Source organism: Tachyglossus aculeatus, chromosome 16, assembly GCF_015852505.1.
Source record: "Tachyglossus aculeatus isolate mTacAcu1 chromosome 16, mTacAcu1.pri, whole genome shotgun sequence".
Lineage (NCBI taxonomy): Eukaryota > Metazoa > Chordata > Mammalia > Monotremata > Tachyglossidae > Tachyglossus > Tachyglossus aculeatus.
The window spans coordinates 45,341,139-45,411,921 of record NC_052081.1 but is presented as its reverse complement, the minus strand read 5'-3'; the positions used below and the strand labels follow the sequence as shown (position 1 = coordinate 45,411,921).

General features: G+C 50.0%; 2 protein-coding genes across 4 annotated transcripts; both read left to right on the top strand.

Annotated features, from left to right (window-relative positions):
- The first annotated feature begins 5,139 nt into the window (after positions 1-5,139).
- On the top strand, positions 5,140-25,031 carry HPCAL4 (hippocalcin like 4). Of its 3 annotated transcripts, none has more exons than XM_038758410.1 (5): positions 5,140-5,310; positions 7,636-7,688; positions 20,657-20,825; positions 21,644-21,859; positions 22,832-25,031. In XM_038758410.1, exons 3-5 carry the CDS (start codon positions 20,664-20,666, stop codon positions 23,027-23,029), a joined length of 576 nt encoding a protein of 191 aa, XP_038614338.1. In that variant the 5' UTR covers positions 5,140-5,310; positions 7,636-7,688; positions 20,657-20,663; the 3' UTR covers positions 23,030-25,031. The 3 variants fall into 3 exon arrangements, with proteins under 3 accessions (XP_038614338.1, XP_038614339.1, XP_038614337.1); XM_038758411.1 differs by having other exon boundaries at positions 7,616-7,688; XM_038758409.1 differs by lacking the exon at positions 7,636-7,688.
- Positions 25,032-35,584: 10,553 nt separating this feature from the next.
- On the top strand, positions 35,585-56,815 carry NT5C1A (5'-nucleotidase, cytosolic IA). The gene is made up of 6 exons (XM_038758265.1): positions 35,585-35,780; positions 45,274-45,441; positions 49,387-49,516; positions 50,502-50,624; positions 53,927-54,111; positions 56,280-56,815. The coding sequence occupies exons 1-6, from the start codon at positions 35,610-35,612 to the stop codon at positions 56,643-56,645; spliced, it is 1,143 nt and encodes a 380-aa protein (XP_038614193.1). The 5' UTR covers positions 35,585-35,609; the 3' UTR covers positions 56,646-56,815.
- Positions 56,816-70,783: the final 13,968 nt, after the last annotated feature.

Below are 70,783 nucleotides of genomic sequence, written 5' to 3'. Positions count from 1 at the left end.
GACTTGCCCAGAGTCACTCAGCTGACAGTTGGCAGAGCTGTGATTCGAACCCATGACCTCTGACTCCAAAGCCTATGATCTTTCCACTGAGCCATGCTGTACCCCTTGCCCCCGTGCCCCCTGCCCCCTTTACCCCCATCCCCTATGCCCCCTTTGTCCCCACCCCCTGTGCTCCTTGCCCCCTGTGCCCCCTGTGCCCCTTGTGCCCCCTACCCCCTGTCCCCTGTAATGATAGTAGTAATAATAATAATAATAATGATGATGATGATGATGGTATTTGTTAAGCGCTTACTATGTGCCAAGCACTGTTCTAAGCACTGGGGGAGATACAAGGTGATCAGGTTGTCCCACGTGGGGCGCACGCTTTTCATCCCCATTTTACAGGTGAGGTAACTGAGGCCCAGAGAAGTGAAGCGACTTGCCCAAAGTCACACAGCGGACAAGTGGCGGAGGCTCTTGCCACTGAGCCACGCTGCTTGTGCCCCCTGTGCCCCCTGTGCCCCCCGTCCCGTGCCAGGCGCCCCAGCTCCAGCTCCGTTAAACACGAGGTCCCTCCCGGGTCCCCCGCTCCCACCCCAACACTTTGCAGTTTAAGGTCACCACGGGGAGAATTCGCCTTCTCTGGCAGTTTCCATGGCAACAACTCACATTGCTTTCTGACTACCGGCTCCTCGCCCCCTTGGAGCCGCAGCCTCCCTCCCCCGTGTCCTCCACCCCCGTGTCCCCCTCCCCCGTGTCCTTCTCCCCCGTGCCATCCACTCCCGTGGCCTCCCTCGTGTCCTCCACCCCTGCCCACCCCCACTCAGCTCAGGCCCCCGGTGGGCATGCGGGGCGAGGATGCTCCATGGGCCCCTTGGCTGACCCCTAGCCCTGCCCTTTTAGACTGTGAGCCCACTGTTGGGTAGGGACTGTCTCTATATGTTGCCAATTTGTACTTCCCAAGCGCTTAGTACAGTGCTCTGCACATAGTAAGCGTTCAATAAATATGATTGATTGATTGATTGATTGCCCCGGGCCTGGAATGCCCATCCCTCCTCAAATCCCACAGACAATTCCTCTCCCCCCTCTTCATCATCATCATCATCATCAATCGTATTTATTGAGCGCTTACTATGTGCAGAGCACTGTACTAAGCGCTTGGGAAGTACAAATTGGCAACATATAGAGACCGTCCCTACCCAACAGTGGGCTCACAGTCTAAAAGGGGGAGACAATCAATCAATCAATCGTATTTATTGAGCGCTTACTGTGTGCAGAGCACTGTACTAAGCGCTTGGGAAGTACAAGTTGGCAACATACTGAAGGCCCATCTCCTCCAGGAGGCCTTCCCAGACTCAGCCTCCCTTTTCCTCATCTCCCACTCCCTTCTGCGTCACCCTGACTCGCTCCCTTTCTTCATTCCCCCCTCCCAGCCCCACAACACTTAATGTCCAGATCTCTCATTTTATTTATTTGTATTGATATCTGTCTTTCCCCCACCCCCGACCAGACCCTAAGCTCATCGTGGGCAGGGAATGTGTCTGTTTATTGTTGTAGTGTACTCTCCCAAGTGCTTAGTACAGTGCTCTGCACAAGGTAAGCGCTCAATAAATACAATTGAATGAATAAATGAATGCATGCATCCGGGCTCCCAGCAGGTAGCTTGGTGCTGTGCCAAGGGTGGTCAGCACTTAGAGCAGTGCTTCGCTTATAGCAAGCGCTTAACAAATGCCATCATTATTACTATTATTAGGATGCCCGGAGCTGTGGAGCTGAGGGAAAGTCTTGTCCCCTTAATAATAATAATAGCATTTATTAAGTGCTTATTATGACCAAAGCAGTGTTCTAGGCGCTGGGGAGGTTACAAGGTGATCAGGTTGTCCCACGGGGGGCTCACAGTCTTAACCCCCATTTTACAGATGATGTAACTGAGGCACAGAGAAGTTAAGTGACTTGCCCAAAGTCACACAGCTGGCAATTGGCGGAGTCAGGATTTGAACCCGTGGCCTCTGACTCCAAAGCCCAGGCTTTTTCCACTGAGCCATGCTGCTTCTCTATTCTGTTCCCAGAAGCACCCCCCCTCCCCTGAACCCAGGCTTCTAGACCCCAGTTCTGCAGAGGCCCCAGTTGGCAGGCGGGCCTCAGGGGCCCTCTAGACTGTAAGCTCCTTGTGGGCAGGGAATGTGTCTGTTCATTGGTACATCGTCCTCTCCCAAGCGCTTAGTACACTGCCTTGCACACAGTAAGCGCTCAAAAAATACAACTGAATGAGTGAAAGAGCCGACAGCCCAAAAGACCCCATTAGGGAGCGGTTAGCTCTTTCCAATCCTGCTCGGGTCTGGGAGCCAATCATCATCATCAATCGTATTTATTGAGCGCTTACTGTGTGCAGAGCACTGTACTAAGCGCTTAATCAATCAATCAATCAATCAATCAATCGTATTTATTGTCCTGGGAGGAGTGAGGCTGGACAGACAGCCCAGCGCAAAAAGCTGTGGGAAGAAAACAGTGGTTTCACCTCAGCTGGAAATCCTCAAGGGACCACTTCCCCCACCATTCATTCAATCGTATTTATTGAGCACTTACTGTGTGCAGAGCACTGTACTAAGCGCTTGGGAAGTACAAGTTGGCAACATACAGAGACAGTCCCTACCCAACAACGGGTTCAGCCCCATCGCCTAAGAGCAGAGCCCGGCAAACAGCATTTCCTAGTGGAAAGAGCCCGGCCCTGGGAGTCAGGAGGTCCTGGGTTCTAATCCTGCTCCACCACTTGTCTGCTGTATGACCTTGGGCAAGTCACTTTACTTTTCTGTACTTCGGTTCTCTCATCCTTAAAATGGGGATTAAGACTGTGAGCCCCAAGGGGAACATGGACTGTGTCTAATCTGATTAGCATGTAGCTATTCCTTCAATCGTATTTACTGAGTGCTTAGTGTGTGCTGAGCATTGTGCTAATCAATCAATCAATCAAACGTATTTATTGAGCGCTTATTGTGTGCAGAGCACTGTACTAAGCGCTTGGGAAGTACAAATTGGCAATATATAGAGACAGTCCCTACCCAACAGTGGGCTCACAGTCTAAAAGGGCTCGGAGACAAAACCAAACATACTAACAAAATAAAATAAATAGAATAGATATGTACAAGTAAAATAAATAAATAAATATAGTAATAAATATGTACAAACATATATACATATATACAGGTGCAAGTGCTTGGGAGGGCACAATACAACAATAAACAGACACATTCTCTGCCCACAATGAGTCCTTAGTAAAGTGCCTGGCACAAGTGAGCAAAATTCTGGTGTACTCTCCCCAGAGCTTGGTACAGTGCTTTGCACAGAGTAAGTGCTTAATAAATACCCTGGATCGATTGATTGATTAAAAAATACCATTATAAAAAAGCCCAGCTCCTCCCCGCTCCCCCAACCTGCGGCAGACTGAACCCCTGCCCCACCCCTGCCCTCTTCCCACCACCCCGGGGAATTTGTACTGATCAATCAATCAATCAATCAATCATATTTATTGAGCGCTTACTGTGTGCAGAGCACTGTACTAAGCGCTTGGAAAGTACAAAGCGCTTGGGAAGTACAGTGGGCTCACAGTCTAGAAGGGGGAGACAGAGAACAAAACCAAACATGTTAACAAAATAAAATAAATAGAATTGATATGTACTGATGTCTGTCTTCCCCTCTAGACAGTAAGCCTGTTGTGGGCAGGGATTGTGTCTGTTTATTATTGCATTGTACTTTCCCAAGTGCTCAGCACAGTGTTCTGCACACATGAGCAGCGTGGCTTAGTGGAAAGAGCACGGGCTTGGGAGTCAGAGGTCATGGGTTCTAATCCCTGCTCCTCCACTTATCGGCTGTGTGGCTTTGGGTAAGTCACTTAACTTCTCTGTGCCTCAGTTACCTCATGTGCAAAATGGGGATTCAGACTGCGAGCCCACGTGGGACAATCTGATTACCTTGTACCCACCCCAGTGCTTAGAAAAGTGCTTGGCACATAGTAAGCGCTTAACAAATACCGTAATTATTATTATAAGCGCTCACCCTGCCTTCTCACTTAGAACAGTGCTTAGCACATAGTAAGCGCTTAACAAATACCATAATTATTATTATAAGCGCTCACCCTGCCCTCTCACTTAGAACAGTGCGTGGCACATAGTAAGCGCTTAACAAATACCATAATTATTATTATAAGCACTCACCTGCCCTGTCATTCATTCATTAATTCATTCCATCGCATCTATTGAGCGCTTACTGTGTGCAGAGCACTGTACTAAGTGTTTGGGAAGTACAAGTCGGCAACATATAGAGACGGTACCTACCCGACAACGGGCTCATAGCGCTTAGAACAGTCCTTTGCACGTAGTAAGTGCTGAACAAATGCTATCATTATTATTGTTATTATTATTGTTATCACCCCCCGGGGAATTTGTGCTGATGTCTGTCTTTCCCTCTAGACTGTAAGCTCGCTGTGGGCAGGGAATGTCTCTGTTTATTGTTGCATTGTACTTTCCCAAGCGCTTAGTAGTTCCAGCGCTTAGAACAATGCTTTGCACATAGTAAGCGCTTAACAAATGCCATTATTATTATTATTACAGAGCACACAATAAGCGCTCAATAAATACGCGTGGCCCAGTGGAAAGAGCCCGGGCTTTGGAGTCGGAGGTCATGGGTTCAAATCCCGGCTCCGCCAACTGTCAGCTGGGTGACTTCGGGCAAGTCACTTCACTTCTCTGTGCCTCAGTTCCCTCATCTGTAAAATGGGGATGAAGACTGTGAGCTCCCTGGGGGGCAACCTGATGGCCTTGTAACCTCCCCAGCGCTTAGAACAGTGCTTTGCACATAGTAAGCGCTTAATAAATACCATTATTATTATTAAATGCGATGGAATGAATGGATGAATGGGGCTGGGCCGAAGCATCCTGGGGATCCCTGCCTGTTCCCGGCTCCCTCGCCCTTCCCTCCCAGGGACAGGTGGCCCCTCTACAGCCCAACTGGGGGTCCCGGGCAGAGCCCCCCGCCCCCCGACCGTGGTCCGTTACTCTCCCCCTCCTCCCCAGCCAGAAGAGGCAACCAATTGGGGCCCTTGCTTTCCCGCTCAGGGGGCGGGATTTATACAGATCATTTTTGCTTGGAAGGGGATACATATTCATACAGGAGAAGAGACCCAGAGACAGCTGAGACGGGGAGACAGATCTCTCCTCGGGGCTCCGGACAGGAGGTGGGGGAGACCTGAGCTTGCCGACACCCCCTGGACCACCCCCAGGAAGGGAGGAAGGGACTTGGAGAAGTAACCTCACCTGAGCCTCAACTGCTCACTAGGTAAGAGGCCTCCCTAAGGCTAATCTGGGGTCCTGAGATCCTGAGATGGGGGGGAGCAGGAGGAGGGAGGGAAGGTGGATGAGCAGAGGTGGGGGAATGTGGCTGCTATTTTCACCAGGATGCATGGGGAGGGAGAGGCCCAGTCACGCTTCACGCCCCCACCCCCGCCTGTCTCCCCATCCGATGCATTCTGCTCCTTGGATCTCCTGGGGAGAGGGTCGGGAGTTTTGGGGGAGATGATGAGGGTCTGGGTCCCCGGCAGGATTCATTCATTCATTCATTCAATCGTATTTATTGAGCGCTTACTGTGTGCAGAGCACTGGACTAAGCTCTTGGGAAGTCCAAGTCGGCCACATATAGAGACGGTCCCTACCCAACAACGGGCTCACAGTCTAGAAGGGGGAGACAGACGACAAAACAAAACACGTGGACAGGTGTCAAGTCGTCAGAACAAATTGAATTAAAGCTAAATGCACGTCAATAACAAAATAAATAGAATAGCAAATATGTACAAGCAAAATAAATAGGGGATCAGGGGGCGTTTGGCTTTGGGGCCGCACTGGGTCCCCCCCGGGGACTGTGCAGGGAGGCTCCGGAGGGGTCTGACCTCAGTCTAGAGTCCCACCTCCCCTCGAGTCCAGCCCCACTGAACCGGGAGGCCTCTGTCCCTGTGGCAAAGTTCCCCAGATCCTTGGCAACAGGTCCGGGGAACCTGAATGTCCAATCTGGGAAAGTCCCGGCAGGTGGGTGGGACAGGAAGGGAGAAGGAAGGGGAGGAGGAAGGGCGAGGTGCCTTGGCCTCCAAAAAGGAGTGATCTCCTCTGGGCCCCCGACTTGTTCCTCCCCTAGATCTAACAGAGTCTCCAAGTGTTCAGGCTGAGAGGGATCCTAGCCCTGAGTCCCCTGGCTGCACCACGATTCTGGAATTGGAGGGGATCTCGGGGTCTGGCCCCTCCCTTGAACCTGGATCCCTGCAGGTAGGTGTGTGGTTTGAGGAAGGGTGATCCATTCATTCAGTCATATTTATTGAGCACTTACTGTGTGCAGAGCACTGTACCAGATGCTTGATCCAGAGGACTCAGCCCCCCTCTCGCTGCCCCCGCAGAAGCCCCCCCCCCCACTCTGACCCACACTGTTCCCAGAAGCCCATGTACCACCGCACCCATCCCAGCCCTCAGAGCCCCAGGAGCATTGCACCTCAGTTCCCCCTTGGGTGGCCCGGGGGCTGTGGTTTGCGGGGACCCCAGGAAACAACTGGGAATTGAGTGGGCCCCTGGGTGGGGTCACCCCTCTGCCGCCACTTGTCCACCGCTTTAGTGTGGGTCCTGACCAGTTCCAGGAGCCCCTCATCTCCCCTCAGTCCAGGCCCCACGATTCCTGCCCTCAATGGGGCCTGGGGTCACTCTTGAAGCTGTGAGGACCCTGTGGACTTCAGCCAACTCATCTTTCCCTCTGGTGAGCACCCACAGCTGGCCAGATTCCTCCTGATACCCTCCTAGGGTCTAGGTGGGGCTGACTGGGCCTCTGGAGAAGGACTGTGAGCCTGCTGTTGGGTAGGGACCATCTCTATATGTTGCCGATTTGTACTTCCCAAACGCTTAGTACAGTGCTCTGCGCACAGTAAGTGCTCAATAAATACAATTGAATGAATGAATGAATGAGTTTTGGGCAGCTCCACTATTCTGGCTTAGAGCCAATAATAATAATATCTGTGGTGCTTGTTAAGCGCTTACTACATGCCAGGCACTGTACTAAGCGCTGGGGTGGATATAAACAAATTGGGTTGGACACAGTCCCTGTCCCACATGGGGCTCACAGCCTTAATCCTCATTTTATAGATGAGGTAACTAAGGCCCAGAGAAGTGAAGTGACTTGCCCAAATCCACAAAGCGGACAAGTGGTGGGGTTAGGATTAGAACCCATGACCTTCTATTCACTAATAATAATAATAATAATAATAATAATAATAATAATGGCATTTTTTAAGCGCTTACTATGTGCAAAGCACTGTTCTAAGCACTGAAGGGATACAAGGTGATCAGGTTGTCCCACATGGGGCTCACAATCTTAATCCCCACTATGCCATGCTGCTTCTCCCTGTCCAGGCAGGGTCAGGGATCAGGCAAAGTCAAGTCCTGGGAAGATTGATTCTGGAGAGTGGCTCTGAATCTCCAGGTTAAAGAGAGGGCCCGCCCCCTCCCCACCCTCCAGTCTTTCCTCATTCCATGTCCCCAGGAGCAGCTGAAACTGGAGGGCAAGTGAGACTCCCTCTCTCCCCTCCCTCCCCTCTCTGCCTTTCACCTAGAAATAATTTCTGACCCTCAGCTCCTGGAACTGGACAAAGACCTTCTCGGAGAGGCAGGAAAAGCCCGGGCTTGGTAAGTCAGAAGGTCGTGGGTTCTAATCCTGACACCTCCACTTGTCCCTGGGCAAATCGCTTCACTTTTCTGTGCTTCGGTTACCTCATCTGTAAAACTGGGATCGAAAACTGGGACTGTGTCCAACCTGATTTGCTCGTATCCACCCCAGAGCTTAATACAGTGCCTGGCACACAGTAAGTGCTTAACAAATACCACAATTATTATTATTATTGTTTTTATCAGGGCCCACCACCTCCTGGCTCATGGGATCGCACAGACTCGGGAGTAGAGAGAGAGGCAGGACCAGCACCCAGAGACCCAGCTACGGATCAGGAAAACCTAGTCAGGGTTCCCGGTGTTTGCTGGGACTGTGGAATGGAGTTGCGGAGGTAGTTGGGCTGACTGTAAGCTCGCTGTGGGCAGGAAACATGTCTGTCTATTGTTATATTGTACTCTCCCAAGCACTTAGTACAGTGTTCTGTACACTGTAAGCACCCAGTAAATAGAATGGAAAGACAGAAGGAGGCAGCCTGGACCCCAGCCAAAAGGAACCAGACTTATCAATCAGTGATCTAAAGCGATTCCCAGGAATATCAGGTGAGCAATCAATCAATCAATCGTATTTATTGAGCGCTTACTGTGTGCAGAGCACTGTACTAAGCGCTTGGGAAGTACAAGTTGGCAGACCCTTGCCCCTCGGACAGATACCCTGCCTTGCTTCTCTCCCCACAGCCTGGCCAGGAATTGGGGGGAAGACCCCCCCACCTTGCCCCTTCCCACTCCTCCCACCTGTCAGATTCGCTCATTCAGTCATATTTATTGAGTGCTTACTGTGTGCAGAACACTGTACTAAGTGCTTGGGAGAGTATGCTACAACAATAAACAGACAAATTCCCTGCATAATCCCCCCACCCTGACCGTGGTTGGAAGATTGGGCTTGGGGCAGGAAAAAGAAGGAGAAGGGAAATGGGGCAGTGGGGGTGGGGGGGTGGCTGGGATCCCTGGGATCCTGGACTGATTCTGGGTTCAAAATCCAGAGTGGAAAGAGGGGGGATGAAGAGAGAGGTGGGATTTCAACACCTCCCTGCCTCAGCGATTCCTGCTTGGCTGTTTCTCTCAAAACCACCTTTATTCCCCATAATCTTCAACCTGCCTCATCCCCCTCTTTCTCTCCTTCCCCAGTAAGGAGACACAGGGGCTCACACACAGGCTGTTGGAACTACACGAGGAGGAGCGAGAGGAGAAGCGGGAAGGGTACCCGGGAGCCTCAGGGCTCCTGCCACTGCAGGGGGAGAGCAATAAAAAAAAAACCAACAACCCTTCCTGCCACGGATGGAACTGTGGTTGCCATGGTAACCTTCTCAGCACCAGCTCCACACCGAAGCTGGAAAGGGGGAGGATGAGATTTCTCTCCCTTTCCCTTCCACCCTCTCCAGAAACCTGGGTGTGAAGAAAAGGGGCCTGAAGAAAAGGCTAGGGAGTGAGGGGTGCTTTCTACCTATTTTCCCTACCTCTCTCCCACATCCCTCTCCAGGGAGAGGGCCGGAAAGCCCACACAGCTGAGAACATTTGGGAGCCAGCCAGGAGGTGACATTCACCAGCGGGACCAGGTGGGAGGATGGGTTGCGGGGGAGATGGGTCAGTGAACCGGTGACCCTCCCCAGCAGACCTGTTGGATGGGGAAGTTTTCAAGCGGAACAAGTCCTGAGAGTCTGGGACAAGAGGAGATTCCATAGAAGCCAACAGGGGCCCATGTGGCCCTTGGGAGTCAGAGGTTGTGGGTTCTAATCCCGGCACTGCCACTTATCAGCTGTGTGACTTTGTGTAGGTCACTTCTCTGTGCCCCAGTTACCTGTAAAATGTCCCATGTGGGACAATCTGATTACCTTGCATCTACTCCTGTGCTTAGAACAGTGCTTGGCACATAGTAAGCACTTAACAAATACCATCATTATTATTATTATCATCACAGAGAGACTATTTCCTCCCCACCACCACAACGTGAGCCCCAGAGATGCCATGGTGGGGCTTACCATGTTCCCGCCAGGATCCTTGGGCAGGGAAAGGGAGATGCAGCCTCTGCTAGCTTAGTACAGAGCTCAGGTCGGCAACATATAGAGACGGTCCCTACCCAACAATGGGCTCACAGTCTAGAGGGGGAGACAGACAAAAAAACCCAAACAAGAAGACAGGTGTCAATACCAACAGAAGAAATAGAATCATAGCCATATTCATTCATTCAATCGTATTGAGCGCTTACTGTGTGCAGAGCACTGTACTAAGTGCATGAGAAGTACAAGTTGGCAACATATAGAGATGGTCCCTACCCAACAATGGGCTCACAGTCTATATACACATCATTAATAAAATAAATAGAATAATAAATATGTACAAATATACACAAGTGCTGTGGGGAGGGGAAGGGAGAAGGGCGGGGGGGGGGGAATGGGGAGGGGAGGAGGAGGAGAGGAAAAAGGGGGGGCTCAGTCTGGGAAGGCCTCCTGGAGGAGGTGAGCTCTCAGGAGGGCCTTGAAGGGAGGAAGAGAGCTAGTTTGGTGGGTGTGTGGAGGGAGGGCATTCCGGGCCAGGGGGAGAACGTGGGCCGGGGAAAGAGGTGGGAAAGAGGCACAGTGAGGAGGTTAGTGGTGGCAGAGGAGAGGAGGATGCGGGCTGGTCTGGAGAAGGAGAGAAGGGAGGTGAGGTAGGAGGGGGAGTGGTGATGGAGCACTTACAATGTGCAGAGCACTATACTAAGTGCTTGGGAGAGTATAGTACAGCATAATTAGTAGATGCGTTCCCTGCCTATAAATATCTCACAGTCTCCACCACTTAATAATAATAATAATAATGATGGCATTTATTAAGCACTTACTATGTGCAAAGCACCGTTCTAAGCACTGGGGAGGTTACAAGGTGATCAGGTTGTCCCACGGGGGGCTCACAGTCTTCATCCCCATTTTACAGATGAGGTCACTGAGGCCCAGAGAAGTTAAGTGACTTACCCAAAGTCACACAGCTGACGTGGCGGAGCTGGGATTTGAACCCATGACCTCTGACTCCAAAGCCCGTGCTCTTTCCACTGAGCCACGCTGCTTGCCTGATGTATGACCTTAGACAAGTCATTTAACTTCTCCGGGCTTCAGTTTCCACATCTATAAAATAGGCATTCAATACCTGAATCCCCTGTCCAATGGGGGACAGAGGTTGTGTCCATTCAGATTATCTTGTATCTACCCTAATGTTAGTTCAGTGCCTGGCACATAGTAAACACTTAAATGCCACAACTATTATTTTAATCTTCAATACCATGGTTATAATATATATTAACCATTTGAAAAGAAAATAGTAATAATTGTGGTCTTTGTTAAGTGCTTACTATGTGCCAAGCACTGTACTAAACAATAGGGTAGATAAAAAATAATCTGTATGGTCACAATCCCTGTCCCACATAGGGCTCACAGTCTTAATCATCCTTATATTCCTACTATTTCCTGACCCAGAATTAATTTTAATGACTGTCTCCCACTTTAGACTGTAAACTTCTTGTGGGCAGGGATCGTGTTTACCAACTCTATTGTATTGTACTTTTCCCAAGTGCTCTGTACAGTGCTCTACACACAGTAAGTGCTCAAAAAACAGCACTGATTGATTGAAAAGCATAGCGGTGTGGGGTAAGCGAGCGAGAGAGGCAAAGGGAAGAATTGTAGTCTTATAGACAGAGCCTGGGCCTGAGTTCTAATCTAAATTATAATCCCGGCTCCACCACTTGCCTGCTGTGTGAGTTGGGCAAGTCACTTCACTTCTCTGTGCCTCAGTTCCCTCATCTGTAAAATGGGGATTAAGACTGTGAGCCCCACGTGGGACAACCTGATCACCTTGTAACCTCCCCAGCGCTTAGAACAGTGCTTTGCACATAGTAAGCGCTTAATAAATGCCATCATTATTATTATTATACTTCTCTGTGCCCCAGTTACCTCATCAAAATGGGAATTAAGACTGTGAGCCCCACACCAGCACTTAGTACAGTGCTTGGCACGTAGTATGTATTTAATGAATGCTACAATTATTATTATTATTATTATTATTATTAGGGAGCAGAGAGTCCCCTTTACTAGAGCGGGGTCTAAGGGAGCGTGAGGTGCATTGGCGTCGTTGGGCGATGGGGGCAAGGAGGGGAGGGCTGCTCAGTGGCCCTGTTGGGGCAGGGATATATGTATATATATGTATATATGTTTGTACATGTTTATTACTCTATTTTATTTGTACATATTCTATTTATTTTATTTTGTTAATATGTTTTCTTTTGTTCTCTGTCTCCCCCTTCTAGACTGTGAGCCCACTGTTGGGTAGGGACCGTCTCTCTATGTTGCCAACTTGTACTTCCCAAGCGCTTAGTCCAGTGCTCTGCACACAGTAAGCGCTCAATAAATACGATTGAATACATGAATGAATGAATATGTACCTGTATATATGTATATATGTTTGTACGTATTTATTACTCTGTTTATTTTATTTATACATATCTATTCTATTTATTTTATTTTGTTAATTTGTTCTGTTCCCTGTCTCCCCCTTCTAGACTGTGAGCCCGCTGTTGGGTAGGGGCCGTCTCTATATGTTGCCAACGTGGACTTCCCAAGCGCTTGTGCTCTGCACACAGTAAGCGCTCAATAAATACGAATGAATGAATGAATGAATGAATGAATGAATGAACTAGAGGCTCCCCAAACCCACCTTCTCTCAGAAGTTCCTTCAACACCAACCAATTTGGAAATGGCAATCCCAAACCGAGCTGAGAGTTGGGGTTTGCTCCCAGACCTTCTGTGAGCGGGCAGTGTGTCTGTCCCACCTGTGATCCCTCCAAGTGGGAGTCCCCCCTCGCCAAAGGTCACTGCTCCTCCGGGGCCTGACCCGGTGGGCTTCATCATCATCAATCATATTTATTGAGCGCTTACTATGTGCAGAGCACTGTACTAAGCGCTTGGGAAGTACAAATTGGCAACATATAGAGACAGTCTCTACCCAACAGTGGGCTCACAGTCTAAAAGACTTCACTAGGAGAAGGGGGTCTGGGCGAGAGGTCCAGGGCCTGAGCCCAGGGAACAGGCAGCAGGGTTCCTGAGCCCCCTCCTTCCTTTCCCCCTCCCCATCCCCCCCGCCTTACCTCCTTCCCCTCCCCACGGCACCTGTATATATGTTTGTACGTATTTATTACTCTATTTATTTACTTTATTTGTACATATTCTATTTATCTTGGAGAAGCAGCATGGCTCAGTGGAAAGAGCCCGGGCTTTGGAGTCAGAGGTCATGGGTTCAAATCCCCGCTCCCCCAACTGTCAACTGTGTGACTTTGGGCAAGTCACTTCACTTCTCTGGGCCTCAGTTCCCTCATCTGGAAAATGGGGATGAAGACTGTGAGCCCCCCGTGGGACAACCTGATCACCCTGTAACCTCCTCAGCGCTTAGAACAGTGTTTTGCACATAGTAAGCGCTTAATAAATGCCATTATTATTATTATTATCTTGTTACTATGTTTTGTTTTGTTCTCTGTCTCCCCCTTTTAGACTGTGAGCCCGCTGTTGGGTAGGGACTGCCTCTATCTGTTGCCAACTTGGACTTCCCAAGTGCTTAGTACAGTGCTCTGCACACAGTAAGTGCTCAATAAATACGATTGAATGAATGAATGAATGAATGAAAGAAAGAAAAAAAGAAAGAAAGAAAGAAAGAAAGAAAAAGAAAGAAAGAAAGAAAGAAAGAAAGAAAGAAAGAAAGAAAGAAAGGGTTGGGAAATGGGCTTGGGCTTGTCAGGTCCAGCTAGGGAGGCCTCTGTGAATCCAATACCTGCAGGTGCAGGTGCCCCCCTCCCCATCCCCATTGGCCTGCCTGGCATGGATGAGCATAAGTGGCGGTGCCCAATTGGAATGGTTCCCGGGATATCCTTTAGAATTTAAGTGCTTACTATTTTGTATGGCATTTGTTAAGTGCTTACTATGTGCCAAGCACTGGGGTAGATGCCAGGTAATCAGGTTGGACAAAGTCCCTGTCCCACATGGGGCTTGCAGTCGTAATCCCCATTTTACAGATGAGGAAACTGAGGTACACAGTATGTTTGGTTTTGTTCTCTGTCTCCCCCTTTTAGACTGTGAGCCCACTGTTGGGTAGGGACTGTCTCTATATGTTGCCAATTTGTACTTTCCAAGCGCTTAGTACAGTGCTCTGCACACAGTAAGTGCTCAATAAATACTATTGATGATGATGATAAAGTAACTTACCCAAGACAAGTGGCAGAACTGGGATTAGAACTCAAGTCCTTCCAACTCCCAGGCCCGGGCTCTATCCATTAGGCCACGCTGCCTACTATGTACAAACCACTGGGGTAGATGCAGATATAACAGTTCAGACACAGTCCCTGACCCACACGGAGCTCACAACTAAAAGGGAGGGAAAGTGGGGTTCTTATCCCAGTTGTATTGTTGAGGAAAATAAGTCCCAGAGAGGTTAATTGACTGGCCTCAAGTCACACAGCAGGTCAGTCCTGACTCGTGCTCTTACCACTAGGCTACATCGCTTCTTAATAGCAAAGCAGTTTGGCTGGGCTCTGAGGAGACGGGAGCTTCGTGTAGGCTGGGAAAATGACCGACCTCATCTGGGAGGCTGTGGTGGATGGTATATGTTGCCAATTTGTACTTCCCAAGTGCTTAGTACAGTGCTCTGCACACAGTAAGCGCTCGATAAATACTACTGATGATGATGATGACTCCGTAGTGCTCCCGAGCCTGGGGCACCTGGGATTTCGAGACACCTATGACCGACCTCATCTGGGAGGCTGTGGTGGATGGTATATGTTGCCAATTTGTACTTCCCAAGTGCTTAGTACAGTGCTCTGCACACAGTAAGCGCTCGATAAATACTACTGATGATGATGATGACTCCGTAGTGCTCCCGAGCCTGGGGCACCTGGGATTTCGAGACACCTAACACCTAGGTTGTCCTGGCAACACCTCATCTTATTCAATCAATCCATCAATCGTATTTATTGAGCACTTACTGTGTGCAGAGCACTGTACTAAGCGCTTGGGAAGTACAAGTTGGCAACATATAGAGACGGTCCCTTCCCAACCGTGGGCTCACATTCCTACCCTCTTCCTCTCGTACATCGCTCAGGCCTGGTTGATAGCCTCAGGTGTCTCCCAGCGCAGAACCACTTGTTTCCTACCACCCGGGTCCCTAGTGATGATGACGATGGCATTTGTTAAGCGCTTACTATGTGCACAGCACTGTTTTAAGCGCTGGGGAGGTTACAAGATGATCAGGTTGTCCCACGGGGGGGGCTCACAGTCTTCATCCCCATTTTACAGGTGAGGGAACTGAGGCCCAGAGAAGTGAAGTGACTTGCCCAAAGTCACCCAGCTGACAATTGGCGGAGCTGGGATTTGAACCCATGACCTCTGACTCCAAAGCCCGGGCTCTTTTCCACTGAGGGCCAGGGCCCAGCCTCAGCAGCAAGGGAAGACAGGAGGCCGTGAGGTCTAGTGGAAAGCGAATGAAGCTGTAAGCTCCTCTAGACTGTAAGCTCCTAACCATCAGTGGTATGTATTGAACACTTATTGGGCGCTGAATACAGTATTAAGCACTTGGGAAAGCACAATACAGCAGAGTTAGTAGACCAATTCCCTGCCCACAAGGAGTTCCCTATGATCTCCTATGGGCAGGGATCATGCCTACCAACTCTATTGGATTGTATTCTCCCAAGTGTTTAGTACAGTGCTCTGCCCAAGGAAAGCACTCAGGGGAAGCAGCGTGGCTCAGTGGAAAGAGCCCGGGCTTTGGAGTCAGAGGTCAGGGGTTCAAATCCCGGCTCCGCCACTTGTCAGCTGTGCGACTTTGGGCAAGTCACTTCACTTCTCTGGGCCGCAGTTCCCTCCTCTGTAAAATGGGGATTAAGACTGTGAGTCCTCCGTGGGACAACATCATCACCTTGTAACCTGCGCTTAATAAATGCTATTATTATTATTATTATTATTATTATTATTATTATTAAGAAATACCATTGATTGAATCAGGATGCCAGGGTTCTGATCCCAACTCTGCCACTGGCTTGCTGTGTGACCTTATACAATCCACCTAACCTCTCTGTGCCCTGGTTTCCTCTTTGGTAAAATGGGGATAAGATCCCTGTCCGCTCGCCTCTAAGACTGTGAGCCCCATGTGAAACAGAGACTGATCTGATTACCCTGTGACCTACCCTAGCACTTAGCACATAGTAAGCACACAGAGAAGCAGCGTGGCTCAGTGGAAAGGGCGCGGGCTTAGGAGTCAGAGGTTGTGGGTTCTAATCCCGCCTCTGCTGCTTATCAGCTGTGTGATTTTGGACAAATCACTTAACTTCTCTGTGCCTGTTCCCTCATCTGTAAAATGGGGATTAAGACTGTAAGCCCCATGTGGGACAATCTGATTACCTTGTATCTCCCCCAGTGCTTAGAACAGTGTTTGGCACATAGTAAGCGCTTAACAAATACCAAAATTATTATTAATTATTATTAGTATTAGTAATTGCCTACAAAGTGCCACAGTTATTGTTAGGACAGGAAAAGGCATGGTGGCTGCCCTCAAGGTGAGGTGAAAAGAGCACGGGCTTTGGCGCCAGAGCTCATGGGTTCAAATCCCTGCTCTGCCAATTGTCAGCTGGGTGACTTTGGGCAAGTCACTTCACTTCTCTGGGCCTCAGTTCCCTTAGCTGTAAAATGGGGATGAAGACTGTGAGCCCCCCGTGGGACAATCGGATCACTTTGTAACCTCCCCAGCGCTTAGAACAGTGCTTTGCACGTAGTAAGCGCTTAATAAATGCCATCATTAATTAATTACCCCAACAACAGACCCCTCCCTTCAGCCTGGTCTCTGTCCAGGGGTCCTGAAACTCCCACCTACCTAATCTGGGGGGGGGGGGGGGGGGGGGGGGGGGAGATGAGATGGTTTGGAAGGGGGCTGGGAGAGGCAGCAGCCTTTATGTGGAGGTGTGAGGAAAAATGTGTCATCTCCCTTGGAGGAAAAGCAAAGCTCTGAGAGTTGGTGGGGGCGTGGGTATTTGTTAAGTTCTTACTGTGTGTTAAGCAGTGTCCTAAGCGCTGGGGTAGAGACAAGTTAATCAGGTGGAACACAGTCCCCATCCCACATGAGGCTCCCAGTCAAGTAGGAAGGAAAACAATCAATCAATCAATCAATCAATCAATCGTATTTATTGAGTGCTTACTGTGTGCAGAGCACTGTACTAAGGGCTTGGGAAGTACAAGTCGGCAACACATAGAGACAGTCCCTACCCAACAGCAGGCTCACAGTCTAGAAGGGGGAGACAGAGAACAAAACCAAACATACTAACAAAATAAAATAAATAGAATAGATATGTACAAGTAAAATAAATAAATAAATAACTAGAGTAATAAATATGTACAAACATATATACATATATGCAGGTGCTGTGGGGAAGGGAAGGAGGTAAGATGGGGGGATGGAGAGGGGGACGAGGGGGAGAGGAAGGAGGGGGCTCAGTGTGGGAAGGCCGAGAACAGGTATTGAATTTTACAGTTAAAGAAACTGAGGGACAGGGAAGTGACTTGACCAGGGTCACACAGCAGGCAACTGATGTAGTGGGCATTAGAACCTAGGTCCTCCGGGTCTCAGGCCCGTGCATTTTCCATTAGGCCATGCTGTTTCCAGGGGGTATGGTCCCACGATCTCAGCTGTGGGGTCTTCTCGGAATCTCTGGTCCTTGTGGGGAGAATGACCCTCTGGGCTCCGCCAGCTCCTCTCTTCCCTGGGGTGACTACTTGCTGGACCCCGCCTCGCCCCATGATGGGCAGAGCAGGACAGCACAGCCGGCCGGGGTGGACCAGTCCAGCGACCCTGCCGGACTGCGAAACGTGTCCAACACCTGGAAACTTTCATAGTCCATTCCCTGAAGTGAAGGGGGATTCGGCCCGCAGGCTGCCCTACCGCATGGCTTTGATTGTTTCTGTTTTAATGCCATTCATTGAGCACTTACTATGTGCCAGGCACTGTACTAAGTGCTGGGGTAGATAACAATGATGGCATTTGTTAAGTGCTTACTATGTGCCAGGCACTCTACTAAGCACTGGGGTAGATACAAGCAAATCAGGTTGGACATAGTCCCTGTCCCACGTGGGGCTCACAGTCTCAATCCCCACTTCACAGATGAGGTAACTGAGGCCCAGAGAAGTCAAGTGACTTGCCCAAAGTCACACAGAAGAAAAGTGGCAGTGGCGGGATTAGAACCCATGACCTTTGGACTCCCAGGCCCGGGCTCTGTCCACTAAGCCACGCTGCTTCTCAATTCATTCATTCATTCATCCATTCAATTGTATTTATTCATTCAGTCAGTCTTATTTATTGAGTGCTTACTGTGTGCAGAGCACTGTACTAAGCGCTTGGGAAGTTCAAGTTGGCAACATAAAGGGACGGTCCCTACCCAACAGCGGGCTCACAGTCTAGAAGGGGGAGAGAGAGGACAGAACAAAACATATTAACAAAATTAAATAGAAAAAATATGTACAAATAAAATAAATAGAGTAATAAATCCGTACAAACATATATCCATATATACAGGTGCTGTGGGGAGGGGAAGGAGGTAAGGCGAGGGGTGGGGGGGGAGGAAGGGAGAGGAAGGAGGGGGATTGGTTTGGATTGGTTGATTGGCCCACTAAAGGTCAACTCCTCTATTCCCCTGCATCCATGCAGGACTTCCCTTTCCTAGTCCAGGTAGATGGAGGTCCAGGAGAAAGGAATTCCCCAGCCTTTTCCTTCCTCTGGGTGTCTAATCAAAGACCCTCCTGTTTCAGTGCAAGCCTGTTTTCTCTTGGAGGGTTCTCAGGGGACACCATCCTCTATTCCAGATTCCTTCACATTCTTATCCCGCCCCCCTGCAACCTCCTCCAGCTGTCTCTTCCCCAGATTAGGAGATCCGGTCCAGGTGGCCAACACGGACACTCTATCTCATGTAATCAATCCGTGAATTTATTGAGCGCTTAATATGTGCAGAGAGCATTCTACTCAGCACTTGAGAGAGGATGATACAACACAACTCACTTATCTAGGCCTCAGTTACCTCGTCTGTAATGTAGGGATTGAGAGGGTGAACCCCACGTGGGACAGGGACTGTGTCCATCTTGATTTGCTGTATCCACCCAGCACTTACTGTAATAATAATAATGATAATGGCATTTATTAAGCACCTACTATGTACAAAGCACTGTTCTAAGCACTGGGGAGGTTACAAGGTGATCAGGTTGTCCCAAGGGGGGCTCACAGTCTTAATCCCCATTTTACAGATGGGGTAACTGAGGCACAGAGAAGTTAAGTGACTTGCCCAAAGTCACACAGCTGACAGTTGGCAGAGCCGGGATTTGAACTCATGACCTCTGATTCCAAAGCCCGTGCTCTTTCCACTGAGCTACGCTGCTTCTCCAGCCTGGCACATAGTGAGAGTTTAACAAATACCATTATTATTATTATTATTATTATTATTATTAACTTGCTGTGGGCAGGGAATGCTACTGTTTATTGTTGTGTTGTACTTTCCCAAGATCTTAGCATGGTGCTCTGCATATAGTAAGTGCTCAATAAATATGAATGAATGAATGATTGGTAGATATATTCCCTGTCCATAAAGCACTGTCCCCTGGGCATCATCATCATCAATCGTATTTATTGAGCACTTACTATGTGCAGAGCACTGTACTAAGTGCTTAGCACTGTACTAAGCGCTTAAAGAACCAAGCTGGGACAGAAGTGTGGCTGGAGGGGAGGGGCCTCGAAAGGCAGGATGGTGGGAACAGCAACCCGCCCGTAATGAGCTGCCTCTCTGAGCCTCTGGTGTCCACCTCCTCAGACAGGACCTGGGTCTTCTTCCTGAGTCATATATAATGATGGCATTTGTTAAGTGCTTACTATGTGCAGAGCACTGTTCTAAGTGCTGGGGGGGATACAAGGTGATTAAGTTGTCCCACGTGGGGCTCACAGTCTTAATCCCCATTTTACAGATGAGGTAACTGAGGCTCAGAGAAGTTAAGTGACTTGCCCAAGGTCACACAACAGACATGTGGTGGAGCTGGGATTCGAACCCATGACCTCTGACTCCAAAGCCCGTGCTCTTTCCACTGAGCCACGCTGCTTCTCTATGGATCAATCATATTTATTGAGCCCTTACTGTGCGCAGGACACAGTACTAAGCACTTGGGGGAGTACGGTATAGCTGAGTTGTCATTCATTCATTCATTCAATCGTATTTATTGAGCGCTTACTGTGTGCAGAGCACTGGACTAAGCGCTTGGGAAGTACAAGTTGGCAAGATCTAGAGACGGTCCCTACCCAACAGTGGGCTCACAGTCTAGAAGGGGGAGACAGACAACAAAATCAAACATATTAACAAAATAAAATAAATAGAATAAATATGTACAAGTAAAATAGAGTAATAAATATGTACAAACATATATATATATATACAGGTGCTGTGGGGAGGGGAAGGAGATAAGATGGGGAGGAGGGGGAGAGGAAGGAGGGGGCTCAGTCTGGGAAAAAAAAACCTGTTCTAAGCACTGGGGAGGTTCCAAGGTGATCAGGTTGTCCCACGGGGGGCTCACAGTCTTCATCCCCATTTGACAGATGAAGGAACTGAGGCCCAGAGAACTGAAGTGACTGGCCCAAAGTCACACAGCTGGCAATTGGCAGAGCCGGGATTTGAACCCCTGACCTTGGACTCAAAAGCCCGTGCTCTTTCCACTGAGCCACGCTGCCTCTCCCTAGTAGACCTGTTCCCTGCCCACAAGGAGGGACAGTCTAGAAGGATCTGGGCGAGGGTACTCTCGCTTCACGGAGGAAGATCTACTCTGATGACCGGTGGAGTAGTGCCCCAGTGGGGCTTTGCCTTCCTCATCTCCACGTGCTCCCCTCACCCGGTGTCTCCGGCCCCCCAGGTCCACCATGGGGAAGCAGAACAGCAAACTGGCCCCTGAGATGCTGGACGACCTGGTGAGGAGCACGGAGTTCAGCGAACACGAGCTGAAGCAATGGTACAAAGGCTTCCTGAAGGACTGCCCCACGGGCATCCTCAACCTGGATGAGTTCCAGCAGCTTTACATTAAGGTAGCGGGGATGAAGTGGGGCAAGGAGAGGGCCGCGGCGGGGGCCGGAGCGGACCGCCAGGGGAAACAGCCCCCCAGAATGGCGGGTTTCTGGGTCCCCAAGCCGGGGAGGTCTGGCCAATCTGGGAAATGGGATTCAGCCCTGCTGTTTTGGGATTTCTTGGATCAAGGATGACGCAGAAATGCCCTGGACCCCCACCTGGTTTCTCTGCTTTAAAGTAAGGAACACCTCTGCCTCTTCCCACCAGTGGGAAGGCCGGGCCCAATCCCATGGGGTTCAGGGCGAACTGGTCATTCTTGGAGCAGAAGGTATAGCTGGAAAGCTTTGGGGTGGAGGCAGGGAGCCCAACCAGGGTTTAAGTTGCCCCTCTTCCTGCCCCTACCCCTAGAAACTCCCCCAAGAATGATCAGCCAGTAGTTGGGCGGGGGTAGGATGTTGCTTGGGGCCCCCATCTCTAATACAATATTAATAGCATGTATTGAACACCCACTTAACAGGCTGCACTGACTAAATACTTGGGAAAGTATGAAGCAATAACTGACACATTCCCTGACCACAAGGAGTTTACACTCTGACAGTAATAATAATAATGATGGCATTTATTAAGTGCTTACCATGTGCCAAGCACCGTTCAGTATTAGTTGTAGTAGCTGTAATGGTATTTATAGAGCACCTACTGAGTGCAGTGCACTGTACTAAGTAGTCTGCAGCCCAAGGACCCCCCCCCCCCCCGCCCCCGAAACCCACCCCCAGAGGGTCATCTCTGCCCGGCTCCCCGGCGGCTGGACCTTTCAGCCAGGCCTCTCTGCCCTCCCCAGTTCTTCCCGTACGGCGACGCCTCCAAGTTCGCCCAGCACGCCTTCCGCACCTTCGACAAGAACGGGGACGGCACCATCGACTTTCGGGAGTTCATCTGCGCCCTCAGCGTCACCTCTCGGGGCAGCTTCGAGCAAAAGCTCAATTGGGCCTTCGAGATGTATGACCTGGATGGGGACGGCAAGATCACGCGCCTGGAGATGCTGGAGATCATCGAGGTAAAATCGAGGCAGGGCCTCGGTCGCCCGGGACAGGGGGAGAGACTGGACCGCGGGCTGGCGGGCAGGGGCTTGCAAGGAGGGGTGGGGGTGAGGGGGGAGACAGCTCAACATATAACCCCCACAAAGACGTGGATCTTCCCGGACTGCAGCGTGGGAGTCCGAAGGTCATATAATAATAATAATAATAATAATGGCATTTATCAAGTGCATACTATGTGCACATCACTGTTCTAAGCACTGGGGAGGTAACAAGGTGATCAGGTTGTCCCACGGGGGGCTCACAGTCTTCATCCCCATTTTCCAGATGAGGTAACTGAGGCCCAGAGAAGTGAAGTGACTTGCCCAAAGTCACACAGCTGACAAGTGGTGGAGTCGGGATTAGAACCCATGACCTCTGACTCCAAAGCCCGGGCTCTTTCCACTGAGCCACGCTGCTTCTCATGGGTTCTAATGCCGGCTCCACCACTTGTCCGCTGTGTGATCTTGGGCAAGTCACTTCACTTCTCTGTACCTCAGTTCCCTCATCTGTAAAATGGGGATGGAGACTGTGAGCTCCACATGGGACAGGGATTGTGTCCATCCCAATTTGGTTGTATCCATCCCAGCTCTTAGTGCAATGCCTGGCACGTAGTAAGTGCTTAACAAATACCACAGTTATTATTGTTATTACTGGTTGTGTCTGCCGGGCCCCCTGCCCTGCTGAGTCCCAGGACCCCTCCCCACGGAGCTCTCTCGGGGTTACTCAGATTCCAACCAGGACCCCCGGAAGAATCTCTGACCTGCCTCCTTGGGGGCTTCATTCCCAAATCAGCGGAGGCCCCTGGTGGGTTCACACCTGCCTTCAGCCTTCCTGCCCTGTCAGCCCAGAGCCTGCATTTCCCTCTGCACTCTGCCCCTTCCAGGTGTTTGGGGTAGGGGTCTCCGGCAGACCCTGCCCCTCCTGTTGACTGCTCTCTGTCCCTCTCCCAGGCCATCTACAAGATGGTGGGCACCGTCATCATGATGCGGATGAACCAGGACGGACTGACCCCCCAGCAACGTGTGGACAAGATCTTCACCAAGATGGACAAGGACCGAGATGACCAGATCACCCTGGAGGAGTTCAAGGAGGCGGCCAAGAGTGACCCCTCCATCGTCCTCCTGCTCCAGTGCGACATGCAGAAATAGAGGCCCCGGGGCGGGGGTCCCTCCCCGGACCAGTCTCTGTTCCCTCCCTATCCTCCCTGACCCTTCGATGTTTCCCCTTCCGCTCCCCTCCCCGCACGCTCAGGCCCGGGCTGGGGGCAGGTGAGAGTGCGGAGGGCCAGGGTCTCCCCGTGGACCAGGCAGATCCCTCCCTCTGTCTCTTTCAAATCTTCCCGAAGCCTCGTGCCGCCCCTGCCCCTCCGTGGTCCCGGGCCTAGAAGTATCGCCCGAGAATGGCCAACCTCCCTGGCCTCCGGGGACCAAGGTCAACGTTCGCCCAGGCATGCCCATGGCAGGGCTGCCTGAAGTCCACGTGAAAGCACTCCCTCACCTCCCTCACCCTGGCGCCACTGCCCTGGCTCCCCAGCCTCCCAGTGACTGCCCCCCGCCAGAAGCGTGGCTTGGACCGTGGCCTGAACTGGTCTTCCGCCCCAGTGTTGTTTCTCCCCGCTCCGGGTAAGGGGACCAGGAGGGGCAGAGAGAGCTAGGGGGGACCCGCTGCCCAGGAGAGCTGGCGGGGAGGGGCTTGGACCCCCTGCCCAGGAGAGCCGGGGGCGCGGGGCTCGTGCTTTGACTGATGTTGCTGTTCTCGGGGAAGGGCCCTCTGTGTCCACAAATGCACATTCATTTTGATTTTAATGTTTTCAGGTGATTAAACTGCATGGGAACTGAGCTCAGCTGTGACCTTTAACAGCGCAGAGAGAAGTGACTAACCCAGCAGTGGGCAAGGGGCAAAACCTGAGATGGGGAACTGCCCGAACCCCCCTTTCTGAGACTCGCGGACCCTTGCGTGGCCCCTGGCAGTTGAGTTATGGATTCTGATGTTCTGGGGTTGGAAGTGGAGGGGGGCTCTGTTGTGGACCACCTCCGGGCTCTGCATCGGCCCAGGGAGGGCCCCAGGGGCGAAGAGGGACATACACCTATTTGTCAGAGGCAGGACTAGAGGGGAAGGGGTCCTGGGGCCTTAAGAGGAGGCTCAGGAATGGTTGGGATCCAGGCTGGAAAGGGAGGAGGAGGATGGGGATGGGGAACCCCCGTACCCCCCAACACACCCCCATACACAGCCTCTGCCAAGCCCCTCTCCCTATCCTGGGTGGCCAAGGCTGGGGTTAGTCATGCAGGTTGGATGCCGGCCCTCGGATCCATTGGAATTGGGAACCCTCCTTGGGGAAAGAGCTTGGGATCTTCTCAAAGCCGCTAAAAAATGGGAAGGGGAGGAGGCTGGGGCGGCTGACTCCAGACAAGGGAAGTTGGAGGCCTCAGTGTTGCAGGGAGGTCTGGAAGAAGCCCATTTCTTAGACGGCACCAATAAAGGTGGTTCGCAGGCATCGGGGGCTGTGGGTTGTATTGAGGACTCTCCCCATCTCCCCTCAACTCCCGGTGTGCTCTGCCCTGAGACGTGACGATGACCTGCTCTCCCACGGGGTCCTTGAACCTCCCCCTGGGCTAAGCTGATTCCCTGGGTCCCCCCGAGTGCCACCAGGGGAATAATAATAATAATGATGGCATTTATTAAGCACTTACTATGTGCAAAGCACTGAGTGGGCCCCCAAACCTCCTTGCACAAGAGTGGGGGGCCCAGTGAGTGGCAGGTGGGGAGGCAGGGATCGAGGGTCCCCCAGCTGGAACTCTGAAATTCCTCGAGGCCTAGATTTTGTCTCAGGCCGTGGTGATGGGGAATCTTGGACGGGGAATGAGAAGAAACTCATCAAATGGCAGTAGCAATGGGAGACCAGAAGAAGCCCCTCAAGGTCCACCTCCCAGCTGGAGGGGATGCAGAGCGGTAGGTGTGTCTCCTCTGAGCTATTGGTTTTCCTAAAAGTCTCCCTGGGCCGGCCCAGACCCCTCCCCAGCTTGGTGTTCAAGTTCACAGCTGTGTTTTCAGTTGACTCTTTGTGCTTGGATTTTCATCCTCACTGGTAGAAAAGTGGAGTTGTTCTATTTTTTTAACTAAAAAAACCCCCAATAAAACGTGCCTGACACATTCTTGCCCTCTCTCTGACTTCCGGGGCCAAGGCTGCCGTGGAGCAGGGCTGCTGGGCCAGTGCCCTGTCTGTGTTTGCTTTCAGGCCTACAGTCAAGGAATTTCGGGGGGGAGGTTCCCCCTCTTTCTCCTCTTCCTCCTAGCTTAATGTTGTAGACTCCGGAGGGGGTGCTTATATCCACTGGATGCGAGGAAATGTCTTAGGCCATGAGCCCAAGAAGGGGGGGCCCTCAGTCACACCCCCTTGAGATCCCAGTCTTGGATATGGGAATACAAGACAGGATCCCTCTCCTCAAGGAGCATAGATTCCAGTACGAGCCACCAACATAGACAGTTTTTAGCCCTGTTCTAAGCACACATAAATAGACGAATATGCAATAATTGAGAGTTCAAATGGTTGTAAATAATAGTCCCACCTGGATAAACAGATCAAGAACAAAAGTGTGCCCAAGTGCTGAGAGGACTGAGGGTCTGCACGGTTGGACAGTTGGGGGATTGATCAGGGCAGGCCTCCAGGAGGAGGTGGCTTTTCACAAAGGCTGTAAACGTGGGGAGGGATGTGGGTTGTCAGTGAGGCTTAAGGCCATGCGGAGGTGGGGGGAGTGGTGTTGAGGGGTGTTTCAGTGGGAAGAAAATGTATAATAATAATAATAATTATGGTATTAAGCACTTACTATGTGCAAAGCACTGTTCTAAGCGCTGGGGAGGTTACAAGGTGATCAGGTTGTCCCACGGGGGCCTCAGTTTTAATCGCCATTTTACAGATGAGGGAACTGAGGCACAGAGAAGTTAAGTGACTTGCCCAAAGTCACACAACTGGCAATTGGCGGAGCTGGGATTGGAACCCATGACCTCTGACTCCAAAGCCCGGGCTCTTTCCACTGAACCACAGTGCTTCCCTAATCAGCAGGTCGGAGGCCGGAGAGCTGAATTCAAGGGATAGATGGGTGGTTTTCTTGGGAAGGACAAAGAGTAAATGGGGATTCATTCATTCATTCAATCGTATTTCTTGAGCGCTTACTGTGTGCAGAGCACTGTACTAAGCGCTTGGAAAGTACAAGTTGGTAAGTTGGGGGTGGAGCAAAGGTCAGAGATCAGGAGCTTGGTTTTTGCGGGAGAAGCCCGGGGAAGTTTTTGAGGAGGGAGAGGGGGGCCCAGACTCCGCAGGGCAGTTCTGGTGTCAAGTGGGCAGCGGGTCACTGACCAGCTGACCCGGGGAACATGTGAAACAGCATGGCCTAGTGAAAGGAGCATAGGCTTCAGAGTCAAGGGGCCTGGGTTCTAATTCTACCTTTGCCACTAGCTTGCTGTGTTATCTTGGACAAATCACTTCACTTCTGTCTTCACTTGGAGAAGCAGCGCGGCTCAGTGGAAAGAGCCTGGGCTTTGGAGTCAGAGGTCATGGGTTCAAATCTCGGCTCCGCCAACTGTCAGCTGTGTGACTTTGGTCAAGTCACTTTGCTTCTCTGTGCCTCAGTTACCTCATCTGTAAAATGGGGATTAAAACTGTGAGCCCCCCGTGGGACAACCTGATCACCTTGTAACCTCCCCAGCGCTTAGAACAGTGCTTTGCACACAGTAAGCGCTTAACAAATACCATCATTATTATTCTGTCCTAATCCCAGCGCTGCCATTTGTCTCCTGCGTGACGTTGGGCAAGTCACTTCTCTGGGCCTCAGTTACCTCACCTGTAAAATGGGGATTGAGATTGCGAGCCCCACGTGAGACGGGCACTGCATCCAACCTGATTTGCTTATATCCACCTTAGTACAGTGCCTGGCACACAGGAAGCACTTTACAAATACCACAATTATTATTGTTATTATTCTCCAGGCTTCAGAGTCCTCATCTGTAAAAGAGGAATTCAATACCGGTTCTCCCTCCTCTTGGACTGTGAGGCCTTCGGGGACAGGGACTCTGTCGGATTTGATTATGTAGCCCAGAGCTAAGCACAGCGCTTAGTAAGAGGTTGGCAAGCACCCTCTTCTCTGACTGGACTCTGGGCCCGAGGGGAGGGGTCTGCCACCGCCTCTGCCTCTCTCTTCCTGGTGGCTTTGCCAAGGACACATAGAGGGCACGGGGGTCTCCAGGCCTCGCCAGGAAGCGATTAAACACAGTGGAGCGAGGCAGGAAACCGGTGCAGTTAGGACTAGGGAGTGGGGACGGTTCGGACCGGCTGAGAGTGGGGTCAGCCAGAGGACCCCCCCGCCCGCCCTCGGTGCAGGAGGGGCCCAGGCAGAGATGCTTGCCTTGCCACCGATCAGTGTGTGGGCTGCTTTGCTTTGCCTCCCTCTTGTTTCACCCCCCTGCACCCCGCGAATCTAGCCGCAGAATCACCTCGCCTCTTCCCCGGGGTGCTCGACAACTTCCCAGTCCGAGGCCCCCGGGCAGGCAGGTGGGCGAGGAACCCCAAGACTTGGTAGCCAAAAGGAAATAGGGGCAGCACCCAAGGTGACTCCCGCCGGGAATCAAGAAGAAGCGGGCGAACCAGCGGGACGCACGAGATGTCAGAAGTCTCCGGTCAGTCAGTCATATTTATTGAGCGCTTACTATATGCAGAACACTGTACTAAGCGCTCGGGAGAGTACACTATAACACACTGCCTGCTCACAATGAGTTTACAGTCTAATAATAAGTATGGTATTTGTTAAGTGCTTACTATGTGCCAAGCACTGTTCCAAACGCTGGGTAGATACAAGGCAATCAGGTTGGCCCACCCGGGACTCACAGTCTTAATCCCCATTTTACAAATGAGGTAACTGAGGCACAGAGAAGTTAAGTGGCTTGCCCAAGGTCACACAGTGGACGAGGGGCGGAGTAGAGATTAGAACTCACGTCCTCTGATTCCCAAACCCATGCTCTTTTCCACTGTCATGCTGCTTCTCAGCCCCTGACCATCTCCCCAGGATTTGGGGGAGCAGGGCAGAGGCGCTCCCCTCACACCCGCAGTGAGATAGATGCCCACACGTGCTTCCCCAGCAACCAGCCCTCGTTCGAGCTCTCTGCAACGGGATCGGCGAGGCCCATTTTGCAGATGGGAAAACTGAGCTCTCAGAGATGGTTAGGAAGGGAGAGCTGCAGGGTGGGGAGAGTAGAGACAGATTCATGGAGTCTCCTCATCCTTTTAGGGCCCGGGATCCAGTCCAGACCACAACCCCCTCTTCCCTTACTGCCAACCACCACTGGCAATAGGAGACAGGAACGAGCCTGTGGCTCCGAGCGCCTGAGTGAAGGAGTCTGGGAAATTCTGCCCTGCGGGCCTGGATGGAGACCACCTTGCTGGGACCACAGGAACTCTCGGCTGGCTCCAGGCATGGGGCGCTCCCAACCCTCCGTCTAGGGGAGCTCGAAGGTTGGGGCAGGGAGAGGCAGGGTAAAGCTCTAGGGGTCTCCTCCCATTCAGTCATTCAGTCAATTGTATTTATTGAGCGCTTACTGGGTGCAGAGCACTGTACTAAGAGCTTGGGAGAGTACAATATAATAAATACATTCCTTGCCACCAAGGAGCTTACAGTCTACAGTCTATATTTATGGTTGTACATATTTATTACTCTATTTACTTATTTATTTATTTATTTTACTTGTACATTTCTATCCTATTTATTTTATTTTGTTGGTATGTTTGGTTCCGTTCTGTCTCCCCCTTTTAGACTGTGAGCCCACTGTTGGGTAGGGACTGTCTCTATGTGTTGCCAATTTGTACTTCCCAAGCGCTTAGTACAGTGCTCTGCACATAGTAAGAGCTCAATAAATACGATTGATTGATTGATTGATTGATTATATTCAGTCTATATACAGTATATACAGTCTATATACAGTCTTTTAGACTGTGAGCTCACTGTTGGGCAGGGACTGTCTCTATATGTTGCCAACTTGTACTTCCCAAGTGCTTAGTACAGTGCTCTGCACACAGTAAGCGCTCAATAAATATGATTGATTGATATATTATTCATTAATATGAATGAATAAATTACGGATAAGAACATAAGTTCCGTGGGAATTAATAAAGAGAGCAAATCAGAGTGACACAGAATCATCCTGACCGTCCCTCAGGGGCCCCAGGGGCTGCAGACTCCCTCCCCCAACCTCCCTGTCCCCCTCTCCCATCCTCCTCCTCCCTGGCCTTTTCCCTTAGGCTTTTCGGGATAATGTGTGGGATAATGTGTCCTCCATGGTTGCTATGGCGCTGTTGTATTTCTCGTCTCTAAAATCAGCTGGTGGCATTATTTATTTCTCTTCTCCGAGTCTTTAGCAGCTCAGGGCAGGTGGCTCCCACCCGGAGGTCGGACTCTTTGGTTGGCAAGAGGCTGGCCAGGGCCATGGGATGAGGGGGATGGAAGAGAGGGTGAAGTGGGAAGTGGAGGGCAGGGAAGAGGCAGATGCAGAAGGGTAGGCCCTGACAGGCTGAACCTTCATTAGGAAATTGGAGAGGAACCTGGACTGTAAGTTTGTTATGGGCAGGGAGCGTGTCTGCTAATTCTGTTGTACTCTCCCAAGCGCTCAGTCCAGTGCTCTGCACATAGAAAGCACTCAATAAGTACCCTTGATGGATTGATAGACTCTTGGAGATTACAGCAGACTCGGGACGCCAGCCTGAATCAAGAATGCTGCTTCTGTGCTGTATGACTGAGCTCACCTCCTCCAAGAGGCCTTCCCAGACTGAGCCCCCTATTTCCTCTCCTCCTCCCCATCCCCCCCACCCTACCTCCTTCCCCTCCCCACGGCACCTGTATATATTTACTATTCTATTTATTTTGTTAATGATGTGCATTTAGCTTTAATTCTATTTGTTCTGATGACACCTGTCTACATGTTTCGTTTTGTTGTCTGTCTCCCCCTTCTAGACTGTGAGCCCATTGTTGGGTAGGGACCGTCTCTATATGTTGCCAACTTGTACTTCCCAAATGCTTAGTACAGTGCTCTGCACACAGTAAGCGCTCAATAAATACGATAGAATGAATGAATGAATGACCTTGGGTGGCTCCCTGAACCTCTCTGGTCCTCTAAAGCATAAGCCAGAGAATGAATATCAATCCATCCAAGGGAGGGCTGAGAAGAGAGAGCAGAAACTCGTGGAGAAAGGAGGTGGAGCCTCGGGGCCACCTTAGGATGGTGAGTCTGGGAGAGGTGAAGGGGGTGGACAGAGGCCGAGCCCGCCGGGACCTTGGAAAGATCTCGGAAGCGGCCGGATCTTCCCTCGGAGACAACCAAGGGAAGAAACTTGACAGGGCCATGGGGCCGATTTTTCCTAGGAGGTTGTAGGGGTGGGAGTGTGGGGATAGGATGGAAAAAAGATACGGGGGCGAGGAGGGGGCGATTTACCCTTTCAGCTGAAGATGGGGTTGCCATGGAGACCACATTTTACTCAGCTCCTGGGATGGGGGAGGTTTCCAAAAAAAATAATAATAATAACACTGGCCACCCAGGCTCTTCTGCTGTTGCTGGCTGAAAGGGGGAATGGTCCCCCCGAAACCTCCCTCACCCCTTTCCACCCCCGCCCTTCCCCTCCTCCAAGCCTGGGTGGAAAGTCAAGGCCCCTGCCAAGACAGGTTGGTGGTGGAAACGGGCTTGGGGAGGGGTCCAGATCACCTGCTGAAGCCTCTTTCTTTCCACTCTCCATCCCACCCGCACCCTTTTCCCCACCCCGTGTCTCCAGTCCTAGGGGTGGGGCGACCCCAGGGCATGGGTGGGAAATCTTGCCCGTGCCCACAGATAAGCTGTTTGGGGTTTTATCCTGCATTGCTGTTATAATAATAGTAACTGTGGTATTTGTTAAGCATTTACCAGGGGCCAAGCACTATACTAACAGCTGGGGTTGATACAAAATCATTAATCCATCAATCAGTGCTTTTTACTGGGCACTTAATAATAACCATATTATTAATAATATACTGTAATATTGTATAATAACTGTACTTTCCAAGCGCTTACTACAGTGCTCTGCACACAGTAAGTGCTCAATCAATATGACTGAATGAATGAATATAAGCAAACTGGGTTGGACACGGTCTCTGTCCCACATGGGTCTGAATCCGCATTTTACAGAGGAGGTAACCGAGGCCCAAAGAAGTGAAGGGACGTGCCCAAGGTCTCACAGCAGACAAGTGGCCAAGTCAGGATTAGAACCCAGGTCCTTCTGAATCCCAGGCCACAATGCTTCTCCTTACTTGCAGAGCTTCCACCCCTGAGAAGCAGTATGGCTCAGTATAAAGAGCCCGGGCTTGAGAGTCAGAGATCATGGGTTCAAATCCTCACTCTGCTACTTATATAATAATAACAATGGCATTTTTTAAGCACTTACTATGTGTAAAGCACTGTTCGAAGCGCTGAGCACTGTTCTAAGCTACTTGTCAGCTGCGTGACTTTGGGCAACTCACTTCACTTCTCTGGGCCTCAGTTCCCTCATCTGTAAAATGGGGATAAATACTGTGAGCCCCCCGTGGGACCACCTGATCACCTTGTATCCTCCCCAGCGCTTAGAACAGTGCTTTGCACATAGTCAGCGCTTAACAAATGCCATCATTATTATTATTATTTAAAACCAAGGCAAGACGCACCCCGGGCCCGGCCGGGTGGGCCCGGAGGCAGGGGGCTGGGCCCGCTGACCTTTGGCAGTGACGGTGCGGCCTGCACCTGTTGTGTCCATCCCTGCCGGGCTCAGATCCAGCCCCGGCCAGGGGGAAGGGGCCAGAGGGAGGAAGGCTGCAGAAAACGAGCTGCCCCCCACCCCCAGCAGACTCCCCTTTCGGCGGGCATTTCATTCATTCACTCACTCAATCGTATTTATTGAGCGCTTACTGTGTGCAGAGCACTGGACTAAGCGCTTGGGAAGTACAAGTTGGCAACATATAGACACAGTCCCTGCCCAACAGCGGGCTCACAGTCTAGAAGGAGGAGACATCATCATCATCATCATCAATCGTATTTATTGAGCGCTTACTGTGCGCAGAGCACTGTACTAAGCGCTTGGGAAGTACAAGTTGGCAACATATAGAGACAGTCCCTACCCAACAGTGGGCTCACAGTCTAAAAGGGGGAACAACAAAACAAAACACATTAGCAAAATAAAATAAATAGAATAAATATGTACAAGTAAAATTAAATGGAGTAATAAATACGTACAGATATACATATATACAGGTGCTGTGGGGAGGGGAAGGAGGTAAGGCAGGGGAAATGGGGAGGGGGAGGAGGGGGAGAGGAAGGAAGGGGCTCAGTGTGGGAAGGCCTCCTGGAGGAGGTGAGCTCTCAGTAGGGTTTTGAAGGGAGGAAGAGAGCTAGTTTGGCGGATGTGCGGAGGGTGGGCATTCCAGGCCAGAGGTAGGATGTGGGCCGGGGATCGACGGCGGGACAGGTGAGAACGAGGCACAGTGAGGAGGTTAGCCAGAAGAGCCCCTCCGGATCCCTTCTCCAGGACCCCTCTCCTCTGGATCCTCCCCTCGGACCCCCTCCTTTCGGACCCCTCTCGTCGCCCCCAGGCCCACGTCCTCCCCCTGGCCCGGAATGCCCTCCCTCCGCACATCCACCAAACTAGCTCTCTTCCTCCCTTCAAATCCCTCCTGAGAGCTCACCTTCTCCAGGAGGCCTTCCCACACTGAGCCCCCACCATTCCTCTCCCACTCCCCATCCCCCCCACCTCCTTCCCCTCCCCACAGCACCTGTATATATGTTTGTACAGATTGATTACTCTATTTATTTTACTTGCACCTATTTACTATTCTATTTATTTTGTTAATGAGGTGCACCTAGCTTCACTTCTATTTATTCTGACGACTTGACACCTGTCCACGTGTTTTGTTGTGTTGTCTGTCTCCCCCTTCTAGACTGGGAGCCCGTTGTTGGGTGGGGACCATTACTATATGTTGGCAACTTGTGCTTCCCAAGCGCTTAGTCCAGTGCTGTGCACACAGTAAGCGCTCAAAAAATACGATTGAATGAATGAATGAATGATTGACCCCTCTCTTCCCGCCCCCTCCCCTTCGGACCCCCTCCCCAGGGCCCCTCCCTTCCGGACCCCTCTCCCCTCCTCGGACCCCTCCCCAGGACTCCTGCCCTCGGTTCCCCTCCCCTGGGACCCCATCCCCAGGACCACCCCCCTGGTTCCCCGCCCCCCGCCGGCTCCTCTGGGGCTAAGCTGGGGCAGGGGCTGAGGGCCAGGGGCTGAGGGCCAGGGACTAAGCTGGGGCAGGGGCTGAGGGCCAGGGGCTGAGGGCCAGGGGCTGAGAGACAGGGGCTGGGCCAGGGGCAGGGACTGAGGGACAGGGGCTGGGGCAGGGGCAGGGACTGAGGGACAGGGGCTGAGAGACAGGGGCAGGGGCAGGGCTAAGCTGGGGGGCAGGGACTGAGGGACAGGGGCTGGGGCAGGGCTAGGCTGGGGGCAAGGACTAAGGGACAGGGGCAGGGACTGAGGCTGGGATAGGGGCAGGGACGGAGGGACAGGGGCAGGGCTAGGCTGGGGGGGCAGGGGCTGGGCTGGGGGCAGGGAAGGAGGGACAGGGGCAGGGACAGAGGCTGGGACAGGGGCAGGGACTGAGGGACAGGGGCAGGGCTAGGCTGGGGGGTAGGGACGGAGGGACAGGGACTGAGGGACAGGGGCTGAGAGACAAGGGCTGGGGCAGGGGCAGGGCTAAACTGGGGGGGCAGGGACAGAGGGACGGGGCTGAGAGACAGGGGCAGGGACTGAGGGACATTGACTGAGGGACAGAGGCTGAGAGACAGGCACAGGGACTGAGGAACAGGGACTGAGGGACAGGGGCTGAGAGACGGGGCTGGGGCAGGGGCAGGGCTAGGCTGGGGGGCAGGGACTGAGGGACAGGGGCAGGGCTAAACTGGGGGGCAGGAGCTGGGTTGGGGGCAGGGACTGAGGGACGGGGCTGAGAGACAGGGGCAGGGACTAAGGGGCAGGGCTAAGCTGGGGGGCAGGGGCTGGGTTGGGGCAGGGACTGAGGGACGGGGCAGGGACTAAGGGGCAGGGCTAGGCTGGGGGGACAGAGGCTGGGCTGGGGGCAGGGACGGAGGGACAGGAGCAGGGCAGGGGCTGGGGCTTGGGCAGCGGGCCAGGAACAGGGGCTGGGACAGGGGCAGGGACTGAGGGACAGGGACTGAGGGCCAGGGGCTGGGCTGGGCTGGGGGCCAGGGACAGAAGCTGGGGCAGAGGCAGAGACTGAGGGATAGGGGCAGGGGCTGGGGCAGGGCTAGGCTGGGGGCGGGGGGCAGGGGCTGGGCTGGGCCAGGGGCAGGGCTAGGTTGGGGGGCAGGGGCTGGGCTGGGGCGGGCCCGGGGCTTCCTGCCATTCCCGGCGGGGAGAGGAGGCCTAAGGAGACCGACGGACGGACGGACGGACAGAAAGACGGGCGGCCGGAGGGAGGGGGGACAGATTACACACGCTCGGCACCGTGCGCAACCTCAACGCAAACACCCACCCACCCACAGACACACACACACACACACACACACTCTGCCTGCCTGTCTGTCTGTCTGCCTGTCATACACAAACACGCATATACGGTTGCTCCAGTGCAGCCGCTGAAGCTGATTTTCCCCGCCTCTCTCCCTCTCTGTCTCTCTGTCTCTCTCTTTCTCTTTCTCACCTACAAACATACATACATACATATGCGATCGCTCCTGTGCAACCGTTGAAGCTGATTTTCCCAGTCTTTCTCTTTTGCATACATACATACATACACACACACACACACACACATATATATATATAGATACACACACACAGTTGCTCCTGTGCAACCGTTGAAGCTGATTTCCCCAGTCTTTCTCTTTTGCATACATACATACATACACACACACACATATATATATATAGATAGATAGATACACACACACACACAGTTGCTCCTGTGCAACCGTTGAAGCTGATTTTCCCAGTCTTTCTCTCTTTTGCATACATACGCACACACACACACACACACACACACACATACATACCGTTACAAATCCTGTACAGCCGCTGAAGCTGATTTTCCCAGTCTTTCTCTGTCTCTCTTTTTTTCACCTACAAACATACATACATACATAGGCGATCGCTCCTGTGCAACCGCTGAAGCTGATTTTCCCAGTCTTTCTCTCTTTTGCATACACACACACACACACACACACACACACATACGGTTACAAATCCTGTGCAGCCGCTGAAGCTGATTTTCCCAGTCTTTCTCTGTCTCTCTTTTTTTCACCTCCAAACATACATACATACATACGCGATCGCTCCTGTGCAACCGTTGAAGCCGATTTTCCCCGGCCAGCCGGTCCTCTTCTCCTCCTCCTCCTCCTATCTCTTCTCCTCCTCTCTCTTCTCCTCCTCTCCTCCTCCTCCTCCTCTCTCTTCTCCTCCTCCTCTCTTCCTCCTCCTCCTCTCCTCCTCTTCTCCTCCTCTTCTCCTCCTCCTCCTCTCTCTTCTCCTCTCCCCCTCCTCTTCTCCTCCTCTCCTCCTCTCCTCCTCTTCTCCCCCTCTTCCTCCTCCTCCTCCTCCTGCTGCTGCTGTTGTCCTTCCTGGGGCCGGGCCTCCCCCCTCTCCCCCTCTGTTGCCCCTTTCCCCCATTCCCCGCAGGCCCCCAGGCCACGATGAACCCGGGAGTTGGGGCCCAGCCGTCGGGGCCGGCGGGGAAAGGCCCCCCGGGGGCCGGCCTTCCCACCCTGGACCCCGAAGCCCCAACGGAGCCCGGAGGGAGGCCGCAGTGGGAGGCGGCCCGGACTTTCTATGACAGCCTCGCCTCCAAGAAGAAGCCCAAATCAGTAAGACACTTCGATGCCCTCCTTGCCACCGGGCCACGGGCGGAGGGCACGGGGGGCCCAGAGACTGGAGGTGGGGGGAGGGAAGGCTGCAGGGAGGAGGGGGCTGAAGGGATGGGGAGCAGAACCGGGAATTGAGAGGGGCAGAGCCCCCTGCCCTCTGGAGACAGGCCCCCCTCCCCTTCCACGCTCCCCTCCCCTCCTGGAGCAGTTGGCAGGGAAGAGGGGGTGATGCCTGTTTAATAACAAAGATAGCACTTGTTAAGCGCTTACTATGTCCAAAGCACTGTTCTAAGCGCGTTTACTTCTATTGATGTCTGTCTCATTCATTCAGTCATTCAATCTTGTACTTCCCAAGCGCTTAGTACAGTGCTCAGCACACAGTAAGCGCTCAATAAATACGATTGATTGATTGATTGATTGAGCTGTTACTGTGTGCAGAGCACTGTACTAAGCACTTGGAAAGTGCAATCCCCCCCGCCCGTTCTAGACTGTGAGCCCGTTGTGGGCAGGGATTGTCTCTCTTATTTATTGCTCTATTGTACTTTCCAAGCGCTTAGTACAGTGCTCTGCATGCAGAAAGTGCTCAATAATTGCACCCATTCAGCCCCACAGAACTTGTGGCCAGAGCCCTAATTTAGGTTGATTTTCGTCTTCCCCCTCTAAACTGTAAGCTCGTTGTGGGCAGAGGATGCGTCTAACCAACTCGGTTACATTGTACAGTACTCCGCACTTACGCGCTCAATAGATACCCTCTCCTCCAGGAGGCCTTCCCAGATTAAGACATGTCTGCTGTGTGACCTTGGGGAAGTCACTTCACTTCTCTGTGCCTCAGTTCCCTCATCTGTAAAATGGGGATTAAGACTGTAAGCCCCACATGGGACAACCTCATCTTGTATTTCCCCCAGCGCTTAGAACATTGCTTTGCACATAGTAAGCGCTTAACAAAAACCAACATTATTATTATTATTAAGCCCCACTTTTCCTCATCTCCCTCTCCCTTCTGCTTCGTCCCAATTTGCTCTCTTTGCTCTTCCCCCCTCCTTTAGACTTTGAGTTCGCTGTGGGCAGGGAATGTCACTGTTTATTATTATATCGTGCCTTCCCAAGAGTTTAGTACAGTGCTCTGCACACAGTAAGCGCTTACTAAATACAATTGAATGAATAAAATCAACTGAGCGAATGAATGAATAAATGAAGTGATTGGCAATGATTGATTCCCTGCAATCCATTCCCCCCCACCCAACTCCAACGTGCCTGGTTATCCCCACTCTACTAGTTTCGAGCTCACTGCAGGGTTCACTGTGACTCTCAAAGCTCAGTGGGAAGAGTGCAAAAAAAAAGTATTTGTTAAGCGCTTACTATGCATCAGACACTGGACTAAGCTTTGGTGTGGGTACAACTAATAAGGTTATTCTTGTTTTTTTTTTAATGGTATTTGTTATAATGCTTACTATGTGCCAGGCACTGTACTAAGCTTTGGGGTAGTTACGACTAATCAGGCTATTGTTGCTGTTTTTTAATGGTATCTGTTACATGTTTACTATGTGCCAGGCACTGTACTAAGCTTTGGGGAAGTCACGACTAATCAGGCTATTGTTGCTGTTTTTTCATGGTATTTGTTAAGTGCTTACTATGTGCCAGGCACTGTACTAAGCTTTGGGGAAGTTACAACTAACTAGGCTATTGTTGCTGTTTTTTAATGGTATTTGTTATAATGCTTACTATGTGCCAGGCACTGTACTAAGCTTTGGGGAAGTTACAACTAACTAGGCTATTGTTGCTGTTTTTTCATGGTATTTGTTAAGTGCTTACTATGTGCCAGGCACTGTACTAAGCTTTGGGGAAGTTACAACTAATCAGGCTATTGTTGCTGTTTTTTCATGGTATTTGTTAAGTGCTTAGTATGTGCCAGGCACTGTACTAAGCTTTGGGGAAGTTACAACTAATCAGGCTATTGTGGCTGTTTTTTTAATGGTACTTGTTAAGTGTTTACTATGTGCCAGGCACTGTACTAAGCTTTGGGGAAGTTACAACTAATTAGGCTATTGTTGCTGTTTTTTTAATGGTATTTGTTAAGTGCTTACTATGTTCCAGGCACTGTACTAAGTGCTGGAGTAGTTCTAGCTTCTAGACTGTGAGCCCGTTGTTAGGTAAGGACCGTTTCTATATGTTGCCAACTTGTACTTCCCAAGCGCTTAGTACAGTGCTCTGCACACAGTAAGCCCTCAATAAATATGATTGAATGAATGAATGAGTAGTTACAACTAATCAGGTTATTATTTTTTTTATGGTATTTGTTAAGTGTTTTTACTATGTACCAGGCACTTAGCACTGGGGTAGCTAATCAGGTTGGACACGGTCTCTGTCGCGCATGGGATTCAGTCTTAATCCCCATTTTACGGATGAGGGAACTGAGGCATAGAGAAGCAAAGTGACTAGCCCAAGGTCACACAGCAGACTAATGGTAGAGCTGGGATTAGAACCCTGGTCTTTTTGACTCCCAGCTCCACACTCTATCACGCTGTTTCTCACGCTGCCCTAAGCAAAAGTCTGGGTGTCCAGCCCAGGGCTCTGTCTGCAGACTAAGATGTAGCCCCCTGCCTTGGCAATTCCCACACCCCCAGAAGGCCCCAGCCAAGCCATTAGGAGACATCATTGAGAAGGAGTGATGCCCCCTTGGGTGGGTGGGCAGGGGGCACCTCTGACCTCTTAATGATGATGCCATTTATTAGGCGCTTACTATGTGCAAAGCATTGTTCTAAGCGCTGGGGAGGCTACAAGGTGATCAGGTTGTCCCACGGGGGGTTCACAGTCTTAATCCCCATTTTACAGATGAGGGAACTGAGGCCCAGAGAAGTGTAGTGACTTGCCCAAAGTCACACAGCTGACATTTGGAGGAGACAGGATTTGAACCCATTAACTCTGACTCCAAAGCCCAGGCTCTTTCCACTGAGCCATGCTGCTTCTCTATTGATGTTTGCACCCAGAGCACTTCCGATGTAAATCAAGGGGGCTCTGAGAAGGAGCCAGAGAACAGGAGACGGGTGTGGGCGTGGGTCCGTGTTTCTGCTGGGAGATTAGTCCATCTACCAGGTCTGCCCAGGCAAGAGGCCTCCACATCAGGCAAAAACTCCTCACTCTCGGCTTCAAGGCTGTCCATCACCTCGCCCCCTCCTACCTCACCTCCCTTCTTTCCTTCTCCAGTCCAGCCCGCACCCTCCGCTCCTCTGCCGCTCACCTCCTCACTGGGCCTCGTTGTCACCCATCCCGCCGTTGACCCCCTGCCCACATCCTCCCCCTGGCCCGGAATGCCCTCCCTCCACACATCCACCAAGCTAGCTCTCTTCCTCCCTTCAAAGCCCTACTGAGAGCTCACCTCCTCCAGGAGGCCTTCCCACACTGAGCCTCCTCCTTCCTCTCCCCCTCCCCACCCCCCCGCCCTACCTCCTTCCCCTCCCCACAGCACCTGTATATATATATGCTTGTACAGATTTATTACTCTATTTATTTTACTTGTACATATTTATGTATTCTATTTATTTTATTTTGTTAATATGTTTTGTTTTGTTGTCCCTCTCCCCTTTCTAGACTGTGAGCCCGCTGCTGGGTAGGGACCGTCTCTATATGTTGCCAACTTGTACTTCCCAAGCGCTTTGGTCCAGTGCTCTGCGTACAATAAGTGCTCAATAAATACGATTGAATGAATCTTAGACAGGAAGCTCTTGGAAAGCAGGATATGTATATATGTTTGTACATATTTATTACTCTATTTATTTATTTATTTATTTTACTTGTACATATCTATTCTATTTATTGTATTTTGTTAGTATGTTTGGTTTTGCTCTCTGTCTCCCCCTTTTAGACTGTGAGCCCACCATTGGGTAGGGACTGTCTCTATATGTTGCCAACTTGTACTTCCCAAGCGCTTAGTACAGTGCTCTGCACACAGTAAGCGCTCAATAAATATGATTGATTGATTGATTGATTGATTGATTTCAGGAAATTCAGAAACTCATGGCCATTTAGAGATTAGAGGATGGGAAATGAGGAATGAAATAGTTCTAGTGAGGAACCAGGTGCAGCCAGCCCAGGTGCCAGCATCCTGGGCACGGACTGAAGGTGTTTAGGACAGCAGACTGGACAACACAGTGTCCCCGGGAGCAGCCCTCAGAGGTTCCTGGGAGGGATCTTGCTTACTTATGCTCTAAGCAGTCGCCTATCTCTGGAGGATGAAGCCGAAGCCCGTTGTTGGGTAGGGACCATCTCTGTATGTTGCCAACTTGTACTTCCCAAGCGCTTAATACAGTGCTCTGCACACAGTAAGTGCTCAATAAATACGATTGAATGAATGAACCTCCTGACACCTGGGAGTCTATAAACTAAGAGAAGCATGTGGGGATAGTTTTGAAGGCTGGGGTTGGTGCTGGACTCCCCTGGACGGATGACCTTGGATGTCTGGTTGTCCTGACCGCCTGGGCCTCCGCTCAACTCTCCCTCTCCACCCCTCCCTCCCCCGCTTCACCTCCCTTCATCTCCGGCTGGGAGTACAACTGGGCAACCCAAGCTGGCGATTTGTCTCTCGGGGTCAGATTGTCCCTGAACTGTCCGTGTGTATTTTCCGCCGCGCTTAAGCACGGTGCTCCACATAGAGTTCACACTTAACCTGTCTTCTAGACTGTGAGCCCGTTGTTGGATGGGGACCGTCTCTATATGTTGCCGACTTGTACTTCCCAAGCAATTAGTACAGTGCTCTGCACTCAGTAAACGCTTAATAAATACAAATGAATGAATGAACCAGTCCCTAGATTTCAGCTGTTGGGAAGTGCAGGAATGAAAAGTAGGGTAGCCTAGTGGAAAGAGCAAAGGCTGAGAGTCAGGTGGTTCAAAATAATAATAATAATAATAATGTTTAAGTGCTTACTATGTGCCAGGCACTGTACTAAGTGCTGGGGTGGATCATCATCATCATCATCATCATCAATCGTATTTATTGAGTGCTTACTGTGTGCAGAGCACTGTACTAAGCGCTTGGGAAGTACAATTTGGCAACATATAGAGACAGTCCCTACCCAATAGTGGGCTCTACAAGCAAATCAAGGTGGACACAGTCCCTGCCCCACAGGGGGCTCACAGTCTCCATCTCCATTTTACAGATGAGGTAAATGAGTCAAAGAGAAGTGAAGTGACTTGCCCAAGATAATCAATCAATCGTATTTATTGAGCGCTTACTATGTGCAGAGCACTGTACTAAGCGCTTACACAGCAAACACAGATAACACAGCAGACAAGTGGCGGAGCCGGGACTAGAACCCATGACCTTCTGATTCCAAGGCCCGTCCTCTATCCGCTACGCCATGCTGCTTCCCAGCTCTGCCACTGGCCTGCTGTATCAATCAGTCAATCAGTGGTATTTATTGAGTGCTTACTGTGTGCAGAACATTGTGCTAAGTGCTTGGGAGAGTTCAACACAACAGAGTTGGCAGACACGTTCCCTGTCCACAACAAGCTGATAGTCCAGATTTGCCCAAGATTGGCATGACCTTGGGCAAATCCCTTAACCTCTCCAAGCCTCAGCTTTCTAATCTGTCAAATGGGGATAAAATAGATTGTTGGATATGGACCATGTCTGATTTTATAATCTGATATCTACACCAGTGTTTAGCACACCATAAACACTGAATAAATCCATCAATTTTATTTATTGAGCACTTACTGTGTGCAGAGCACTGTACTAAGTGCTTGCGACAGTACAACAGAACAGACAGAACAGTGCTTTGCACATAGTAAGCGCTTAATAAATGCCATTATTATTATTATTACAACAAAACAGAGTTGGCAGTCAAATAAAGGCCTTAAGAAAATGGGAAGGGGAAGGAATGAGAATTAGAGACAAACTTTAGTTCTGAGAAACACTGTAGTCTTCCTCTCTTAAAGAAGCAGCCTGGGCTAGTGGATAGAGCACTGGCCTGAGAGTCCAAAGGACCTGGGTTCTAATCCAGGCTCCACCACTTGTCTGCTGTGTGACCTTGAGCAAGTCATTTCACTTCTCTGGGCCTCAGTCACCTCACCTCATCATCATCATCATCAATCATATTTATTGAGCGCTTACTGTGTGCAGAGCACTGTACTAAGCGCTTGGGAAGTACAAGTTGGCAACATAACCTGTAAAATGGGGATTAAAACTGTGAGCCCAGATGGGACAGGGTCCAATTCGATTTGCTTGTTTGCACCCCAGCGCTTAGTACAGTGCCTAGCATGTAGTAAGTGCTTAACAAACACCACAGTTATTATTTATTATTATTGTTATAATTCTGGTCCTGCTCTCCAGAGCCGGCTGGGGCTCCTTAGAGCTGGTCTGGGTGGCCAGGGGTGCAAGTGGGGTGGGGTGGGGGGGTGAGCCAGCTGGGCTGGAGGGAGAGGGGGGCCAGTAAGTGACTTCTACAGTCACCTTGCCCTGGGCTGCCTCTTCTCCCTCTCCCCCCACCAAGACTCATGTGCTACGTGTACGTGTCTGTCTGTCCCATCTGGACCAGCCAAGTCCTGCACACACACTCGGCTTCTCTCCTTTCATTCATTCAGTCATACTTATGGAGCACGTACTGTGTGCAAAGCACTGTACTAAGCGCTTGGGGGAGTTCATTAGAACAACAGACATATTCCTGCCCACGAGCTCACGGTCTAGAGGGCGAGACAGACATTAATATCCGGTGCCCCGGCTCCTCCACAGCGAACCTCGTTCCCCGCCTTCCCACTTCCCAGCCTCTGGAGTAAGGAATCCCCCTCTCTGCTCTTCCAGACCTCAGCTATTTCTGGGAAGGCTCTTTTGGCTCCGGGCACTGCCCCCTTCCCACCCCGGGGGCTCAGGTTACGGGGCAGCCCGAGAAGGAAGGGCTGGAAAAGGAGGAAGCTGTTGATTAGTTAAATCCCTGTAGGCCTAGCACTCTGGGCTAGTGGAAGGGGGCAGATGGGCTGGAGCCTGAGTAAAGAAAATAATTGACCACCAAGAAAAACACGAAATCTGAAATTAGGGTCTCTCTACCCACCTGGCCTCTCTCTCTCTTTCTCTCTCTCTCTCCCCTCCTGGTCTCTCTTTCTCCTCCTGGTGTCTCTCTCTTCTCCTGGCCTCTCTGTCTCTCCCTTTCTGGCCTCTGTCTCTCCTCCTTGTCTCTCTCTCTCTTCCCAGTCTCTTTTCCCACTTGGCCTTTGCTCTTCCCACCTGGTCTCTCTCTCTCTCTCTTTCTCTCTCTCTCTCTCTCTCTCTCTCTCTCTTTCTCTCTCTCTCTCTCTTTCTCTCTCTCTCTCTCTCTCTCTCTCTCTCTCTCTCTCTCTCTCTCTCTCTCTCTCTCTCTCTCTCTCCCCAAATGACCAATGAAGGACTAAATTGTCCTGGAATCAGGTGTGTTCAACCTAAGACACTTTGGATGGCCTGCCAAGTATTTAGGAGGTGTCCATCTGATAAAAGCATCCCCTTTACCACACCTCCAGAGGATTCTGGGTGTGATACTGCTTGCTGATAGGCCTTTCCATGTATCATGATGACCACCCTCCCAGACTGACCATGAGGACTCCATCCTTCTGGTTGGGATGGGGAACGGGCCGGATAGCTTTGGTTTTATCTGCAAGGCTGCAGTAATAGTGAGAGAGAGAGGCCAAGAAAAACTCCAGGGCCGGTCAAAGACAAAGCAGAAATGCTTCCACTCTTAGTGGACTTGGGGGGGTGCACCCTTGTCCCCTTCCTGCTCCAAAGGGTCTTGGGATCAAGCCTGGAAGGGCTCAGCTCTGTGGGGTTCTGGGCTGGGAAGCTCAGAGGGTGGGCACCTCTCGGCCTCCTCCACCAGGTCCAGGGGGCCCAAGGGTGATAGCTGTCTCAAAGGTCACTGGGGATCCGGCATGCTGAGAATCAGTCAATCAATCATATTTATTGAGCACTTACTGTGTGCAGAGCACTGTACTAAGCGCTTGGGAAGTACAAGTTGGCAACATATAGAGACGGTCCCTACCCAACAGTGGGCTCACAGTCTTAGAAGGGGGAGACAGAGAACAAAGCCAAGCATATTAACAAAATAAAATAGACTAGATATGTACAAGTAAAATAAATAGAGTAATAAATATGTACAAACATATATACATATATGCAGGTGCTGTGGGGAAGGGAAGGAGGTAAGGCGAGGGGGATGGAGAAGGGGAGGAGGGGGAGAGGAAGGAGCAGCTTCCTTAAGAGAAGTTAAGTGTCTTGACCAAGGTCACACAGCAGACAAGTGGCGGAGATGGGATTAGAACTCAGAACATTCTGATTTCCAGGCCCTTGGTCTATCCACTAGACCTGAGTGCTGAACTAAGCACTGGGGTAGATACAATGCAATGAGGTGAGGCACGGTTCCTGTCTTCCATGGAGCTCCCACTCTGCGGGGGGACAGGAGAATGGGGAACAGAGGGAATGATCTACTGAGGGCAGGAAATGAAGCAAGCCAAACTATGCGAAGCTCGTCTCTGGCTCATGGTGCCCGTCCCTTCAGCCCTGCCCTTGGGGCTGGGGGTTTTGCGCCCGGAAAACCCCCAGATGTAGGAGACAGTAGACACCGCTTAGCTACAGCCTTAATCCCAGGGGGCCCGAGGGTCCAGAACATCTCTAGATTGGTGGGCTAATTATCCATCAGCTCTTGCGCCCAGTTTTTCCTGGGTCAGAGCTCCAGCCCACCCCATCCAGGTTCCGGCATGGAGAGGGGCCACCGGATGCTCCGAGGGACTGTGAACACCTGCTGAACACCCAAACCTCCAGGGAAGCCATCAGCACCCCAGATTCGCAGGCTCCAGAGGTCTCTTCTCCCACCCCACCCAGAATCCAGTAGCATTCATTCATTCAATCGTATTTATTCAATCAATCAATCAATCAATCGTATTTATTGAGCGCTTACTGTGTGCAGAGCACTGTACTAAGCACTTGGGAAGTACAAGTTGGCAACATATAGAGACGGTCCCTACCCAACAATGGGCTCACAGTCTAGAAGCAGTAGCAGCGTGGCTTAGCAGAAAAAGCACGGACCTGGGAATCAGAGAATCTGGGCTCTAATTCCGGTTCTGCCGGTTGCTTGCTAGGTGACCTTGCTCAAGTCACTTCTCTTCTCTGTGCCTCAGTCTCCTGTTTGCCCTCTTTCTTAGACTGTGAGCCCCATGCGGAGCAGGGGCTGTGTCTAACCTAATTAACTTGTATCTAAACCAGCGTGTGACACATAGTAAGCACTTAACAAATACCATTAACCCCCCCCCCCCAAACTGGGGCTCCCCGCTTGCTCTCCATGCCCAGCCTCCAGAAGGGCAGCGGGCTCCTGACACCGACCCCTGAGCAGGAGGGGCAGGAAAGGGGTTCAGTCATTCATTCGATCATATTTATTAAGCACTTACTGTGTGCAGAGCACTGTACTGAGCGCTTGGGAAAGTACAATATCATTTGGCCTGCCATTCACAGTTCTGCTCTGCTCTGTGCCCCGCGCAGCCAAAACCCCAGAATGCCATCACCATTGCTGTGTCCTCTCGGGCCTTGTTCCGCATGGAGGAGGAGCAGAAGATCTACGCCGAGCGGGGTGTGGAAGATTATGTGAAGTATCAGCTGGACCATGAGAACGAGCCCCTCCGGCCGGGGGCCGCCTTCCCCTTCGTCAAGGTGAGGCGTCCCCTATATCCCCCCTCCACCAACATGCGTCTTTCGGGGTCCCCAAAGAAGGGTGAGGTGATCGCAGATGTTAGGGATAATAATAATAATAGTATCTGTTAAGTGCTTACTATGTGGAAAGCACTGTTCTAAGCTCTGGGGTGGTTACAAGGTGATCAGGTTGTCCCACGGGGGGCTCACAGTTTTAATCCCCATTTTGCAGATGAGGGAAGTGAGGCACAGAGAAGTGAAGTGACTTGCCCAAAGTCATACACCTGGCAATTGGCGGAGCCGGGATTTGAACCCATGACCTCTGACTCCAAAGCCCATGCTCTTTCCACTGAGCCACACTGCTCCTCCTAGGGATGATTGGGGAGGCAGGCCAGTCAGTCAGTCATATTTATTGGGCACTTACTGTATACAGAGCACTGTACTAAGCGCTTGGGAGATGACAATACAACAATATAGCAGACACAATCCATGCACACAATGACTTTACAATGTAGAAGCTGTTCTTTGGATCCTGTTTTTTTTTATGGCATTTGTAAAGCACTTACTGTGTGACAGGCAATGACTAAACTCTGGGGTAGTAATAATAATAATGGTATTTGTTAAGTGCTTACTATGTACCAAGCACTGTTCTAAGCACTGGGGTAGATACAAGGTAATCAGGTTGTCCCAAATGGGGCTCAGTCTTAATCCCCATTTTACAGATGAGGTCACTGAGGCATAAAAAAGTTAAGTGGCTTGCCCAAGGTCACACAGCAGACAAGGGGCGGAGACGGGATTAGAATCCGTGTCCTCTGACTCTCAAGCCCGTGCCCTTTCCATTAAGATAATCAGGTTGGTATTAACCCTACCCCCAGCCCCACTGCACTTGTGTCCATAACTTTAAATTACATATTATAAATTCCATTTTCAATCATATTAATGCCTGTCTCCCCTTCTAGACTGTAGGCTCATCATGGGCAGAGAAAGAGTCTGCCAATTCTGTTGTATTGTACTCTCCCAAGCACTTAGTACAGTGCTCTGCACATAGTTAGCGCTCAATAAATACCACTGATTGACTGATTGACTGCCACAGTCCCTGTCTCACATAGGGCTCACAGTCTTAATCCCCATTTTACAGATGAAGTAACTGAGGCACAGAGAAATGAAGTGACTTGCCCAAGGCCACACAGTAGACATGTGAAGCAATGTGGCTCAGTGGTAAGAGCACAGGCTTTGGAGTCAGAGGTCATGGGTTCAAATCCCTGCTCTGCCAACTGTCAGCTGTGTGACTTCGGGCAAGTCACTTCGCTTCTCTGGGCCTCAGTTGCCTCATCTGTAAAATGGGGATTAAGACTGTGAGCCCCCCCATGGGACAACCTGATCACCTTGTAACCTCCCCAGCGCTTAGAACAGTGCTTTGCACATAGTAAGCACTTAATAAGTTCCATCATTATTATTATTATTATGTGGTGGAGCCAGGGTTAGAACTCAGTCCTCTGAGACACAAGCCTGTCTTCTTTCCCAGCACTTAGAACAGTGCTTTGCACATATTAAGCACTTAACAAATACCATCATTATTATTATTTTTCTTTCCATTACACCATGCTGCTTCATGTTGTGAGCTTCATCCCAAATGGGCGGTGTGACTCGGGGAAAATCCCTTGCCCTCTCTGATCCTTGACTTTGAAACAGGAAAGGAAACATAGGCCCTAAACTGGTCTCTCTGAGGGTTGAGAGGGTTTGCAGAAACTCCCCAGATTAAGAGTGTCATAGTCTGGGTCGTTCTGTCAGTAGACAATGGGATAATGCTGAAAATCGGGGGAAACAGTGACTAGAAAAGGTTGGGAAAAACTCCTTAGAATGACTTCCCAAGAGCAGCCGAGCCCGTCGGAGAAAAACAAACAAAGTCGAATACATTTAGCCAGTAGAGAAACATCCGGGAAAGGTCTCCATTTTCCAAGAGAAGGAGAGTTTGGGTCGTCCCCTCCCATGTCCTGGGCCTTGTTTGTATTCTAGCCGGGGGAGTGGAAAGGATCCGCTTGGGCCTCTGAGAACCACACAGGAAGGAGTCCATGGAGAGGCCCCAGTAGTTAACATGTATCCCAGTCGAGCCTGGGAAGCGAGTTGATAGAGTGGATGTTTGGGGCCGTAGAGGGCATGGGGGAGGGGGACGAGAGGGAGGACCACCAGAGCTGAGCTGGAGGGACTTGGTGGGTAGAGGGAGAGGAAGAGAGTAGGATGGGGAGGGAAAGAGAAAGCACATTTTTCATGGCAGCGAGAGAACTCAAGATTAGACATCCGGAACAATATTCCAGCTGCGTGGGTGGTTAGACCAAAGAACAGATAATAAAGGGGTGGGGGCTGAGGTCATCGGGGCGGTGAAAGAGGGAAGAGGAAAAACACCGAGGGGGTTCACGATTCACGGTCATACTGGGAGAGAGAGAACATTGCTGAGAGAGGAGGAAATCAATCAATAAATCAATAGTATTATTGAGCACTTCCTGTGGGCAGAACTTTAATAATAATAATAATGATGATGATGATGATGATGATGGTTTTTGTTAAGCACTTACCAGCTGCCAAACACTGTTCTAAGCACCAGAGTAGATACAAGGTAATTGGGTTGGACACAGTCCCTGTCCCACAAAGGGCTCATAATCCCAATCCCCATTTTGCAGACGAGGTAACTGAGGCACAGAGAAGTGAAGTGATTTGCCCAAGGTCATATGGTATACAAGTGGCAGAGCCAGGATTAGACCCCAGTACCTTCTGACTTCCAAGCCTGTTCTCTATGCCCTGGGCCACGCTGCTTCTCGCTGCAGCGTGGCTCAGTGGGAAGAGCCCGGGCTTTGGAGTCAGAGGTCATGGGTTCAAATCCCGACTCCGCCACTTGTCAGCTGTGTGACTTTGTGCAAGTCCCTTCACTTCTCTGGGCCTCAGTTACCTCATCTGGAAAATGGGGATTAAGCTGTGAGCCTCACATGGGACAACCCGATCACCTCGTAAACTCCCCAGCGCTTAGAACAGTGCTTTGCACATAGTAAGCGCTTAATAAATGCCATCATCATCATTATTATTATTACTAAGTGCTGGAGAGTGTGGGAGAGGCTCGCCTTGTGGGAGGTGATGAGGACCCCCCCATAGGCAGAGGGCTGGACTGGATGACCTCTAAAGGAGGTGCTATGGTTTCATGAAATCTCCTTGGGATGACTTGGAGTCAGGGGACCAAATAGCATGACTAGAAGAATAACATGGGTTAAAAGCAGTCTTCTAATCACTCATTCACTCATTCAATAGTATTTATTGAGTGCTTACTATGTACCAAACATTGTACTAAAGAGCTTGGGAGAGCACATCAGAATAATAATAAATTGACATATTTATAATATCTATATAAATATTCTTTAATACTTATTAAAATAGAGTATTTAATGTTATATATTATTGTATATTCTTTAATATTTAATATAATATTTATGATATTTATAATATGTCTAATAATAGACATATAGACGGGGAGCAGCATGGCTCAGTAGAAAGAGCACGGGCTTTGGAGTCAGATATCATGGGTTCAAATCCCGGCTCTACCAAATGTCAGCTGTGTGGCTTTGGGCAAGTCACTTAACTTCTCTGTGCCTCAGTTCCCTCATCTGTAAAAAGGGGATGAAGACTGTGAGCCCCCCGTGGGACAACCTGATCTCCTTGTAACCTCCCCAGCGCTCAGAACAGTGCTTTGCGCGTAGTAAGCGCTTAATAAATCCCATAATTATTAATTATTATGATTATATTCTCTGCCCACAATGAGCTTACTAGACCAAGGAATCCGCACTCTTTGACTCAGTGGTCAAACAGGTCCAGGGGTTGACATTGGGGCCGACCACCAGTGTCATCTGTATAGAGCTTGGGGCGTGGTGGGAGGGGATCCGGTGGATGCTACAACTCTGTCCTGTGTGCCCGGCGGGCCAGGCCCTGGAGGCTGTGAACACCCGACTGCGGGAACTGTACCCAGACAGCGAGGACCTCTTCGACATCGTCCTCATGACCAACAACCACGCCCAGGTCGGCGTCCGCCTCATCAACAGCATCAACCATTACAGTGAGTGTGGCGGGAACCTTAACCCGGAGGGCATGTGGAAGGGAGGGGACCTCTAAAGGGGGGTGCTCAAGGACTGAGAGACTCCTCACTTTCTCTCTCCTGTCCTTCATGGTTGTTGAGTCGAAACCTCAAGTGCTTTGCACATAGTAAACGCTTAACAAATGCCAATTATTATTATTATTATCATGACTGTCTTAAAGCAACCGATTCCTGAAAGGCAAGATAATGTGGAGAAGATTGGGATGGTGAAGGAGAAGGTTCTCTCTCTCTCTTTCACTCTCTCTCTCCCCCATCTTCCTTTATGGCTGTTCATTCATTCAGTCAGTCGTATTTATCGAGCGCTTACTGTGTGCAGAGCACTGTACTAAGCGCTTGGGAAGTACAAGTTGGCAACATATAGAGACGGTCCCTACCCAACAGCGGGCTCAAAACCTCATATGCGATATGACCATCTCTAACCAACCGACCTCTGGAAAGCAAGATAGTGTGGAGAAGACTGGGGTGATTAAGTAAAACATTCTCTCTCTCTCTCTCTCTCTCTCTCATCATACACGCACACACACATATATAAAACTAGAACCCAATTGGTAATCAGCGATAGCCATGGGAGAATAAAATCAAGATAGTGGTCATTGAAGGAATGGGCGAATCATGCCGAGATGGTGGCCGTTGAAGGGATTAGACTGCGAGCCCGTTGTTGGGTAGGGACTGTCTATTTATGTTGCCAACTTGTACTTCCCAAGCGCTTAGTACAGTGCTCTGCACACAGTAAGCGCTCAATAAATACGATTGAATGAGTGAATGAATCAAATCAAGATATAGTGGCCATTGACGGGATGGGAGGATCAAACCAAGGGGGCAGTTGTTAAGAAGCTGTCATTCTGCGGGTCTGGGTTTTACTGCGGGCCATCTTATGTTGCTCAGCTGGGATGTCTCCAGCTCCTTCAGTGTGACGTCACCTGCCCGCTCTGTTCCTCCTCCTTAGACCTGTTCATCGAGAGGTTCTGCATGACCGGAGGCAACAGCCCCATTTGCTACCTGAAGGCCTACCACACCAATCTGTACCTCTCGTCCGATGCCGAGAAAGTGAGTGAGGCCATTGAAGAGGGTGAGTCCAGGGGCAGAATCCTGGGGACTGGTGGCAGAAACAGAGGAAGGAAGGCGGTGGAGAGGGAGAGAGAGGGAGAGGGTGAGGAGGGCATGGAGAGAAACTGGGAAGGGGAGCCAAAGACTCCAGGTGAGCTGTTTTCCAGCACTGGGTTACCATGATAGCCTGAGGGGAGGAACATCATCCATTCATTCAGTCATACTTATTGAACGCTTACTGTGTGTGGAGCATGGCACTAAGCATTTGGGAGAGTACGATACAACAATAAATAATAAACACATTCCCTGTCCACAAAGGATGATCTTACAGTCTAGGAGACTGGACTCCCAGCTCTCACACCCCATCTCTTTCAGTCATTTTTTAAAAAATGGTATTTGTTAATTGCTACTGAGACTGCCCCTCCTCCCCCTCCCCATCCCCCCGCCTTATCTCCTTCCCCTCCCCACAGCACCTGTAGTAATAATAATAATAATAATAATAATAATAATAATAATGGCATTTGTTAAGCGCTTGCCATGTGCAAAGCACTGTTCTAAGCCCTGGGGGGGATACAAGGTGATCAAGTTGTCCCACGTGGGGCTCACAGTCTTCATCCCCATTTTTACAGGTGAGGGAACTGAGGCTCAGAGAAGTTAAGTGACTTGCCCAAGGTCACACAGCAGACTTGTGGTGGAGCCGGGATTCAAACACATGACCTCTGACTCCAAAACCCGGGCTCTTTCCACTGAGCCACGCTATATGTATAGATGTTTGTATGTATTTATTACTCTATTTATTTATTTTATTTGTACATATTTATTCTATTTATTTTATTTTGTTAATATGTTTTGTTTTGTTGTCTGTCTCCCCCTTCTAGACTGTGAGCCCGCTGTTGGGTAGGGGCTGTCTGTATATGTTGCCAACTTGGACTTCCCAAGCGCTTAGTACAGTGCTCTGCCCACAGTAAGCACTCAATAAATACGATTGAATGTACTAAGCACTGGGGTAGCTACAAGCTATTCAGGTTGGACATAGTCCACGTCCCACACGGGGCTCCGGTCTTGATCTCCATTTTCCAGATGAGGCCCTAAGAAGTGAAATGACTTGCCCAAGGTCACCCAGTGGACAAGTGGCGAAGCTGGGATTAGAACCCAGGTCCTTCTGCTCCCAGGCCTGGGCTTTATCCATTAGATAGCTCTGCTTCTAGAGTCATTGTCTAGGCTTAGGGTATGTTTACTGGGAGACAATATGAATGAGCGTGTTTCATAAACTGTGAGCTAGTTCTCACCCACACTGCTGCTTACTATGTATTCATTCATTCATTCAATCGTATTTATTGAGCACTTACTGTGTGCAGAGCACTGTACTAAGCGCTTGGGAAGTACAAATTGGCAACATAGAGAGACGGTCCCTACCCAACAACGGGCTCACAGTCTAGAAGGGGGAGACAGACAACAAAACAAAATATGTTAACAAAATAAAATAAATAGAATAGTAAATATTCATTCAATCGTATTTATTGAGCGCTTACTGTGTGCAGAGCACTGTACTAAGCTCTTGGAAAGTCCAATTCGGCAACAGATAGAGACAATCCCTACCCAACAACAGGCTCACAGTCTAGAAGGGGGAGACAGACAACAAAACAAAACAAAACAAGTAGACAGGCGTCAGTAGCATCAAAATAAATAGAATTACAGATCATATTAACATTTACTGCAGAATCATCATTACCTTGATCCCATGAGGCATGAAATCAGGCTTTAGGAAAATGACATTTTATTATGATACCATGCCAATTACTTGGCTCAGAATACGTTAGTTGGTGTGACTCCAGCTCAGACTGTTTACAGTAGGTGAAAGTCTAACGACTGTAATTTCCCATTCATTCATTCATTCATTCAATCGTATTTATTGAGCGCTTACTGTGTGCGGAGCACTGTACCAAGCGCTTGGGAAGTCCAAGCTGGCAAATATGTACAAGTAAAATAAATAGAGTAATAAATCTGTACAAATATATATACAGGTGCTGTGGGGAGGGGAAGGAGGTAGGGCGGGGGGGATGGGGAGGGGGAGAGGAAGGAGGGGGCTCAGTCTGGGAAGGCCTCCTGGAGGAGGTGAGCTCTCAGTAGGGCTTTGAAGGGAGGAAGCTTGACAGATGTTGGGAGGGAGGGCATTCCAGGCCATGGGAAGGACGTGGGCCGGGGGTCGACGGCGGGACAGGCGAGAACAAGGCACAGTGAGGAGCTTAGCGGCAGAGGAGCGGAGGGTGCGGGCTGGGCTGGAGAAGGACCCCGAACTCCTCCCATCTCAGGGTCCTTTAATAAGCTTTTAATATGAACAATGACTACCTAACAGGACGGCCAACAACCCTGACCCTTCAGCTAAAAAGCAGCTGGGTAGGAAGACATTACTCAGGGAATTGGGTTGTACAAGCAGAATCAGATCTGCCTGAAATAGTCATTGTGAACCCTGAGGGAAAGCAGCGTGGCCTAATTGACAGAGCCCGGACCTGGGAATCAGAAGGACCTGGGTTCTAGTCCTGGCTCCGCCCCTTGTCTGCTGTGTGAACTTTGGGCAAGTCGTTTAACTTCTCTGGGTCTCAGTTCCCTCATCTGTAAAAGGGGATTAAGACTGTGAACCCCATGTGGGACAGGGACTGTGTCCAACCTGATTAGCTTGTATCTACCCCAGTGCTTAGTACAGTGCTTGGCACATAGTAAGTGCTTAACAAATACCGCAATCGTCATCATGATCCCTCGTCATGAGAGTGGGTGTCCAAGGGGAAAAACATCCTGTCATCCCTATCGGAGCCAGAATCCTGGGCTGGAGTGATCAGGGATTCAGTCCAGGAATGGTCTAATCTATGGGCTTATCCGATCTCCTGGAAAGTTTTTCAGAAATAATAATAATAATGGCATTTGTTAAGCACTTACTATGTGCAAAGCACTGTTCTAAGCGCTTGGGGGATACAGGGTGATCAGGTTGTCCCACGTGGGGCTTAAAGTCTTAATCCTCATTTTACAGATGAGGTAACTGAGGCACAGAGAAGTTAAGTGGCTTGCCCAAGGTCACACAGCTGACAAGTGGCGGAGCCGGGATCCGAACCCATGACCTCTGACTTCCAAGCCTGTGCTCTTTCCACTGAGCCACGCTGCCTTCAGCTTTCTGGAAAATTAGAGGAATTCTGGGGTCGGTGTTTCTGGATGTCTGGATGACTTTTCCCGTTTCTCGGTTGAGGTTTCCCCTCTGATCCCTGGCCGTCCCAGCCTAGCTGAGAGGCGGAAATGCCTCCCATGTTTGTTTTTTCTTTTCCCTTTCCCTAGGCATAGCCGCCGCCACTATCTTCAGCCCCAGCAAGGACGTGGAGGTGTCCGAGAGTCAGCTCCGGGTGGCCTTTGATGGGGACGCCGTCCTCTTCTCAGATGAATCGGAGCAGATTGTCAAGGCCCATGGGCTGGACATGTTTTTTGAACACGAGAAAGCTTATGAAAACAAGCCACTCGCTCAGGTAGGATGGAGGGGACCAGGCAGGGAGTGTGTGTGTTGTTAAGGCCCATGGGCTGGACATGTTTTTTGAACACGAGAAAGCTTATGAGAACAAGCCACTAGCTCAGGTAGGATGGAGGGGACCGGGCGGGGAATGTGTGTGTTGGTGTGCGTATGTGTGCAAATAGAGGAAGGAGGGTCCTATAAACAGCTTCCTGGGGTCAAAAACCTCAAGTTTGTCCTGGCTCTATGCTCAAACCAGAACTCCACAGCACTACTGTAATAATAATGGTATTTATTAAGTGCTTCCCATGTGTAAAGCACTGTTCTAAGCGCTGGGAAATGTGTCTGTTTATTGTTGTATCTTCCTCTCCCAAGCACTAAGTACAGTGCTCTGCACACAGTAAGCAGTCGATAAGTATGATCGAATTGAACTGAATTATGAGTTTGTTGGGTTGGACACACTTCCTGCCCCATGCAGTGCCAACTTGTACTTCCCAAGCGCTTAGTACAGTGCTCTGCACACAGTAAGCGCTCAATAAATACGATTGAATGAATGAATGAATGAATGTAGTCTATGAAGGAAGGCCAGGTATTGAGTCCCCATTTTACAGATGAGGAAACTGAGGCAGAGAAGTGAAGTGACTTGCCCAAAGTCACACAGCAAACAATTGGCAGGGACCCAGGTCCTCTGATTCCCAAGCCCATGCTCTTTCCACTAGGCCATCTTTCTCCTTTCTCCTCTCTCTAATACTCAGAGATAGTGTTGTCTGTCTCCCCCCTTCTAGACTGTGAGCCCTTCGTTGGGTAGGAATTGTCTCTGTTTCCAAGTTGTATCTTCCAAGTGCTTAGTACAGTGCTCTGCACACAGTAAGCGCTCAATAAATATGATTGAATGAATGAATAGGGCCATGAGGCGCACAGAGAACTAAAGTCTCTCACCTTCTCCCTTGGGATAAGTACTGACTTATTATCTCTACGTGTAATAATGCTATTAAGCGCTTACTATGTGCCAAGCACTATACTAAGCATGGCAGTAAATCATTAAATCTAAATCTAAGAGGGAGGGAGAAAAGGTATTTTAGGCGGTAAGGTCATCAATCAGTCAAGCAATGTATTAAGTGCTTACTGTGTGCAGAGCACTGTACTAAGCACTGGGGAGAGAACAATACAACGATAAACAGACACATAATAATAATAATGATGGTATTTGTTAAGTGCTTACTATGTGCAAAGCACTGTTCTAAGCGCTGGGGGGATACAAGGTGATCAGGTTGTCCCACGTGGGGCTCACAGTCTTAATCCCCATTTTATAGATGAGGGAACTGAGGCCCAGAGAAGTGAAGTGAGTTGCCCAAAGTCACACAGCTGACAGTTGGCGGAGCTGGGATTTGAACCCCTGACCTCCGACTCCAAAGCCCGTGTTCTTTCCATTGAGCCGTGCTGCTTCTCACATTTTCTGCCCACAACAAATCGCTGTAAGCAGGAAACATGTTCACCAAGTCCTTGATATTGTACTCTCCCAAGGGCTTAGTACAGCAGCATGGCTCAGTGGAAAGAGCAGGGGCTTTGGAGTCAGGGGTCGTGGGTTCAAATCCCTGCTCTGCCAATTGTCAGCTGTGTGACTTTGGGCAAGTTACTTCACTTCTCTGTGCCTCAGTTCCTTCATCTGTAAAATGGGGATCAAGACTGTGAGCCCCCCATGGGACAACCTGATCTCCTTGTAACCTCCCCAGTGCTTAGAACAGTGCTTTGCAAATAGTATGCACTTAATAAATGCCATCATTATTATTATTATTATTATTATTATTCTAGACTGTGAGCCCACTGTTGGGTAGGGACTGTCTCTATATGTTGCCAGCTTGTACTTCCCAAGCGCTTAGTACCGTGCTCTGCACACAGTAAGCGCTCAATAAATACGATTGACTGATTGATTGATTGATACAGTGCCCTGAATACAGTAAAGATTCAATAAAGGCCACCGATTTATTTTTATCCCCAAGGGACAGAGTGGGAAACCGAGAGGCGAAACTGAGAGGCCCAGCGAGAAGCCAGGTTCCCGTGTCCCCGCCCGCACCCGGGACTGTTACTGTGGCACGAGGGAGGCTTCTGGGGGTGGGATGACCAGGGGGCGGGGAGGGGGTGAGGGGACAGGTGATGGACGCCGTCGTTGTCCTGTGCTCTGCCCAGGGCCCGCTCAAGGGTTTCCTGGAGGCCCTGGGGAAGCTGCAGAAGAAGTTCTACTCCAAGGGCCTGCGGCTGGAGTGCCCGATCCGGACCTACCTAGTGACCGCCCGCAGCGCGGCCAGCTCGGGCGCCCGGGCCCTGAAGACCCTGCGCAGCTGGGGGCTGGAGACGGACGAGGCCCTCTTCCTCGCCGGGGCTCCCAAGGGGCCCGTCCTGGAGAAGATCCGCCCCCACATCTTCTTCGACGACCAGATGTTCCACGTGGCCGGGGCCCAGGAGATGGGCACCGTGGCCGCCCACGTCCCCTACGGCGTAGCCCAGAAGTCCCAACGGACGGCGCCGGACAGACAGGCCAAGGGGGCCAAGTAGACCCGGGGCTTGGCCCCGAGGACACGTCCGGGCCGGGGAAGGGAGGAAGCGGATGGGCGGCACGCCTGATCCTGCTGTGTCTGCTAGGGGCCCAGGACTGGGGGACGGTCAGTCAGTCAGTGGTATTTGCTGAGTACCCTCGGTGTGCAGAGCACTGCACTAAGTGCTAGGGAGAGTACGATGCTTCAGGGGAAGCAGCGGGGCTCAGTGGAAAGAGCCCGGGCTTTGGAGTCGGAGGTTGTGAGTTCAAATCCCGGCTCCGTCACTTGTCAGCTGTGTGACTTTGGACAGGTCACTTAACTTCTCTGGGCCTCAGTTCCCTCATTTGGAAAATGGCGATTGAGACTGTGAGCTCCCCGTCGGACAACCTGATTACCTTGTATCTACCCCAGCGCTTAGAACAGTGTTTTGCACATAGTAAGCGCTTAACAAATACCAACATTATTATTATTATTATTATTGCAATACAACAGAGTTGGTAGACATGTTCCCTGTCACCTCCCTCGGTCCCATCCCCAAACCTGCCTGCCCAGTTTCACCCTCTGGGGTCTCACCTTTCTCTGGTGGTCCTGCCAGAGCCCCTCCACAGCTCCTGTGCTTCTGCTTCTACTTGCCCCAGAGACCAGCAGTGTGGCTCAGTGGCAAGAGCCCGGGCTTTGGAGTCAGAGGTGATGGGTTCAAATCCCGCTCCGCCACTTGTCAGCTGTGGGACCTTAGGCAAGTCACGTAACTTCTCTGGGCCTCAGTTCCCTCATCTGGAAAATGGGGATTTAGACTGTAAGCCCCGTGTGGGACAACCTGGTCACCTTGTATCCCCCTCCCCCAGTGCTTAGAACAATGCTTGGCACACAGTAAGCGCTTAACAAATGCCATTATTATTATTATTATTATTATCTCTCTCCTAAGACCTGTTTGACCATCCATTGCTCTGGCCTGGGGTCTCCCAAGGGCTGGGTACTAAGAGAAGCAGCGTGGCTCAGTGGAAGGAACACAGGCTTTGGAGTCAGGGGTCATGGGTTTGAATCCCGGCTCTGCCAATTGCCAGCTGTGTGACTTTGGGCAAGTCACTTCACTTCTCTGTGCCTCAGTTCCCTCATCTGTAAAATGGGGATTAAGACTGTGAGCCCCCTGTTGGACAACCTGATCTCCTTGTAACCTCCCCAGCGCTTAGAACAGTGCTTTGCACATAGTAAGTGCATAATAAATGCCATTATTATTGTTAGAATTCAGGGCCAGGAACAACAGGTCGGCTGACAGGGGAGTCTGACTCTTAGCCCTCTCTTGCTCAAACCTCCAGACCCTAGCAAACAGCTTTACCTTTTGGGATAGTCTCAGGATCAAAACAGGATTCCCAGGGAAAAGTTGGGGGTTGGGGGGGACCCTCCTCTGAAAGGGAAGACCCACATCCCGGTGGGCAGAGCACCAGATCTGGCGCTCTAGATTCAAATCCTGATTCTCAGCCAGACTTGTTGTGTGACCCGAAGGGAGATGCTTCCCCTCCCTCTGGAAAAATGGCAAACACCAGGTTTGCCCCTTGTCTACCAGAGGCTTGATGCAGTTCCCAAGCTGGAGAACTTTAGGAAGTCTCTGGGCAAGAGCATTTAAGCAAGGCCAAAGAGTTATTTTTGCAGCACCAGGAATGATTGAAGTTAGGCCCAACAGAGAATGCCCTTAGCTGAGATGATGGAGCAAGTTCCTAAGGAAGAGGATTTTTGAAAGATTGGAAGAGGCTTCCCTCCCCATCCCTCCGTGTAGATTAGAAACAGTGTCGTGCCTGGAGTTGTCGGGAGGGAATAGACCGGGCCTGCAGGTAAGGAGAGGCCCACAAAGTGTTATACAGGCGTGCCACATTCATTCAGTCATTCAATCAATCCTATTTATTGAGTGTTTACTATGTGCAAAGCACTGTACTAAGCCACATGTTCACTAGCCTTTCCCATACAAGTCAGTGAGGCATTTTCCACTTCAAATTCATTTCGGCCTGCAGCCTGACTTCTTTAGAACCCGTCTCATTTCTCTGAGCCTGGGCTAATTTTTACAGCCCCTCTGGTGGGCCCTCCTGGCTTTGGGATCTCTATGGTTGGATGAAGCCAACGATTTAATGCCTCGGCTCCCATTTCCACCCCGCTGGCAGGCTGGTAGCCAGAACACATGAGCTTGTGGAGGCTCACTCTGTCGCTGCCTAATGAGCAGAAACAGGTGGGCAGAGGCTGAGCCCCTAGACGGGTAGGATGAAGATGGACACGACTCAGCTGGGTGCTGCCAACCAGCACCTCTAGTCTTCCCAGAGTCCCGCTGGTGGTCTCCAGGGGATGGGGAAGCGTCTGCCCCATTCCATCTCAACGTGTGAGGTGTCTAGTCACATCTCCAGCAAGGAAAGGAATCAGGAGTCTGACTGGACTGGAACATTCAATGGTATTTATGGTGCGCTTATGTGTGCCGAGAACTATACTAAGCGCTGGGGAAGTTGGGAGGTTGGGGTGCCCCGGGGGTTCCCTGAGAGAGAAGCAATCTGGGAGTCACCAATCCCCTAGGGTTCACTCCCTGTGATTGGAGCTTTTCTCTCCAACATCTCCGGGAGCCCCAGCTGATACTGCGTCTCCCAAGGCCCCATGGCTCAAATCTCCCCCAGAGCCTGCCAGCTGGTAGTTTCTACCTGTCTGTCTCCCTGGAGATTGGGTCTATGGGTATGGGGACAGCTTGGGGAGGGCCTCCGGTGAAGCCTGCACTCTGCGGCGGAGAGACTCCAGCCCCCAAATCCCAAATCGGGAATTGGATGGGAGGCGGGAGTCACTCTCTGGAAGAAGGCTTGAGGAAGGACCGGCCGGGCTCCCGTAATGGGAGAGGTTGGCACCTGGGAGTGTGGGGAGGGAGGTGAGGAGAGAGAGTCTCCACCACACTGTGGGTCTCTCGCTCTCTTCTCCCACCACCTTCTGCGGGCACCGTTGGTTCTGGAGCCCAGGGATCCATCGGGGTGGCCAGAAATGGTCAGCTGCCCTCCCTCTGCCTCTCAGTCGATGTAGGCCCGGCTCCCGGAGGATCTGTGGCCTTGTCCGCAGTGGGCATCCAGGCGGGCGGTGGAGCCTGGTCATTTTCACCCAGCGCGCACGACAGCCCCTGGTCCACACCGCATCGTTGCCGCTCGCTCTCGAACCACCCCTGGCCCCCGCTCGCCCGCCCTCCGTGGCTCCTTCCCTCGGAGCTGGCTCCTCTTTCTCGATCCATGGATCGATGGGCGCTCTCCCTGGAATGCCTCCTACCCCGTCCAGGATCCCTTGCTCCCAAGACCGTCCGGCGGCCACCGCTTCCTTTCTGTGCTCTCCTGTTTTGATCTGTGACTGCTGTGGTTTGTTGATGGCTCTTCCTGTGGACTTGATCTGTAATAAACACCCTCAGCACCTCAGAACAGCCTCAGAGCTTGCAAGACACAAGCAGTGATACGAGGGATGGGGAAGAGATGCGTGGAGGGGAGGTGGGAGGGTGGGAGAAGGGGTGAACCAACGGTCAGTTGGCACAGTCAATCAATTGGAGAAGCAGCGTGGCTCAGTGGAAAGAGCCCGGGCATTGGAGACAGAGGTCATGGGTTCCAATCCCGGCTCCGCCAACTGTCAGCTGGGTGACTTTGGGCAAGTCGCTTGACTTCTCTGAGCCTCAGTTCCCTCATCTGGAAAATGGGGATTAAGACTGTGAGCCTCCCGTGGGACAACCTGATCACCTTGTAACCTCCCCAGTGCTTAGAACAGTGCTTTGCACATAGTAAGCGCTTAATAAATGCCATCATCATCATTATTATTATTAGTTAACCAATGGCATTTACTGTGTGCTGAACACCGTACTGAGCACTTGGGAGAGAACACTACAGCTAACTTGGTAGATGCAATCTCTAAAGGGATTGCTTTAGAGAAGCAGTCTGGCTAAAGGGATAGAGCACAAGCCCGGAAGTCAGAAGGACCTGGGTTCTAATCCTGACTCAACCACTTGTCTGCCACGTGATCGTGGACAAGTCATTTACTAGAAGTCCCCTTCTAGACTGTGAGCCCGCTGTTGGGTAAGGACCGTCTCTATATGTTGCCACTTTTACTTCCCAAGCGCTTAGTACAGTGCTCTGCACACAGTAAGTACTAAATAAATACGATTGAATGAATGAATGAATTTAATTTCACTGAGCCCCAGTTACCTCATCAATAAAATGGGAATTTAATGCCTGTTCTCCCATGAGAAGCACGGGACGCTTGTCTGCTGTGTGACCTTGGGGAAGTCCCTTCACTTCTCTGGGCCTCAGTTCCCTCATCTGTAAAATGGGGATTAAGACTGTGAGCCCCACATGGGACGGGGACTGTGTCCAACCTGATTTGCTTGTAATCACCACAGTGCTTAGTACAGTACCTGGCACATAGTAAGCATTTAACAAATACCAGTATTATTATTATCTACTCAAGACTGTGAGCCCCATGTGGGATAGGGACTGGGTCCAACCTGATCATCCTGTATCTACTGCAGTGCTTAGCACATAGTGCGACTTTGGGCAAGTCCCTTAACTTCTCTGTGCCTCAGTTACCTCATCTGTAAAATGACTGTGAGCCCCTCGTGGGACAACCTGATCACCTTGTATCCCCCCACTGCTTAGAACAGTGCTTTGCACATAGTAAGCGCTTAACAAATACCATCATTATTATTATAGTGAGTGCTTAACAAATGCCACAGTTATTCTTAGAGGGGGAAGGGCAGGTTCTTTTCAGCTCCTGGATTCTAGGATTTTCCTGGGCAAATCAGCCTCTAAAACCAGGAAAGGAAGAGCTGAAGGGTTGAGGAGACTCATCTGTGGGCAGCTGGCAGGATCCCCCCAGCTCTATCTACCCTGCAAAGGTCAGAAGTCTGAGAATCACGGGTCTGGAAGAAAGCCCTCGGCCTGCCTCCTCTTCCTGACCCATCCACAGCAGCTGATTGTGAGCCCAGAACAAGGAGAAGGGATTGGCTGGATGGTATCTTTCCAGCTCTGGCGGGCAAGGGGGCCAGAGAACGGGTAGGGGTGGCTGCTGAAATATGGATCACCCTGCCACTTCATTCCTCTGGCAGTGATATTTATAGCCCCTCCGCTCTCCGAGCTTTAAATGGCTTGGGCCAGATTTGGGGCCGGGGCTGGGCAGAACCCAGTGGGACCCCCCACCCTCCCACCCCCCTGCAGCCTGCTCTGTGCGGGGGAAAGGCAGGAATGCTAGACTGTAGGAATCTAGGAACCCTCTATGCTTTAAATTCATTATGGGCAGGGAACGTGTCTACCAGCTCTCTTCCAATGGACTCTCCCAAATAATAATAATAATAATGGCATTTATTAAGCACTTGCTATGTGCATAGCGCTGTTCTAAGCGCTGGGGTGGTTACAAGGTAATCAGGGTGTCCCAAGGGGGGCTCACCGTCTTAATCCAAATGCTTAGTACAGTGCTCTGCACACAGGAAGCGCTCAATAAATGCCATTGATTGATTGAATTTTATTTCCCTTGAGTTATTTTTCCTCTTCCAGGTGTGACCTGCAAGCCTGTAGGGAGGAGGTCTCGGGGAAGATTGTGGGGTGCATAGAGGGACACCTTTTCTGAGCCCAGCCCACCCGGTTTGTTTTTTTGGGGGGGTATTTTGTCAAGTGCTTACTTTGTGCTAGGCACTACCCGGAGCTTTGGAGTAGCTACAAGCTAATGAGGTTGGACACAGTCCCTATCCCATGTGGGGCTCTCACTCTTAATCCCCGTTTTACAGATAAGTAACTGAGGCCCAGGGAAGTGAAGTGACTTGACCAAGGTTCCACAGCAGACAAGTGGTAGAGCTGGGATTAGAATCCAAGTCCTTCTGATTCCCAGTCCCACACTTTATCCACTGTCATGCTTCTTCCCCTTCTCTTCCCTCCTTCCTCCCCTCTCACCATTTCTCAGTTCAAATCAATTTGGTTGTATTTATTGAGCCCTTGCTATATGCAGAGCACTGTACTAAGCGCTTGGAAGAGTCCACAGTAACAATCAACAGACACAGTCTCTGCCCACAATGAGTTTACAGTCTGTGGAGGGGCTCCCCTTCCCCTCCTTCCTCTCCTCTCCCCTTCTCCAGAGATCCAGAGGGTTTCGTTTAGCAGAAGCAGCCACAGGTTGGGCTGTCTACAAAAGTTCCCCTCCTTCCCCTCCCCACAGCACCTGCATATATGCATATATGTTTGTATGGATTTATTACTCTATTTATTTATTTGTGCATATTTATTCCATTTATTTTATTTTGTTAATATGTTTTGTTGTCTGTCTCCCCCTTCTAGACTGTGAGCCCACTGTTGGGTAGGGACCGTCTCTATATGTTGCCAACTTGTACTTCCCAAGCGCTTAGTCCAGTGCTCTGCACACAGTAAGCGCCCAATAAATACGATTGAATGAATGAATGAAAAGATCAAGGAACAAACACTCAGCCCCGGAGTCACATTTCAGGGGGCACGTTTGTTTCCTGGCATTTTCTGTGTGTGGATTGGGGGGTGGGTCTGCCTTTCCCCCCTAATCACCCCCTCCCCACTTTGGGGTGCTTCCAAGGAGAATCCCCCCGCTACACTTTTCACTGCCCCAGGAATATAATAATAATAATAATGATAATAATAACAACAACAACTGTGGCATTTGTTAAGTGCTTATTATGTGTCAGGCACTGTACTAAGCGCTGGAGTGGAAAAGGAGAAGGGTGACTGAGAGGAAATGGGTGAAATGTACTTTGCAGAAAGCAGGCTGAAAAGCGTCTGCCCTTTTTTCTGGGTTACATGACCATAGGATTCCTAGGTAGGAAGGAGTCCCTGAGGTCGTTATAATAATAATAATAATAGCTTGTAAGAGTACAATACAACAATAAACACATTCTCTCCCCAGAATGAGCTTACAGTCGAGAGGGGGAGACAGACACTAATAGAAATAAATACAATTGCAGATACATACACAGCAGGCCAATGGCAAAGCTAAGTCTAGAATCAGAGTTTTCTGCCCACACCCCTCAACCAGGCCATGCTTTTTCCATATACCTATCTGCCTCCAGGAAGGATTCAAATCCAGTGCTTAGAACAGTGCTTTGCACATAGTAAGCACTTAATAAATGCCATCATTATAATAAATACCATTGATTGATTGCTGATTGAACTCCTGTTCATCAAAAGAAATGATTGAACAGCCTATGTACACCCCCCTTCCAGCCCCACAGCACATATGTACATATGTCCATCCCCCTCATCTTGCCTCCTTCCCTTCCCCACAGCACCTGTATAGATGTTTGTACATACTTATTACTCTATTTATTTATTTATTTTACTTGTACATATCTATTCTATTTATTTTATTTTGTTAGTATGGTTTTGTTCTCTGTCTCCCCCTTCTAGACTGTGAGCCCACTGTTGGGTAGGGACTGTCTCTATATGTTGCCAACTTGTACTTCCCAAGCGCTTAGTACAGTGCTCTGCACACAGTAAGCGCTCAAGAAATACGACTGATTGATCTGTAATTGATTTATTTCTATTAATGCCTGTCTCCTCCCTCTAGGCTGTAAGCTCGTTGTGGGCAGGTAATATGTCTATTTATTGTTGTGCTGTACTCTCCCAAGTATTTAATACAGTGCTCTGCTCACAGTAAGCACTCAATAAATACAATTGAACGAATGCTTGCTAGGAAAAAAAGAAGCGGCATGGCGTAGTGGATAGAGCACAGGCCTGGGAATCAGAAGGTCATGGGTTCTAATCCTGACTCTGCCACTTGTCTGACTGGCTGACCTTGGGCAAGTCGCTTCACTTCTCTGTGCCTGTTACCTCATCCGTAAAATGGGGAGTGAGACTTTGAGCCACACATAGGACAGGGACTGTGTCCAAATAGATTAGTAGATTAGTATCTTTTAGTAGATTAGTATCTATTAGTGTCCAAATAGACTAATGTCTATTAGTATTGTACATACTCCAGCACTTAGTACAGTGCCTGGCACATAGTAAACGCTTAACAAATACCATTATTATTATTATTATTATTATTATGATGCTCCAGACCAGAGTTCCAGAGGTATTTTTGCAGAGAACTGGGAAAATCTATGGAACTATCACCATGGGGCATTGAGAGCAGCAGGCAAAGCTCCATTGGAAAAGTAGCAGTGCCCAGCAAAATAAAGACATTTTATTCCCGGCAAAAATTATAAACGGAAAAATCCCCTGGTCCCCAGAGAACTCAACTCACTGTCTGCTGCAGAGCCACAGAGAAACTCGGCTCTGGTGAGACTGTGCTGTGGAAATTTTAATGTCTATCACCCACTTCTGTCTATAAGTTCTAGCAACTCTGTTAATAATAATGATAATAATAATAATAATCAGGTGATCATATTTATTGAGCAGTGTAGCTCAATGGAAAGAGCACGGGCTTTGGAGTCAGAGGTCATGGGTTCAAATTTCTGCTCTGCCAATTGTCAGTTCTGTGACTTTGGGCAAGTCACTTCACTTCTCTGGGCCTCAGTTACTTCATCTGTAAAATGGGGATTAAGACTGTGAGCCCCCCCGTGAGACAACCTGATCACCTTGTAACCTCCCCAGCGCTTAGAACAGTGCTTTGCATATAGTAAGCGCTTAATAAATGCCATCGTTATTATTATTGAGTGCTTAGTGTGTGCAAAGCACTGAACTAAGAGCTTGGGAGAGGATTATACATATATGTATATATGCTTGTACATATTTATTACTCTTTATTTTACTTGTACATATTTATTCTATTTATTTTATTTTGTTAATATGTTTTGTTTTGTTGTCTGTCTCCCCCTTCTAGACTGTGAACCCTCTGTTGGGTAGGGACCGTCTCTCTGTGTTGCCAACTTGTACTTCCCAAGCGCTTAGTCCAGTGCTCTGCACACAGGAAGCGCTCAATAAATACAATTGAATGAATGAATGAATTATACAACAATATATCAGACACATTCCCTGCCCATGACAAGCTTATATCTAGAGGGCTGTAATGATAATAATGGCATTTGTTAAGTTCTTATCATGTGCCAAGCGCAAGAGGAGATACAAGGTTCCAAGCGAAGCTCACAGTCTTAATCCCGTTTTACAGATGAGGTAGCTGAGGTCCAGAGAAGTTAAGTGACTTGCCCAAAGTCGCACAGCTGACAAATGGCAGCGCTGGGATTAGAACCCACAACCTCTGACTCCCAAGCTCGTGTTTTTTCCACTAAGCTATGCTGCTTCTCAAGCACTGTACCAAGCAAAGCCCAGCACTGTACTAATCAGGTTGGACTCAGTCCATGTCCCCCATGGGGCTCACAGTCTTAACCCCCATTTTCCAGATGAGGGAACTGAGGCCCAGAGAAGTGAAATGGCTTACCCAGACCCTCAGAGCAGACAGATGCCCGGCCCGAGCTCTATTCATTCATTCATTCGTATTTATTGAGCGCTTACTGCGTGCAGAGCACTGTACTAAGCGCTTGGGAAGTACAAGTCGGCAACACTATCCACTAGGCCTCAGAGATCTCCCTCAGCAGGGCCACCAGGCCCCATCTCGGCTCCGCCACTTGTCTTCTCTGTGACCTTGGGCAGGTCACTTCATGCCCACTGTTGGGTAGGGACTGTCTCTATATGTTGCCAACTTGTACTTCCCAAGCGCTTAGTACAGTGCTCTGCACACAGTAAGCACTCAATAAATGCGATTGACTGATTCTCTGGGCCTCAGTTACCTCATTTGTCAAGTGGGGATTAAGACTGTGAGCCTCATGTGGGATGGGGGCTGTGTCCGGTCGGATATACTTGTATCCACTCCAGCGCTTAATACAGTGCCTGACACATAGTAAGCACCTAAATGCCACAGTTGTGATGATGATGATGATGATGATGATGATGATGATGATGACTGTGACTTTTAGACTGTGAGCCCACTATTGGGTAGGGACTGTCTCTATATGTTGCCAACTTGTACTTCCCAAGCGCTTAGTCCAGTGCTCTGCACACAGTAAGCGCTCAATAAATACGATTGATGATGATGATGATTCCTGGGGCAGTGTTTGGGACGTCAGCTGCGGGCCGTGCCCCTCGCACCCACCAGGGGGCAGCAGTCACCACCATTTCCTTCGCCTCACTTTTGGTTCATTCATTCATTCATTCATTCATTCATTCATTCAATCGTATTTATTGAGCGCCTACTGTGTGCAGAGCACTGGACTAAGCGCTTGGGAAGTACAAGTTGACAACATCTAGAGACGGTCCCTACCCAACAGCGGGCTCACAGTCTAGAAGGGGGAAACAGACAACAAAACAAAACATATTAACAAAATAAAATAAATAGAATAAATATGTACAAGTAAAATAGAGTAATAAATACGTACAAACATATATACATATATACAGTAAGCACTAAACAAATACCATTATTATGATGATTCATTCATTCATTCAATCGTATTTATTGAGTGCTTACTGTGTGCAGAGCACTGTACTAAGCGCTTGGGAAGTACAAGTTGGCAACACATAGTACAAGTTGGCAACACATGTTTGATGTGTTGTGAAGGCAGGAAGGATCCCTGCCTTCAAAGAGTTTACAATCTAGGCCTACTATCCCATTTTATACTAGTGGGTTGCCAGTCTGCTTCCAGCACCAGGCACCTTTTATGCATGGTATTTTTATTTTTAAATGCCCAGAAAATATCTAGTGTCTGCAAGTTCCAGGAAAGAACCTTATCATATGTGTCCTTATGACACCTTTACTTAGTAATGTAACTTTAGGTTATTCATTCAATTGTATTTATTGAGTGCTTACTGTGGTCTAAGCACTTTACTGAGTGCTCATCTAACAGGTCAGTTGCTTGCCCAGTAATGAATCCAGATCGGTAGTCTTATCAGTTTGACAACAAAACAAAACAAAAAAGTTTCCAGGAATAGGCAAAAATATGAACAGTAGTCATTCCCCCAAGTTCCAGAAATTCTGTTTTTTCATTTTTGATATTTTAAAATAATTTTTGAATTACACATTTTTGAGGTGGGGCGGCGTGGCTGGCTCTTCTTCCGAGCCTGGGCATCCCGGGGTCAGATGAGCCCACTATTGGGTAGGGACCGTCTCTAGATGTTGCCAACTTGTACTTCCCAAGCGATTAGTACAGTGCTCTGCACACACTAAGCGCTTAATAAATACGATTGATTGATTGATTGATTTCCAAGCCTCGGCTCAGAGCGGAGGTTGGCCACGAGATGTCCCTCAGGGACTCGATGCCCTCTATGGAGGTGGGATGCGACGTAAACACACCTGGATGGATGCCGGAAAGAGCTACCTCAACTGTGGCGGCTTTGCCCCTGTGGTGGTCCCCTCCCTCACTCCATCCGCCTCCCTCATCATCTGGAAGCGACTTTCCATGCTGCCCCTGTGAGTCCGCCACCAAGGCCCTGGGATTAATTTGCAAGGCACAGCCATTCTGGTCCCTGGTCCTGGCCCGCGACTCTGGCACGGACCGGGCCCACGGCCCAGCTTGGTTCACTCCTGTGCCGTCACCACCAGACTGGCTGGGTCTGGCTGCGTGAGCTCGGAGTAGGGGAGGGACTGACAGCTTTTGCAATAATAATAATGATGGTATTTGCTACCATGTGCCAGGCACTCTACTAAGCACCGGGGTGGCTACGAACAAATCGAGTTGGACACAGTCCCTGCCGCATGTGGGTCTCACAGTCTCAATCTCCATTTTACAGCTGAGGGAACTGAGGCCCAGGGAATAATAATAATAATGATGATGATGGTATTTGTTAAGCGCTTACTATGTGCAAAGCACTGCTCTAAGCGCTGGGGAGATACAAGGTGATCAGGTTGTCCCACGGGGGGCTCACAGTCTTAATCCCCATTTTTTACAGATGAGGGAACTGAGGCCCAGAGAAGTTAAGCGACTTGCCCAAAGTGACGCAGCTGACAAGTGGCGGAGCCGGGATTTGAACCCAGGGAAATGAAGTGACTTGTCCAAGGTCACACAGCAGACAAGTGGGAGAACCGGGATTAGAACCACTGACCTTTCGACTCCCGGGCCCGGGATCTATCCACTATGCCGTGCTGCTTCTCTGGCTTTTTTCTGGTTCCTTGACTGGGGTCTGGTGGCTCAGATCCAGTGGTAAAGGAGGTCTGTGGAGGGGAAAAATGGGACGTTTGTGGGAGGAAGGGGAGCTGTGTAAAGTTACTGTAGCTGTACTGAAGCTTTGGTCTGTTTGTCCCGATTTTCCCATTGGATTGTGTGAACTTTGTCTCTTCCCCTAACAGGGCTCCCAAATCCCTACTACAGTGCTCTTCATTCATACATTCGTTCATATTTATTTTGCACTTACTGTGTGCGGAGCACTATATAAGTGCTTGGTGGAGTATAACAGTATAACACATTCCCTGCCCACAGTGAGCTTATAGTTTAAAGGAAGAGACAGACATTAATATTAAATAAGTAAATTACATATATGTATATGACATGGAGTCACTATCATCATCAATCGTATTTGTTGAGCGCTTACTGTGCAGAGCACTGTACTAAGCGCTTGGGAAGTACAAGTTGGCAACATATAGAGACAGTCCCTACCCAACAGTGGGCTCTATGAATCGGAAATGACAATAATAAGAAAAAAAATAGGTGCTGTGAGGCTGGGAGGGGAGTGAATGAAGGGAGCTAGTCAGGGTGATGCAGAAGGGAGGGGGAGAAGAAGAAAGGAGGGTTTAGTCAGGGAAGAATTCTTGGAGGAGATGTGCCTTCAGTAAGGCTTTGAAGCTGGGGAGACCAATCGTCCGTCGGATATGAGGAGGGAGGGCATTCCAGGCCAGAGGCAGGACGTGGGCCAGAGGTTGGCGGTGAGATAGACGAGATGGAGGTAGAGTGAGAAGATTGGCATTCGAGGAGTGAAATGCCCCTGACTAAGCCCCTGGACTCTGCCTGGAGAGGGGCAGCCTATTCATTCAATCGTATTTATTGAGTTCTTACTGTGTACAGAGAATAGTACTAAGCACATGGGAGAGTACAATATAACAACATACACATTCCCTGCCCACAATGACCTCACAGACTAGAGGGGGAGACAGACATTAATATAAATAAATAAATCAATATAAATAAATATTTATTTTGTAAATAAATAATATTTATATTAATTAATTAATAATGGTGTTTATTAAGTGCTTACTATATGCAAAGCACTGTTCTAAGCTCTGGGGAGGTTACAAGGTGATCAGGTTGTCCCACGTGGGACTCCCAGTCTTCATCCCCATTTTACAGATGAGGGAACTGAGGCCCAGAGAAGTTAAGTGACTTGCCCAAAGTCACGCAGCTGACAAGTGGCCCGGGGCGGGATTTGAACCCATGACCTCTGACCCCAAAGCCCGTGCTCTTTCCACTGAGCCACGCGGCTTCTCACGCTGCTTTACATGTGTGCTGTGGGGCTGGGAGGAAAGACGAGTGAGGAGAACAAGTCAGAGCAACTCGGAAGGGAATGGGAGAAGAAGAAAGGAGGGCTTAGTCAGGGAAGGCTTCCTGGAAGAGTTGGGCCTTCAATTAGGCTTTGAAGTGGGGGAGAACAATTATCTGTGTGAGATGAGGAGGGAGGGTTTTCCAGGCCAGAGGCAGGAGGTCATCATCATCAATCGTATTTATTGAGCGCTTACTATGTGCAGAGCACTGTACTCAGCGCTTGGGAAGTACAAATTGGCAGCATATAGAGACAGTCCCTACCCAACAGTGGGCTCACAGTCTAAAAGGGGGAGACAGAGAACAAAACCAAACATACTAACAAAATAAAATAAATAGAATAGATATGTACAAGTTAAATAAATAAATAAATAGAGTAATAAATATGTACAAACATGTATACATATATACAGGTGCTGTGGGGAAGGGAAGGAGGTAAGATGGGGGGGATGGAGAGGGGGACGAGGGGGAGAGGAAGGAAGGGGCTCAGTCTGGGAAGTCCCCCTGGAGGAGGTGAGCTCTCAGTAGGGCCTTGAAGAGCCTTGGAGGAGGTGGGCGAGAGGCTGGCAGAGAGAGAGTTGAGATGGAGATACAGTAAGAAGGTTAGCATTAGAGGAATAAAGTGTGCCGGCTGGATTGTAGTAAGATAATTGCAAGGTGAGATAGGAGGGAGCAAGTAACAGTGCCTTAAAACC

What these genes read in the sequence shown, in the direction of transcription:
- NT5C1A (XM_038758265.1), top strand. Translation starts at nt 35,610, where the DNA reads ATGAACCCGGGAGTTGGGGCCCAGCCGTCGGGGCCGGCGGGGAAAGGC. An exon ending in CAACAGCATCAACCATTACA is followed by an intron (nt 49,517 to 50,501) that starts GTGAGTGTGGCG and finishes CCTCCTCCTTAG; the next exon opens with ACCTGTTCATCGAGAGGTTC. An exon ending in GAGTGAGGCCATTGAAGAGG is followed by an intron (nt 50,625 to 53,926) that starts GTGAGTCCAGGG and finishes CCCTTTCCCTAG; the next exon opens with GCATAGCCGCCGCCACTATC.
- HPCAL4 (XM_038758409.1), top strand. Translation starts at nt 20,664, where the DNA reads ATGGGGAAGCAGAACAGCAAACTGGCCCCTGAGATGCTGGACGACCTG. An exon ending in TCCAGCAGCTTTACATTAAG is followed by an intron (nt 20,826 to 21,643) that starts GTAGCGGGGATG and finishes TGCCCTCCCCAG; the next exon opens with TTCTTCCCGTACGGCGACGC. An exon ending in AGATGCTGGAGATCATCGAG is followed by an intron (nt 21,860 to 22,831) that starts GTAAAATCGAGG and finishes TCCCTCTCCCAG; the next exon opens with GCCATCTACAAGATGGTGGG.